The sequence below is a fragment of the Phodopus roborovskii genome, unplaced genomic scaffold (assembly GCF_943737965.1).
Source record: "Phodopus roborovskii unplaced genomic scaffold, PHOROB, whole genome shotgun sequence".
Classification (NCBI taxonomy): domain Eukaryota; kingdom Metazoa; phylum Chordata; class Mammalia; order Rodentia; family Cricetidae; genus Phodopus; species Phodopus roborovskii.
Window position 1 is genome coordinate 1 of NW_026126467.1, and position 72,089 is coordinate 72,089.

General features: G+C 45.0%; 1 protein-coding gene across 1 annotated transcript; it reads right to left on the bottom strand.

The window, feature by feature from the left end:
* Positions 1 to 2,092: 2,092 nt before the first annotated feature.
* On the bottom strand, positions 2,093 to 48,491 carry LOC127226811 (transforming acidic coiled-coil-containing protein 1-like). The gene is given in 18 exon segments (XM_051190937.1): positions 2,093 to 2,244; positions 3,733 to 3,852; positions 7,473 to 7,589; positions 8,283 to 8,317; positions 8,320 to 8,413; positions 8,415 to 8,443; positions 10,219 to 10,262; positions 12,377 to 12,453; positions 13,618 to 13,743; positions 16,203 to 16,255; positions 20,456 to 20,576; positions 21,637 to 21,697; positions 22,996 to 23,031; positions 25,599 to 25,768; positions 25,770 to 25,991; positions 25,993 to 26,690; positions 47,098 to 47,213; positions 48,121 to 48,491. Coding segments are annotated over 18 exon segments (2,355 nt in total). The 5' UTR covers positions 48,288 to 48,491; the 3' UTR covers positions 2,093 to 2,175.
* Between the last annotated feature and the right edge of the window lie 23,598 nt (positions 48,492 to 72,089).

The window sequence follows — 72,089 nt, forward strand, 5'->3', positions numbered from 1 at the left end:
TATGTCCCTGAAGACACTTGAACCTGACAGTATGTCTACAGCTACAACTTTCACGTTAAGCCACTGTGACTAAATTCAGAGTCCAAATGATTGTCAAGCCATTTCTCCAACCACAGATAACTGTTTGTGTTTTTGTATGAAGTCTTAAGACAGTAGGCCTCAAAAATACAGCCTAACCTAAGCACCAATTATAATAAATGCATATTGACAAATGTGATTTCTAGCTTGAAAAGACGTACTCACTGCCTGGAGCTAAAGCTTGTGCCCTTGGCGTGCCCAGCTAAAGGAACGCTGTTGCTAAGATCTACAGAGTTTTCTCTATGAGGCACAATCATTTTCTGAAGATGGGGCATGCAATATTTTTACAAGGAGGAAAACACGTGTGTACTCAATACTGCATAATTACCATGATGACTCAGGGTAGAAAAGTAAGGCAAAATGCATTAAAACTTGATGAAGCTGGGCGGTGGTGGCACACGCCTTTAGTCCCAGCACTCGGGAGGCAGAGGCAGGAGGATCTCTTGGTTCAAGGCCAGCCTGGTCTACAGAGTGAGTTCCATGACAGGCTCCAAAGCTGAAACCCTGTCTCTTAAAACCAAAAAACAAACAAACAAAAACTTGAATTAATTTGGTGTTGCCGATCAAATGGGAAGGAATTTACTGGCATCAACATGGGGGATTTCTACTTGGGGGTTAATGTGTAGTATGGAGTTCACAGAATTTCATTTTGTCTGTGTGGACCTTCTTTGTCCCTGCCGCCCTCCCCAGCACTCATGCTGACATATGGGGGATGAGTCACATGAGCTGCTTACTGCCTGTTTTGTTCAAAACATGTGTTGTTGTTTTTAAGTCTCTGAAGTGTGCCGTGCTTGTAAACACAGAAAACCACAGTCCTTCACCCTCCTAACTGGTCCTTAGGCACCCTGTATGTTTTAACAAGATCAGCTGACCCTTTCCCAGAGTCCCTTTGGGTGTATTTGAAATAGACAACAGCTAATTTCCTTTGAGACTAACTGCCCAGGCGACATCCATCAAATACCAGCTCCGAGGGAGGCCCACACTGCTGTCAGAGGAGATGGCAAAGGCTACTTTCAGTACAAGCACAAAGGGCCACAAGGGCCCAAATACTGGGAGCACCAGACAGCACTGCCAAGGCTTTCTTGAACATCAAACCTACATCCCTGACCTCCCTATCCCCAATCTCCCCACCTGACTCAAGTTCTAGTTTGGTTGTGTGATTTCATGAGAAAATGTCTATTTTGTCTAGTGCTGTGCTGTCTGTCCTTAAGCTCTGTTTGAGTGGTTTTCCCGCCCAGGCCTCCAGATAGCTAAGACAGCTAAGATGTTACCATGTGTCCTTCCACTCACCCCTTTTCTGAAACATGAGCTCGTAGTCCAGGCTGGAGGATGACCCTGAGCTTCTGATCCTCCTGCCTCCACTTCTGGAGTTTTTGGGATTACAGGCGTGCCCTACAATATCCAGTTTTGTAATTCTGGGGATCAAGCCCAGGGCTTTGTGTATAGAAACACGCTAGCAAGAGAGCTATAATGTCAACCCCTACAAAGTCTGACACTAGCTTTTAGACCCTGAGGTTCTGTTTCCAAAGAAGATCTACATTGATTTACCTAACTATGCTCCTTCCTGGGAATTCTTATCTGAATTCCCCCGGGGGCAGGGGAGCAGCATGTATAGATAGATGTGCATGCATGAGTAAAAGTCTGTAAATAAAAGGGAACTCGGAGTCACTGATAAGCTGTTAGGAGCAATAGGCCAAACTGTCTCCTTTGATAAACTGTTGATATTGAAATTTAAAAGATTAACCGGGTCATAAAAATATCAAATATGTGCTGGGAAGATGATCCCATACAGTTGCCACAAAACTAGAAATTTCACAGTTGGGAGAAGTAAAGTTAACAGCAAGATGAACTGAAGATGGAGAAGCACATGCCGGACCTGCCCAGCCTGGACCTGCAGCCCAGCAGGGCTGGGCTGTCGCATCCTCCTTTCCGCCGGCCCAGGCTCCAGCTGCGGCAGAAGGGGACAGGCAGCAGCAGGCATGTGCTTTTGTAAAGTTCTTTTCTCTGCAAAGGGGGATTATTTCTGGATAAGGCAAGATATCTGTGGTCAGGACACAAGCAGCCAGACTCAGACCTGCACAGCTCACAGGAGGAACCTCAGTCAGTCTTTCCCAGCTTTGCGATCAGCTCGTCACAGATTTTTGTCAGTTCTTCAATTTCCTGATTCTGAAAGATAGAGGATATGCAGGCTGCTTTGTGCTCTGAGAAAGGCCAGTGGCTAGACTATTCCTAGACATCCTAGCGCAACTCAGCACTTCCCTGCACACCGCAGTCTTGGGAGAGCAGAAGGACAAATGCCTCCTCCTTTCTACCCATCAAAATGTGCTCGCACACAGTATGGCACTGAACTGAGCTGTTGATGCCGGGCCCCTGACCCTTAGCTCACTTGCTAAAAAACACAGGCCACGGATCTCACTTCACCTACCATCCCAGCCTTCAGGGGTGAGGGATTCAGGGTCTGAATGGTGGGGCCACCAGACACAAACTGTAAGTCAAAGGTGTCACTGCATGACTGCACACGTGTGGTGACACAGGGGAGGTTAAACAGTGAAGAAGGGAAGGGCTGAACCCGCTGAGCAGCGAGGACTGCTGAGCAGAAGTGAGGACAGTAGGCGGCATGGAGACCGAGCATTAGGCGTTCTCTCTGACAGCCGGAAGGATCAGCAAAGAGGGCTGGAGCAGCTGCCCTTCCAACTCACCCAGAGGTATATGCAACCCCAAGGGGCAAGTGTTGACAAATACCCCAAGGAGAGTGATCTCTGTAGAATGGAAAAGCATCCTGAGATGCAGGGTTAGGATCAAGCGTGCACCACCAAGCCCAGTCAGGCAGGTGTGAAGGCAGGTGTGAGAGACGGAGCGTGAGAGAGGGTAGGAGGAGTGTGGTAGAGGGGCAGGTGCGAGAACGAGAGGCTGGCCTCAGAGGCAGGCATCAGGCCCCAGAACCCTCAGCACCACATTTCAATAAAACACTCCAACTCAGCTCCGGCAAGAGCTCTCTGCCCTCTTGTGCTGACTTCCAAATGAGATTGCCTTAGTTACCTCAGCACCTTGTCTTTATGCTTCACTAGCTTGCTTGTCCAATGGCAAGCACCCAGTCTCGAACCTTGGTGACACTGTCTGTATGGCAGCATCTCAGCATCCATTATGTTGGGGCTGATTTGGGCTATCCTGTCCTATTATAGGATCTTGGCAGCATCTCTGGCCTTTACCCACTTCAGGGCTACTAGCATCTCCCAATCACAACAGTCAAGTCCAAGTCTCCAGACGTAGCTAGTGTCCCTGGAGGGCACATCTGCTCTGAAATAAATCTTTAGGTCTAATGAATGGAAGATGCTCAAACTGCACAAGAAGAGGGGGTAAATGGCAGCCTTAGGACCCTAGTGTCCAAGCCTCCTGAACTCCAATTAAAACACAACCCCCCCCCTTGGACCCCCTGCCAATGGCTGATGGCTACCCTTAGCCTTGGTTACATATGATGTATGTCCTCTGAACCCGTTCATAAAAAGCTATGGAGTAAGTCTGTGTAAAAAGGGCAAGGTCACTTTCACTCCAGGTCCATGACAAGCTAAGTACACCAGGGACTGACATGAGCCACAGAGGAGGAGAGCAGCCCAATGCCTCTGTAGCCTAGCAGAAGCTCCTCCCGTGACGTACCTTCTGCTGAAGGGCCCTTTCTAGAGACTCCACCTTCATCTGCTCTTTCCGGAGTCCAGCGTGGAGAGCAGCGCTCTCAGCCTTCGCCTTTGAGCGAACCTGAGCAATCTCTTCATTACTCTGTGATGGAGTGTTGGGTTTGTTTGCAGAAAAAAAATAAGTACATGGTTAGCCACAAGGAACAGACAGACTCAGGGCACTGACTACTGATTTCCACAAAACCCAGAGTTGAAATAACTGAGAAAAAAAACAAAAACAAAACAAAAAACAAAACAAACAAAAAAAAACAAACAAACAAGAAACGATAACTCAGAAAGTGTAAGCACACTTCCAGTGGGTACATCCTGAGCAGAATCAAACTGCTATCCTTCAAATTTGGTGTATTAGTTATGATTTATTAAAGTTCTTGCCTGAGGGTCAGAAAGCAAAGCTAGCCACAAGCACAGAGGTCAGATAACAGTCATACACACCTTTAATCTTAGCAGCCATACTAGCAAACCATAGAGGGTGGTGGCACATGCCCTTAATCCCAGGACTCGGAAGACACAGGCATACAGATCTGTTAGTTCCGGCCACACAAGACGATCCAGTCCTAGCAGCAGAGAAACAGCTCACACAAGGTGATCTCAGCACTTGGGATCATGAGCCTTTAATCCCAGGATTTGAGAGGTATAAAAGAAGAACTAAAGGGGCCCCATGTGGAATTTATTCTCTAGCTACTTTGAGGACAAGACAACCCTTTCAGCCTGAGGTAGAGGTAAGAGCTAGTGGGGCCAGCTACATTGCTTTTCTGATCAGCTTGAGGGAATTTGAACTTGAGTATCTATCTTTGGCTTTATTTTTAGTAATATTCAAAAGTTGTATGACTTATTATTATTATTATTATTATTATTATTTGTAAACAATGCTAACTTTTAAGGATCTCGTACAAGGGTGGGCTGGATTACTCTAAATATGATCACTCAGCAAATGTCCTCTTCCACTTAAATGGTGGTATAAAGGCAGCTCTATATTCAAGCATTTGCTTCATTCCTACCCTTACATTAGGACTGTCCTTGCTGACCAGCTCTCATATGTAGCATTTCCTGGTTTTCTTTTCCACTGGTCAACACTGCTGACCTAAACACAGAAAGTACAGGTACTGATGTCTATGAGTTCACCCTCCCGAGTATCTTTCTCTATCAATGAGATGCAAAGGAAAGACATCATGCCACTTTAATAAACATCCCATTTAATTGATAAAAGATTAAAACTAAAACCTCACCAGCAACAAAAGACATGCAAATTAAAATAGCAAGCTTTTGTGTGGGGGACTGAAGCCGTGCCTCTTGTGCAGCTAAGTGGGTATTCATGGTCAAACAGTCAGTTTATGGTTTTGGCCTAAGTATACAAAGAAAGACAGGATCACATGCCATGGGAAAGATGGGGTCATGGCGTGGCAATGAGGGAAAAGAAATATACACGCCTCATGACACAAAAGCAATCCCATCTTTAGCTACACCTCACAGAAATGTCACTCTGTTAATGTAGGCATTTTTCAATAGGGAGAGTGTGAACCAACTCAAACGTTCATCGGGGGTAAAGAGTGTTATGGCACTGGAGAGCTGGCTCAATGCTTAAGAGCCCTGGCTGTTCTGGCAGAGGACCCAGCTTCCATTCCCGGTACCCACATGGTGGCTCTCAACCAGCAGACACCTAATAAAAGGAATTAGACTGAGCTATGAGTTCTGACTTGGTAAATGGCTCTAATATGCTACTAAGTTGAAAGGGAAATCTGTAGGCTTTTTTGAGATAATATATATCAAAAAGGCACAAAACAACATAAGGACATGCAACAAATCCTTAGTGGAGGCCATAAAAGAGTAGGAAGGAGAGAAACTCCCATGGTTACAGATGGGAATACAGATCACAAAACACATACTACACTATATTGCTTTGTAGTTAAAAACCGAGGATGGGAGATGACCATGGTGGCACATGCCCCTTGGTCCTAGCAGAGGCAGAGACAGGTGGATCTCTGTGAGTTTGAGATCACTTGGTCTATAGATCGAGTTCCAGGACAGTCAAGGATACACAATGAGATTTCATCCCACCTCCTCCCGCAAGGGGGTTTCTTGTATTGTTTGGTGACTGTCTCGGAAATTGCTCTATAGACCAGGTTGGTCTCGGCTCAGAGATCTGCCTGCCTCTCCCTCCAAAGTGCTGGGATTAAAGGCATGCACCACCAATGCCCAGTTCATCTTTTAAAAAGAGGGAGGAGAGGGAAATACCTGTCCCTGGGGGGTAATTCTAAAAATGTGTTATTGGACTTCAGGACTGCGGGGAAAGAAAAGAAGGAAGCCATGCAAGCACGAGAAGGAAAACTGGAAAATATTCTACCTACAATGGAGAAGACTTTTAACACTGTGACAGGATTCAGGAACCTCAAATGGAGTGACTGACACTCTTACCACAGTCAAAGATTTTTTTGTTTTCTTTTCTTTTCTTTTCTTTCTTTCTTTCTTTCTTTCTTTTTTTTTTTTTTTTTTTTTTTTTTTTTTTTTCCTGAGTAGGGCATGGTGGCATAAGCCATGAGTCTAGAACTTGGCTGAGGCAACTTCAAGGTCAGACTGAACTATACAGGAAGACCCTGACATATTTCTGTACATCAGAACACACTACAAAGCTTCATGATAGGATCTCTGTCCAGCATGTGCCAAGTCTGGGGTTCAATCCCAGCACCTAACAAACAAACACAGAAAGGAAACCCTGCCCGCCCCCATAAACAGAGCCAGCACACACACACACACACACACACACACACACACACACACACACACACACACACAATAGTAAGCTCAGAAAATGAATCACAACTACAGTGAGAGCTAGTGCCCCTAGTATATGACACATGTTAAGTTACAAAGGAAAAGGCGAAGAACAGTCAGTCATAATAAGGTGTTTAAGTGGATAATTGTTGAAATACACTTAATTTTACCAAGGTAAATATAAGATAAATAAAACTACTCTGAATGTGTATAATGCTATGAATATAGTAAATGCTGTGTTTTCTTGCCAAACCCCCACAAAAAGCTAACACTTTGGCCTGTTACATTTGAAGATAAACTAAAAAGTGGAGCTATTGGCAGGGAAAACACACTACCGTAGGTCGTCGAGGGGATAAGTTGATGTATGCCTAATGAGGACAATTGGACAGTGCGTATGATTATTATATGTCTGCTGGTCTCCAACTCCCTCGCCTTTTATCATGAAGGCACTAAAGGGCAGTCACTACAGAACTTCTGCACCACAAGACTTTAATAACCACAATGTCCAGCAAGAGGGCTGCCTAAATGGAGACCTTCTCAACTGTGAAATGCCAGGGAGAAGGTCCTTGTGGGCATGGAAAGATAAACCATGGGGGTCAGCATGTATGTCTGAGGAAAAACACAGAATACCAACACTAATGAGCTAAAAGTTAAGAGGTGACAGAGGGATATTGTGTGTACACTAAACACCTTTTTTTTTTTTTTAATATTCACAAATGTTTTAACCATGCAGAGAAATAAAATCACACACACCCAGGCATGTACTCTGAAGCTGCAAGCAAGAATGCAGATACGAAAAGGTGCGATGTGTTGCTTTGTAGATAAAAAAGCAAACAAGAAAGCAGATAGCAAAAGGTATTAAGTATGTTACTTCATAGACAAAATAGTGTCTGCCTCCACCTGCAACAGTAACCAAGCGCACAGCACATTTACAAGCTCTTACTTGTCCAGCTTTTCCTCAGCATGAATCTTCAGGGCCTGGTATCGCTGCTCTTCTTGCTTGACTCTAGCTAAGTAATCCTGAGCACATTTTTTCAAGGCTTCTTCATTCTATTCCAAAGTGAAAATCCAAAACAAATGTGTATGTCTCTTTGTATCTCTTGCACAAAGGTTGGTTTTTATTGCTGCTGTTGTTTTTTGTTTTGTTTTATATAAGTAAACCTGCTCAAATGAGATGAGTTTAATTCATAGTCCATGGCAACATCAACTGGCTTGTGCAAGCCCCCACTAAAGAAAGCCTGTAGAGTTTCTCCGTGTCCTAATTTGCAGCACTAGACAGGGCTTCAACTTCCTAATGCAGCTTCTTTCTCAAGCCCTGTATTAGATAATTGGCCAGTGCCATCTTATTAATTTATTTTTAGTATTTAGTTTTCTAAGACAGGTCTCACTTTACAGCCTAGACTGGGTTAGGTTTCGAAATTCTTCTGCCTCACATTCCTTCAGATTAAGATTATAAAACACTTCATGTACAAAGGCCCTGTGTTAGACCTACCAAGAAAAAGAATTCCATGATACCTCTGATGGTACACAACTGAATGATTGATCCCACTCATTTCTTCTAGACTACTAGCTTGGACTTTGTTCAGTGAACTACGATCTCTTGTACTCTGACATTAGCAGAAGGCCAATGACCAAGAGGCCAGCAAGGCTTAGTCTCCCCACACAAGGCTGCCCACCACTGATAGGAGTGATTACAGGAAACCACACCACCACCCAGGAGACAGAGGCAGAAGGACACCCTACCTTCTTGAACCCTTCTAGCACGCCTTTCAGGTTTCATATCTCCTGAAGAGATCAGAAAGGGACCTTTCCACAGAGTTGAGGTCAGCCAGGGCCTGCTCTTTCTCCATCGTCAGCTGCTGGAAACTCTTCTGAGGAGGTCATGCTGGTCCTCTGCTCGTCTTCTGAGAACCACAAGTCAAAGGGGACAAGTGAAGGCCAACTCCGGATGAGCCAAACAATGTTAGAACTCATATTCTAGTGGGTGGACACACAGTGACAAGTGTTCCCTGAGGTGGGGACAGAGCCGGTGGTCACAGACTGGCCTGCCTCTCAGGAGAGACTGGAGCAGGTGCCCAGCAGGGACTGGGGATGGGAGCCACATAGAGCAGACAGCCAGGGCCAAGGCTAGGCTGGAAAGGCAGTTGGTGGTGTGGACAGTAGAGAAACCTTTTCAGAATAGATTCATGTCAGAGTCAAGCCTTAGAATGGTAACTAAAGGGGGCTGTAAGTTCAACACAGACGATTGTCACTGTTACTCTGTAAGCGGTCTCTGTGCTGGGTCTGATGGAAGGAATCAGAACTTGCAGTGAGAACACATTCCATCAGATGAAGGACTCATCAAGTGCACAGGCACATACCTGCCATGCCAGGACTGGGACACTGAGCTAAAAAACACTGAGTTCCAAGCCAGCCTGGGCTATACAGTGAGTTCAAGGCTGCCCTAGGGTGTGTCTCTGAAGGGCATTATCTTGCCTTTCCTCCATTCTTGCTGGTCACATACTGTCACCAACACAATGTTCTGTCCAAGCGTGCGGGACCCAGGGACTATAGACTGAACTCTCTAAAATCACAAATAAGCCCTTCCTCTGCCATTTACAGTCACGTTTTGGTCACAGGGGTGAGAAAATATATAGAAACAAGGTATGAGAACAAACAGAATCAGTACCTATAGAGAGCCCAGGCCAGTGAATACTGTATTAAATGACGTAAGCCAGACACGGAAGACAAATACTACATGAGCTGGAGATGAACAGAGGAAGGCTGGGTAATGAGTACCAGAATGCAAGTTCTAGTGTTCTATAATATAGTAGGATGACTTTCACCTACAAGAATTTGGTATATACTTTATAAAGAATTAGAAACTACATAGGAATTTGAATGTTCCCCAAGAAATGATAAATGTGTGTGTGTGTGTGTTTTCTTTTTAAGACAGGTCTCTCTATGTACTCCTGGCTGGCCTGGAACTTGCTATGTAGACCAGACTGGCCTTGAACTCACAGAGATCTGCCTGCCTCTGCCTCCTGGGAGTGGAGAATACTATGCACCTAGCCTGAAGTGACAAATGTTTATGGAAATAGAAATGCTAGCTATAATAGCTTAATCATTGGCCACTGTATTCATGTATAATATGCATAATTACGATATGTCACTTTTAAAAAACCAGAGAAGGTCTGGAAAGTGTGTATTGCTTTTGTGGAGTACCCAGGTTCAGTTCTTACTACCTACATTAGGCAACCCATAACCACCTCTAACTCCAGTTCCAGATGATCTGAAATCCTCTTGTGGTATCCATGGGCACCTGCAGCACATAAACTCATGAAGGTGTAGGTGCTCTGCAGCGTGCACGCGTGCCACGCGCATGCGCACACACACACGTAAACACACACGCACATGCACACACAAAAATCAATTTAGCTTTAAAAATAAATGAATAAGGCTTCAGAAAGCTAGCTATCTCCTTCAGGAATGATGTAATGACCAAGTGGGAAGGCACCATGGGGAATGTGCCCTTTCAGACACAGAATCTGCCAGAGCCTTGGCTTTGACTCCACAGATTTCAAAACTGGAAAAACAAGTGTTTGTCTGTTGTTATGACAATCTGAATAGGCTCGGATAGGTCCTATGGCCCACGCTCAAAAAACAAAACCAAAACAAACAAGAAAACCTTTCTCCTTACCAATCATTTGGGCAATGGTCTTTTCATATTCAGCCACAATTTTCCTAAAAAAGAAAAAAAAAGTAATTTATAAAACTTGTTTTGCTATCAGAAGCAATGGAAGTCATAGAAATACTACCTGAAACGAATTCATGAACATATAGTAACACATATATAAACCACGTCTTTACTCTGCCTCCCTTCTTTGTTTTTTCTTATAGATATAAGGCTTACTAGAGGTCTGAAGGGTTAAATGTTCTTAGCAGAAGATAAAAAAGGAAGAAAGGCAATGGGAAGAAACAGGCTTACGTCCTGGGTGCCAGGACAGAGCCCTAGTCTCGCACAAGCTAAGTATGTGCTCTACCACTGGGCTGTACCCTGAACACCAGAAGCTTTTGACAACTTGTATTGAAGAAGCTGTCCTGGTCATTTCTTACTGTCAGCTTGATACAACCAGAGTTACCTGGCATGAGAGAGACTCAACTGAAGAAGTGTCCTGATCACACTGGCCCGTGCCCTCTTCAGTGACTCTCCTGACTGACGGCACCCGTCATCCCTCAGCAGGAAGTCTGGTTCTATAAAAAAAGCTAGTTGAGCAAGTCAGTAAGGGGCATCCCTCCATGGTTCCTGCCTCAGTTCCTGCCCTCACTCTACCTTGACGATGACCATGGCCTGCAAGTATAAACTGAAACCCTTCCCTCTCCCAAGCTGCTTTCAGCCATGGTGTTTTTCACAGCAACAGAAAGCCAGCTAGGACATATGCCTTTTAGTGTTTCATTTTCCCATTTAAACATTGTGAGACAATCTGTTTAAATTAAAGGCGCTGTTCGGAGCTTCTCTGAGATCACTCTGACTTCAGTCTTTCCAGGCTTATCTACCTTCCTAAGCATCGTTCTCCTCTGATTCGGCTACAAAGTTTTATCTTGTGTCCTTCTCCACAAGTATTTCACTTATTTGGAGATCCTGAAGACCATGCCCTTGAGCTGGCCTTTCACTCAGTGAAGTGTGGTTAGTCTGAACTGCCCAGTGCCTGGAGATCTTCCCTTACTGGTGTGTCCACCAAGCTGGTGTCTGCATCCGAGGTCCTTATGGTGGCTACTGTAAGCTCACTAATGGTGGGGCTGTTCCAAGCCCAGCACTGGGCCTTGAACCAGGAAATCCTCCCATACCAAATAATATGGGAGGACAAATTACAGTCGTCATGTTTAAAATATCTGGTCAGCACTCCAATGCTCGCTGGTGAGGTTCATGCTTTCTTTCTTTGAGGTTATCTTCAGTAACGTAATGACTCAAATTTCTAGACTGGACAAAGAAAAAAGAAAAGGAGATTTCTTTGGGAGTGGGGGAGGGGCACAAATCTCTGGGATAAAAGTGTAGCTGACTGCCATGAACTTGTTATGGGCCCCAGGCTGGCCTCAAACCTGTGGCTGTTCTCGTGCTCCAGTCTCTATACAGGTGCTGGGATTACAGGAAGTTGAAAGCCCTCACCATCACTACCACCATGGCTAAAGACTTTTATTCAAAGCCCACTAAATTTGCTTTTACTAATTTCAATACCTCCATCATTGAATATATCAATAAATTTTATTACTTTTTATTGTTTGTTTGTTTGTTTTTTGTTTTTGGAGACAGAGTTTCTCTGTATTGTTTTGGAGCCTGTCCTAGAACTTGCTCTGTAGACCAGGCTGACCTCGAACTCAGAGTGCCTCTGCCTCCTGAGTGCTGAGATTAAAGGTGCAAATGGGTATTTTTAAATAGATTTCTGTCATTCTTTTTAAAAGGCAAGAATTATATGAGTTCTGGTTGCACGTGGTATTGTAAATAGCCCACAGAAGCTAAGGCATTTGAAAAAATAACTAGTCACTACTAGCTCTGACTTCTTTCCTTCCTTTTTTAAGACAGTACCTTCCTATGTCACCCTGGCTATCCTAGAACTTGGTAAGTAGGCCAGGCTGGCCTCAAACTCAGACATCACCTAGCTCTGCCTTGATCTCTAGAGTGCTAGGACTAAAGGTGAGCACCGCCATGCCCAGACGGTCAGACGGTACTGACTTCTTAATCTCAGATTGCTCAAAGTCCTCACATTGTCAGCCATTGCTTTTGTGACAAGAACACACTGCTGACTAAACCAGCAAAGTACAAAGGCAGCAGCCAAGCCCACCCCCAGTGCCGGTCTAACCTCATCTCCAAGACTTCCTCTCGGGTCTCTTCGTATTTCTTCTTCCATTCATTTGCTTCAATCTCTTTAGTGATTATCTAGATTATAACAGAGCTTTGTTTTACTTCATCTATCTATTGGAAACTGAAAAATAATGCATGACCAAGTCTGACACAAGATATTCGACTAACATTTAGGAATATAGTACATCTCACTGCTGTTATATAACGTTCATAAACATCTGGGAAAGTACATTGTCAACTGCACAGGGTGCTGTGACACAGCCACCACCAAGTGAGGGGACAGGACAGCACCCTCACATTTAGGCCATACTTGCAACTCCTCTACATTTTTGTGTCTTTATTTTGAGAGACAATGTATCCACGTTCAGTTTTGAACTTGTGATCCTCCTGCCTTAGCCAACCACGTGCTGGGATTAGTGCATCACCACACTGGGAAAGATGCACATCCCTTCCCGTAGTGATGTCTCAGCACCATAAGAACTGAGTCAGGATGAAGGGGCTCAGGGTGCAGCTCATAACAGGGGTCCAATGGTCATCCAGCACCCTCCTTTTCCCTACACTCCTTAGGGTCCCTCTTCCTGCTAACTGTTCCTGTACATCTTCTGTTTTGTGCTTATATAAAGAATCTTAAGAATATAGAAATGAGGGGTTGGAGATATGGTTCAGTGGGGGAAGAGCACTGGATGCTCTTCCAGAGGACCCAGTTTCAATTCCCAGCACCCATATGGCAGCTCACACCTGTCTGTAACTCCAGTTCCAGGGGATCTGACACTCTCACACAGACATACGTACAAGCAAAACACCAATGAGCATATACCAAAAAAAAAAAAAAAAAAAGAATATAGAAATGGGACTGGAGGGATGGCTCAGAGGTTAAGATCCCTGGCTGCTGTTTCAAAGGACCCGAGTTCAGTTCCCAGTAAATCCAGCTTGAGGGATTAGGTGCTCCTCTGTCATACATCTAAAATAAAAAAAAAAAGCCCAGGGGCTACCCTGTATGCTTCAACCTGACCAGACGCAGCTTTCCCCTGATCTACTACTACGTGGTAGTAGCACACCTCAGCGTACACAAAGTCCCACTGATACCTCTGTGTATCAGCTCACTGAAGACCAGCGCTAATGTCCAAGTCTACAGGAACCCCTTTATGTGAGCCATAGGGGGCTACCATGAACAGAAAGCTGCAGGCTACGGTGAGATGAGCCAGCAGAGACGGGACCTCTGCAGATAAACAACTTTACCTCCTCTCTGATCAAAGTGAGCACAGCAGTCTTGTCCGCTTCGCTGAGGCAGATCCCATCCAGGGGGCTCTCACCTCCACAGGCCACAGACACGGGGGCCTTTTCTGAAGAGGACTCCAGCGGTCCCTGCAGGACAGGGGTTGCATTTAACACAGTCAGTTTCCCTCAGCTTACCCATGAATATCCCTCAACAGCTTCCTCGGCACAAAGCAGATCAAACCCTTTAGAGGTGTGCTGGCAGAAGAAGCAGGAGAAGGGAGTAGCTTCAAGCAGACAATCTAGTTTCAGGACTAACTACAGGAAGAGGCCCTAGTGACTACTGGGATCGGCTTATGGAGGAAGAGAATCCTAGGCAGAAGAGAATACCTCAGTTTTCTGGTATTTTCTGGGGATGTGTCCTAGGCAAATAATTTCTCAAGAACAGTGAGAATCCTTCCACTCACATATGGATGCTTGTATGTCTCCATTTAACCATTTTAGCAATGATGCTAACATGTATTACTGACTTCCATGCCAACAGGCAGATGTGGCAAATCTATCTGACCTTTGACCTTCATCCTTCCAGTTCAGGATCACCAAGAACCTGAGCTGCAGTGATGACCTCAAGTTCACATACATATTAACCCTTATACAAAGAGACCAGATACAACATAAAACAACGAGCAGTTCATTTTTGCAACTAAATCTGCAGCCGTTGGGCGCCTGGTGTACCAGGATAGCCCACAGTTCTAAAGAGACAGATATGGTTGGTATTTTGCTGTTCCCAAAGCTTTTTTTTTTTTTTTTTTTTTTTTTTTAAAGAAGCAATTTCCACCTAGGAAAGTGAAGTTTTTTGTGTATGTGTGACCTAACAACCAAAATGCCAGCCAAAGTGACCCTGGACACCATCTCAACCTCCAAGTGTGAGTGAGCACACACAACTGAGAAGTTACTGACTGGTAATCAGTCTGTTTCCTGGCATCTTGTTTAAACAAAGACTAAACAGAAAACCTAATGGCAACGTCAACCAGTGGCTTTAAAACTTTCTGGGTCATTGTGGCCTCCTACTTTCTCCAAATGCTCAAAAACATGTATATAATTTTAGCATACGTCTTTATAGACCTTAGCCTTGGACCCAACTTAGAAATTTATCTTTGGTTACAGAAAAGAGAAATTCCAATGCCACCACCCAGCAGTGCACATTCTCCAGAAGCTCTTGGGGAGTGGAGTTTAACCAGAGGACACTTGGGTAACCTCTACCAGGTTCCCCCCAAATCCCCATACCTCTCTTGTATAATTTCATTTTAGATGATGGCTGCTCTCAATCACCACCCAGATATGGCAAAGGTCACTGTGGTGGTTTGACTGTATTGGCCCCCATAACCTGATAGGGAGTAGCACTATTAGGAGGTGTGGCCTTGTTGAAGGAAGTGTGTCACTGTGGGGATTTTGTATATACTCAAGCCACGTCCAGTGAAACAGTTCACTTCCTGCTGCCTGCAGGATGTGGAACTCTCAGCTCCTTCTCCGGTACCATGCCTGCCTGCGTACTGCCATGCCTCTCCCATAATGATAACAGACTAAACCTCTGAAACCGTAAGCGAGTCACCAGTTAAATGTCGTCCTTTAAAAGAGTTGCCATGGTGACAAGTTGGCCACAGAGTCTCTGCTCCTATACCCTGGGATGTTCTGAGGAAAGACCCATGATGCAAAGAACTGATGTGTCCACCAATAACAAGGTAAGATTGGAAGCAAATCCACCTTCAAGCAAGCACAAAGATCCGCTCTGGTCAATAATTTAGTCAAGAAAGGCCTTGAATCAGGGGCCCTGGCACCCTGTCCCCACAAAGGACAGGAACAATGAAGTAATAAATGTTTCTTATTTTAGCCACTAAATTTTGGACTCTAGAAATGTAAGCCCCAAATAAACCTTTTCTTGTACCAGTTGCCTTGTTCATGGGGTTTTATCACAGCAATGGAAAAGTAATCAATATACTTGCTGTGTAATCTAGGATGGTCTTGAATTTGGGGCCATCTTCCTACCTCAGCCTCCCAAGTACCAGGATTTTAATAAGGTGTGAGTTACCATTCCAGTTTTGATTTTAGTAGCACATTTAACATACCCCAATTGTTATCTTATTAGGAGTCAATATAAGAAATCACTGAGACATTTACTAATCCTCTCTTTTTGTATACTTAGCCTTCAAAGGTTGCCTGTATTTATATTATATAAGGCATCTTGATTCAGACTAATAATAGTTCAAGTTGCCCTAGACACACGGGGCTAGTGATTGTTGTAAAGAACATTATGCGTGAATATTAAGATCTTCAGATAAAGAAACTGTGAGTGTGAACATGTACACCATGGCGTGCATACAGAGGTCAAAGGTCAACTCTGTGGAGTCCATTCTCTCCTTCCGCCTTTATGTGGGTGGTCAGGCTTAGGCAGCAAGCACTTTCCCTGCTGAGCCATCTGGCCCACCAGACATTTCTTCTTCTCCACATCACCTAATAATAACTAGAATTACTTAATCAAATTAGTGTGTGCTCTAAACAAACCCAAGAGAAACATAAGCCACCCCCACCCTCCATGTTTGGGAACTCACAAGCCCAGCTGAGTCTTCTTTCTCCGTCTTCTGCCATGTCTCCTTCTCTACGCCTGAAATAGAGAGTCATTTTTATACTTATCCCAAGGAATGGGTCCCTTTGTTCCTGGTGAAGGCTAGGCAACTCCAGTGCAGGCTTAGAACAACAGGACACAGAGCTGCAAGATTTCTAAGAGGAGCGCTGTCATTCTCTTTCTTGAGCTCTGGGGTAAAAAGTCCACAAGAAACACAGGCTGGCAGAGTTAGTAACCTGGCAACCCTCAGGCAGAAGGAACGGCAGGTCTGCCCCCTTGTGTCCACTGGAAATTTAGCAGAATTGTACTAAACCAATTTCAGAAAGCGGAAACAAATACGGAACCCTACTTTATTCCTAAATCGGAGCACATTTAAATTCTGGCTCAGGAGGACACTCTCAGTATAATTCATGTAGCAGATAAAACAGCCTTAAATCCAAGCCTGAAAACTAAGTTCATAATTGTCTAACTGGCTTCCTCAGGCCTCTTTTCCGGGAATTAGGTGACATGGTAGGAAGGTTGGGGAACAGATATGACTAAAGGAAGCCTAAAATTTAGAAAAGCAAACAAAAAATAAAGCTGAAAACATCCTTGCTGCAGTATTAAAATACTATTTCACTCAATACTTAAAACACAAATGTCAGCGTCACAACAGTTCTTCTAATCGGTTTCACTTTTAAACCACAATCTAGTGTAAACCTCTCGTCTCCATTCGCTGACCACCCCAGCCATCAGACACAGCGCAGAAATGACAACAAGGGGTGGGGGATAACTTACTCAGTTTGGACTTTCTACCTGCTTTCTGGGGTTAGTGGCAGGTCATGACTGCTTTCTTTCTTTCTATTCATCTATTTGTTTTACATCCCAGCCACAGCCTCCAGGTCATGATGTTAAATCTCTAAATATAAAATCTCACAAATCAAATTTTCTTAGGAAGACTCAAATCTTTAATAACACTTGTTGTCAGAGACCACGGTTCTACTTTAAGAGCACACTGTGACACGGGACAGGACGTTACCGAGGGTCTTTTCTTCCAGAGTGACATAAGAGCCCTATCTATGGCAAGAGGCGCTGAGCCAGGTTAGCCTCGGCTCCTGACTAGCAAGGATTTCAAGTTCAATCTCCATCTACCACAGTGAGAAGAGAGAGTCACTTCATGTTTTAGCCCTGGACAGGGATCAAACACCACCATTTACAATGATGCAGTTCAGAACACTACTCCAGGGAGAGATGAACTCAGCACCTCGGAAGCTGCAGAGTGGTCCTCTGCTCTCTGATGTAACCTGCAGAAGAATTCTCTCATCTCCCCCTGAAACAGGTCCCATGGGGCTCATTCGGGAAATGTTTCCTCAGTGCCCAAAGGAGGAGCATCTTCTCATCCTCGAAGACACAAAGAACATGAGCAAGCATGTCTTCTTACACTGAGTTCTCTGGTCTCCACCATTAGATCATTCTAAACACACTGCTATGACTGTCCACAAAAACATCTTTCAGTTAGAGCTGGAGAGATGGCTCAGAGGTTAAGAAAACACACTGCTCTCACAGGACCCTGAGTTCAGTCCTAGCACCTACATCATGAGGCTCACAGCATCCGGTAACTACAGCTCCAGGGGGACTGGATGCTTCTGGCCTCCACAGGCACCTGTATTCACACGCACACACCTATACCACTCACATAATGAAAATTAATCTGTTGGTCAGGTGTTGGTAGCAGATGCCTTTAATCCCAGAACTTGGAAGGTAGAGGCAGGCAGGACTCTTGTGAGTTCGAGGCCAGCCTGTGTCTACAGAGCACTATTTAAGCTGAGTGAGGTGGTCTGAATGAGAACGGCTCCCCGTCTACTCGAGTGCTTGGTAGAACTGTTATCTGGGAAGGATTAGGTTTGGTCTTCTTTGGTGCCCCCCTCCCCTGTGGTTACTGTGTCAAAATGTAAGCTCTTGGCTGCCTCTGCCTGCTGCCATGTTCACTGTCATGATGTCATGGACTCCAATCCTCTGGAATCATGAGCCCCTAACTTAAACGCTTTCTGTCATGGTGCTCTGTCACAGCAATAGAAAAGTAACTAAGACAGAAACTGGTACGAGGGGTGTGGGCTCTTGCTGACAGACCTGCCCATGCAGGGGTTGGAGGGATGCAGAAGGCTCTGGGACTTTGAACTAGGAAACAGCTGAACACTGTAAAAGGGGCTTAGATAGGCCATTCTAGTAGGAGCCATTCTAATAGTGCTGGGAGTAACATGGCCTGCGGAGGCCCAGCTCAAGAAGGTTCAGAGGGGAACAATATTAGCGGCCTAGAGAGTATTCTTGGGATATTTATGCAAAGAACATGGAGGTTTTTGCCTTTGTTGTCAAAAAGTCTGCCTGAGGCTAAACTAGGTGTTTTGGATTAATTTCACTGCCAGAGAAAATTTCAAGACAAGCTTAATATTGATGGTTATTAGCAACCCCTTCTACCCAGATCTACAATGAAAAAAAGAGAAACTGAGGCAAAATACAAAATTGGGGAGAAAAAGAGCACCAGGAAATTTAATGCTGGAGCCATGGTTTGTGCTAAAAGAGGAAGGGGAAATGGAATGAAGGGAATGGTGCCCCAAGGTGAGACCCAGCCAGCCAACCCTGCAATCTGGGGGGAAAAAAAAAAAAACCCAAAGAAATTATGTTCCTGACAGGTACCATCAAATAAAGCTTACGCTGATGTAATTCAAAGAGGGGCTAGGTGCATTCTACACAAGCAGCAGAATTTGGCATCGACAGGCACATGGTCCTTGCTTTAGAGTCAGATCTCAGGATGCTGGAGATGCCTCAGGTGTGGGATGCTTGCCAAGGAGCCCTGCAGACCGGGAGTGGAACCAGCTCAGCAGAAGTGTGGCCAGGAAACTGCTGGCATCAGACAGACTTACAAGATTCCAAATCTGTCATTTCCTCACTTTCCTATTCCTCTCTTTGGGGATCATAATGTATATCCTGTGCATTTTATATTGGAAGTATGTAATTTGCTTAAGGCCAAAAGAATGGCTCCCATAGGCTCATATAGTGAATACGTGGATCCCAACTGGAGGGAAGGGTTGGGGGTGTGGCCTTGTTGGAGGAGGTGTCACTGGGAGTGCTCCTTGAGGTTTCCAAGTTCCAGCCATTCCTACTCAGTCCCCTTCTCTCCCTGCCTTGTGGTTGCTGTCTCAACATGTGAGCTCGCAGCTACCTCTCCAGGGCCACTCCTGCCTGCTGCCTGCTTCCATGATGGCCGTGGGCTCTAACCCTCTGGAACCCTGAGCCTAAAAGTTAAATGCTTTCTTTTACATGTTGCCTTGGTTGTGGTGTTTTGACATGGCAACAGAAAAAGACCTAAGACACTGGGCATGGTGGGATAAGCCTGCCACCCCAGGATTTGAGAGCCCAGGTTGGAGGACTGCGAAACAGTTGAGGCCAGTCTGATCTACCTAAGTGTTCTAGGTCAGCCAGGGCCATAGAGCTAGACCCTGTCTCAAACAAACAAATGAAACAAACATAAATTAGTTTCAGTGTGCAAAACAATAAAAGAAAAAAGAAAAAGAAAAAGAATCAAGACCAATCCTATACTTTTCTGTTTATATGGCCTTCACTTTAGAATGTTCTTGTATTATGTAAAACTTACTTTAATGTGGGTATGATGACATATGCCTGAAATTCTAACATTCAACTGACAGATATTGAATTTAATTTAAGGCCTGAATGGCTCAACAAAACCAAGGGTTGCGGATATAGCCCAGCGATAGGTAGAGGGCTCGCCTGGCACACACAAGCCCTGGGCTCAATTCCCAGCGCACAGAGACAGAATAACCCTCTGAAGGAGGGTGGAAAGCAAGCTGCAGGAGGAGGACAAGCAACAGGGAGAGCACTAAAGTCAGGCCGCCACAGGCAAGCACCACGACCTCCATGGTACAATGTCTGGAAGCTAAACAGGGAGCATGACAACCCCCAAATGCCATGTGTAGGACATATCAGGCCACTCTAAGATTAACGGTACTGGCGCAAAACCATGGAGAAATTCAATAGACATCTCCTGGGCACTGTGCCTAGGACTGTGCTAAGTACGCCTGTTTCTCTTCCAGTGCAGACCAAAGTACATACAGATCTGCACCCTACCTGTCCCTGGGGTGACTGCCAGGGCCTTTCCAGCACTTCTGTATCGAGGATGAAAATGCAAGGCTTATGGTAGACACGGGAACATCGGAACAGTGTGCCCCCCCCCCCCGCCCTCACCTTTCACCTCTGCCCCCGCTGGTTTCTGACCGCAGGATGTGGACGCCAGTTTCTCCTCATCGGTAGCGTGGCCGTCCCTATTAGAAATGTCTGAGATCTGCGAGATCACGGCTCCTTCGTCCTGGGAAATGCAACAGAGAAGACAATTGTCCTTCAGAAGGGCAGTGGTGGTAACCAGTGACATTTCTAGAATGAGCATGCAGCTGTGAACGCATGAGGGTATTTCAGATTTGCCACAGGTCCAGCTACAAAACTAAGAGAAAGCTTTAGTCTTACAAACATGAAACATTGCTTCCAGAACTTCAGTTCTGTGGTTTGGGCCTGAAATTTTAGAAGTTGTGCTTTTCTAATCTAAACAGAAAAGTTTAAGCACTTCAAGAGCTCTGAGGTAAGAGTTTCAGTTTTCTTGCATATAGTCCCCTTTCTTAGTTCAAGTACACTAATTACTCCATATATTCATATATGCATAGCATAAATCACTAGAATGAAACAAGAATCAGTATCAATATAATTTCTGGATTCCATGGCAATATCTATTACCAACTATTAACAAGATGAAGAGGAGGAAGTTTTGTATTAAGAGTCTCTCAACTGTCTGAACTTTTTTTGCATGTTCCATGCCCAGGCTCTCTTCAGACTTATTTTCAGGTCCTCTATTCTACTGAAGACAACAAATTGGGAAACCACCTGAGCCTTACAAGTCAACACCCTTTATAGAACCGATTCTAAAACTTCACAGCACCGGTGACCTGGAGAGTGGGGCATTGTGGTGAATCATTAGAATGAATGTGCCCCTCCTCCCCTCCCCAGGGAAGATGAGTGTGAGACTGTCTTTTCTTTCTTCTTTCTCTCTTCCTTTTCAATGACTTATTTTTATTTCAAGTGCATTAGTGTTTTGTTTGCATCTATGTCTGAATGAGGGTGTCAGATCCCCTGGAACTGGAATTACGACAACTGTGAGCTGCCATGTGGGTGCTAGGAATCAAACCCCGGTCCTCGGGAGGAGCAGCCAGTGCTAGTAACCACTGAGCCATCTCCCTATGTCCCGAGCTGTCTTTCCTGTCAGGCCTTTCTGGATGAGTATGAGACACTAAGGACCAAATAACTAGTTTCTTTAAGTCTGAGTCCTCAGACACCCCCCCACAGGACAAAACCCATTCTGGAGACCAGAACAGACTTACCTGAGAACACGTATCCAAATCAAGAGACTGAGTTTCGTATTTCTTCACCTTGCAGCCACTCCTAGAAATGAGAGGAACAGACAAGCCAGTTTGGAATCCCAATGACAACTCTGCAGGTATGAGATGGAGCAGAGCACAGGCTGTAGCACAGAAGCCAAAGCGCATGGCACCACACGATCATACACTTGCATGGCAGAGCTATGGCGACGATGCGGCGGATCCTAGTGACTCATGGCCAGGCTCACTCGGTTCTATGGATTGCCAGATACCACAACTCTGAACCCCACATGTTTAATCACACACCACAAAAAACCTTTCCAAGACTCTGAGTACCTCTAAGAACAGCCTCAGCAGCTAGAGACATTGGTTGTGATCTTTACTCATTTGGTTTTGACGTCATCAGAAAATTACCACGCTGGACCAGATTCTTTGAAAAGTCTTTATTGCACTAAAAACCACAGCAATCTCCAAAGACAGAGCCAGTCAGTCAAGGATTGGGCGCTTACAGAAAGGATCTATGGGCACGAGAAAGTATCGGAGACAAATAGTTACCATTCTTAGGTAGTAAAGAGGAGGGGAAAGACCATGTAGGGTACAATGCCCAGAATTGCAGAAAACTCAGCCATCGTATTTTTAGTCTAGTACATAATTCATGATCAAAGGACTATCACAGATTCTCCTATGTTTTAATCAACTTAAAATATCCAGGAGGAAAAAAACCCACATTATCCTGACCAACAAAAGAAAAAAGTACTTCCAATTTGTTTTCCGATCATGAAAAAAGAGAAAACACAGACAAGTATATAAAGTACTAGAGTGTACAAGGTTACCAATTAATTCATGGTCTTCTTCACCTTCTGTTCTAAGTGTCACCAGACTTAAGTTTACTCGGGAAAACTTATAACCTGTTCTGAGACAGCGGCCTCATCCCACCAAAAGAACAAAAGCAAAAATAAAACAAAGCAAAACAAACCCTAATTATTTCCAACAGTGAGTGCATAACAGGCCATCAAATCAATTGCTGTATATGATTGGGGCCAAGCCAGCTTTTGGTTCAAAGTGCCACATGACACATGCTAAGTAAGCCGGGGCACGCGCTTTTTGCACCTGAGGTGGAAAAAGCAGTATCCACTCCTTTGGGTACAGATGATTGCAAGGCTAAGCTGACTAAGATGTGGCAAATGGAATGCAAGACCATTATCAGAAGGCCCAAATAATGACAAGGTCAAACAGAAGCTAACATGCAGGGGGCAGGGGGGGGGAGGGGGGGGAGGGGGGCGCGCGGGGCAGTCGGGCAGAGGTGAGAGGAGACTGCCCAGAGTCCCGGGGACAGACAGAACCTACGGCAGAGGTACTTACAACAGAAAACAGAGAAATTTCACTTGCTCAGTAGTCCTGATGCATCAACAGAATTAGAGACAGGAAAGAGACACACAGATGGAAAAGAATCATGTGAAAACTAGAGCACTCATCTTTTGTCTGGCAGATGTCAAAGTTGCACAGTTCTTGGTATCATGTGAGATACAGATTTAAAACATCATGCCCAAGCCCGGCATGGTAGTGCATGCCTTCTAAGTCCAGTACTGGCAGGCCGATCTGTGGGAGTTCAAGGCCATCCTCACCTACAAAGCCAGCTCCCAGCCAGCCAGGGCTACACAGTGAGACCTTGCTTTAAAACAAACAAAATGCCAATATTAAAACAGAAAAAGTCGTATGCCCGAATGTTAGCTGTGGCAAATGAATGGTAACAAGACCTCAGCTTTAACACAGTAGAGAGAATACAAACACTGAGAAATGTTTTGTGCTCAGATTTATAGATGAAAAGTTAACCCCTCCCTGCATATAAGTAAGTGTACAGCACAGAAGCAACACTTCCCTACTGAGCATGCTCCCTCTAACTGTGCAAGACCAGGTCAAAGGCAACACCTGAACAACAACAACAACAACAACAAAACCACAGCTGGAAAGACACCTGACTGACTCCACCATCATTGTCACTAAGAAACTTAAAGTGAGCCAAGCATGGTGCAGTATGTCTGTCTGTAATTCGCACTTGGCAGGCTAAGGCAGCAGGGTCAAAAGTTAGAGGCTAGCCTGAATGTTACAAAGTGAGACCCTGCTTCAAAGGGAATGTAGAACGATTTCACATTATTTATACTATTTGCTCTGCAATGTTCTAACCATATTGCCCTGTCTCTATTTAAATACATCTTTTTGAATGTTCCCAAAAACTAACTGTCCACTGTGGGTGTTAATCCCACAATGCTTCAGTCTTTTCCAAGTGAAGGGACTCTGCTCTCCAAGTTCTAACATGGCTCAAGAACTCAAGGACACTTTTCTTACAGTTAAAGAGTGTTGACCGGTTACAAATCTTTTCATTAAGTCAGTGTGATCTATTAGATCATACATTTATTCCGAAAAAACGGAACAGTAGAAAAGGCCACCAGGTGAAGATAGCAGTACTCAAAAGTAGGCACTTCCTGGTTCTAAATACAAGGGACAGAGTCAGTGTCCTCTTAGGGAAATGCACTCACCTCACGCCTTCAACCTGCAGCTGGAAAGGCACTTACGGACCAAGGCTGTGGCAGGCATCTAGAGACAAAGTACCAGACCAGAAACACACCTGGAATGTACTCCAAATGCTGTCCAGACAAAACTACCTAACCCTAAAGGTCAAGAGAAGTCTGCACAATCAGTAGGAGTTTTCAAAGCCATTTAACTGTGCCTATGTAACCTGAGAGCAGACTTAAAACTCCAACTCCTGTCTCTTTATTCCCTTAAACATACGACCAATACTCAGGAGAACGGATTCCTAGTATGGATTAACTTCCTTGGCCTTGAAATTAGCATTTCTACTCTTTAACCCTCTGGATATTTTTCTTTCCAAAGTAATTTTACAATCAGGTGTTAAGACATAGTAAAGTTGAAGAATATTTCCTGTTTCCTGAGAATGGAGAGATGGTTCTGCAGTTAAGAGCACTGGCTGCTTTTTCCAGAGGACCCAGATTCAATTCCCAGCACCCACATGATGGTAGCTCACAGCTGTCTGTAACTTCAGTTCTAGGGAACCTGATGCCCTCATCTGTCCTCTGCAGCCCAGGCATGAAAGTTGTACACAGATATAAATTCAGGAAAAATACCTCAAATTTCCCTAGCCAATCTAACAACAACCACAAACACATTTCCTTTCAGTATTTTATTCTCCCAGTCACTGGCCCTTGCATCTAATATTTTAACAAGATGTCTTAGGGTTATAAACAGGTATGCTATTTTTTTATTCAACTTGAATTCCTGATCATGTAAACTTGTATCAAAATTAAAAAGCTGATGGGGAATATGGTCTGAAGTATTACTCTGGGAACTCCCAAACTAAATAAAAGTTCATTCCTGTTTCCCAGGAGAAAGTAGGAGATAGAAGGAACACACAATAAATCTACCCAGATTTAACTGGTCATTTGGAATACTCTCATTACAGAAATTCACTAATGAACTAGAAATACACAAGGAAACAAGAATTCTCATCACTACCACCAACAAAAAAATCACAACTTTCCATTCTATAAGACTGTTCTGGGTTATTTCTGACATCGCTGACCTAAGACAGATAATTTTGGAATCTAAAGATTGTGGTTAACACTGACACTTGAATTCTATGTACAATGTGATTCCTGGAAACCTCAAATCTTTACTTAATTTCTTTAAACAATTTTTTTTAGTATAGGGGTGAGGGGGTGACCTACACAAGTCAAGGATCCAAAGATAAGGCAGAAATCAACAGGGAAACCTCTGATGCTTCCAAATGCACAGAAGAGTTAGTTAGGCAAAGGGGCAAAGACTACAGAGTACAGTGCCCCCCACTGTACCGCAAACATTTATGAGTGCAATTCACAGAAACCAGAAGTAGCTGCCAAACTCCCAAAGAACACACCAGAGCACCATACCCAGCACCCGCTGTCACTCACGTTATTAAACGCGACTTTGCCTTCTTGGGTGAGTCTAAGATTTCATTAACATGATTACCAGCAGTGGATCGAAAGGTGCTGCCTGTCAAAGCTGTGCTTGGCTTAAAGGGATCCATGGACTCATCAAAGTTATCCGGGTCAAAGGGGTAGGAGGCTTTGGAGGAGAGGGGGTGCAGAGCTCTGCAGACTGGGGCAGCTCCCGGAGGAATTAAAGCTAGGGTGACCCCATTTACTAGGATCTAGCTTAGGAGATGTTTGAGGGAGACAGGCGTCTTGGACTCTTGGGTCTGCAGGCTGTTCCACATCTACTGGCTGACTGATGCCATCTTTCCGGATGTTGGGCATCAGTGTGTTAGGAGGCTTCCTTGGAAGGTCATTCTTGGCCTCGGCATGTTCCCCCACCTTCTGTAAAATCACATTCAAGTTTGACAGGAGAGTTCCTGGACCCCTCCTGCAGCTCACACCCTGAGCCACTGCTGCCATAACTGAGAGAGTCCACAGCTTCTTTCAGGTTAAGGGGAGATTGCTGGTCCCTGGCTCCTCTCAGCATACTAGGATGCATGCTCTTGGCTACTCCTTCGGGAGCCAAGAGGGAGGAAGCCCTAGGGAGGGGCAAACCCTCCATCATCATTTCCGTTTCAGATGCATCGCCTCTAGCGGTCTTATTCCTCAGAGAGATAGGTTTGGGCCTTCTCAGCTTGCTTCTGCTGGCCACAGGCTCTCCTATCTTCAGACCAGCTTCTGTAAAGGCCTCAAATGTAATCCCCATGCCTCCTTCTGTCACTGGCTTGTCCTGAGTAGCTTCTGATGCAGCAGAGGGCAAAGCCTTGCCTGAGAGTGCAGGTACACAGCCACAGGCTGCTTCTGTTCCAAGAGCAGCTGGGTCATCTGTGGAACTCCTGGTTTCTACTGAAAATGGCCTCACTACTGAGATCTTACTAACATCATGTTGGGTTTCTCCTTGGACACCCTTGACTGAGTGGGAATCAGTGGTCGCCTGTGGTGCTTCTTTTCCTGGAGATCTAGAACACGCATCAGATGGACATTTTTCAACTACTTCTGCCACAAACTGTTCATCCGCTTCTTGTGATTCTAGAAAAAAGAAACAGAGAAAGAAAGAAAGAAAACTCTATTAAAGACTCTATTAAAGAATTCTTCCTATCACTTGTAAAGAGTCCGCACTTTACCTCAACAAGCAGCAAGGTCTTCCCTTGACTCTTAGCTCAGCAGTTTCATGTTTAAAAAAGAGATAACCAGCTCTACACCCTAGCCAGGTGGTGGTGTGCGCCTTTAGTACCAGCACTCACTTGAGAGGCAGAGAAAGGTGGATCTCTGTGAGTTCGAGGCCAGCCTGGTCTACAGAGTGAGTTACAGGACAAGCTCCAAAGATACAGAGAAATCTGGTCTTGAAAAAAAAAAAAGAAACAAAAAGCTCTACACCCTAAAATGAATTTTCCTTGGCTAAGAAACCGCTATGCTAGTAATAGTACTGAGTGAACGGAAAGTAAATTATAGTTCTAGTGCATGTGTACCGTGTAATGCTAACGTCCTGTAGGTTCATGCTCTCTGGAGAACCCACATACAACAGCTCAGCTGGAAGGCTGCTGGGGAGCCACCAAGCTGCTTCCCAGACCAGATCACTTCAGTGAGCAGAACTGATCTGCCTAGTCCTAGTTTTCCCTGTCCCACAGGCTAAAACTGAATGAACTACTACAGACATAAAAAAATAAATCCCACCATGGCCAGATCATGGTCTACTTTTCTGTAGACACAATATTAAGAAATGGCCTGTCAAAAGAGGAAATTGCAAAAGCAAACATAGATAAGGCTTCAAAAGTAGGGAATAGCAATGTGAGCCTATAACCCAAGCACTCAGGAGGCAGAGACAGGGGGTCATGAGTTGGAGGCCAGCCTGGGCTGCGAGAGATTCTGTCTCAAAAAACAAATATAGAGATGGCTGTAAAATCAAATATCCCTTAGTTGACTAACACATAAACCACAAAGAAATGTCATTTGTTTTCCTTTATAACATTTGTCTCTAGGATAGAGCAGTAATCCCCTCAACCACTTGTAAACAAAATAATTTCTCAATTTAGATTTTACAAGAAAATATGCAAATGGGTAATTTCATATACAAACTAAGTGCTTCCCTGACTCCGACCTGAATAGCTGAATAGTGTTTTATTAACAGAAACTAAGTAAGCTGGCTTTCCTCTCACTGACAGACTCCTGGTGCTACTTCCTGATCCTGTACCAGGACCAGAGAGCAGATCACCACCGTCTTCCAGCATGCACGCATCTCGTGTGTGACACCCACCGTGTGTGTGCTGCTCTGGGCTGGCCCAGGACTCATTCCATAGCCTAGGCCAGCTCCATCTGGCACTGGTCTTCCTGCCTTAGCCTCCCAGGTGCCAGATCACAGGCGAAAGCCACCATGCCCTCCTCCACCTCACTTCTGACTGTAACCACATGGAGACTTATCAACTGCACACAGAAATGCTTCAAATATTCTGCCATCCAGGGATGTGTGTGTGGAAAGGAGTTTACTGTATTGTTATCCTATAGCCTTAAACTTTTCCATAAAAAAAAACCTCGAAAATAAAAACCATCACACCCCCAAATTAACTAGACCCTACATCTATATATCTTAATGAACTAACACAGCACCGTCATTCAGAATTGGAAGCCCCACAGCTGTACAAATATGAAAACAAACACAAAAAATATTACCAGCTAGGCCACACCTCTAAACCCAGCACTCTGAGGCAGAAGCAGATTCTGTATCTCTGAGTTCAAGACCAGCCCGATCTACAATGTTAGCTACCGGACAGCCAGAGCTGCACAGAGAACCCTGTCTCCAAAAAAAAAAAAAATTCCTCTTTGAAAAGTAGTATTTCACAAAGTTTAATTTACACTTATACCACTAACAGGCAAGTGCCCCAGCAACCTACCTCTGCCCTAAAACAGAAACTTCAAGTCTAACACCACACCCTTGTCAGGGATGAATAAAACATCCACTACCCCAGTTTTAGCCAGAGACCCGGCCTTGTTTCTTCTCTGAAAGCTGTTATATAACAGCTGATCTACCTTACAGGGCCTTCGGCTCACACAGAGCCAGTGTGAGTGATGAGTTTGATTCTGACAAGCTGGGCTCTGCCAGAGGCTAGGGGAAGGAACTCAGCCACAGGAATGATCAGGCAATAAATTCAAAGCAAGCACAGAGGAAATCCAGAACCCAGGCTACTGCCCCTGCTGCCACAATGTGCTGCTAGCAGAACCCCTCTGCTTTTCAACATTAGATGCTTTTAACAAGTACTCAACAAGAAGACTACTATGGGAGACTTTTCCTTCTCTCCTTAAAATACTGATAAAAAGGAGGGCTGGAGAGATGGCTCAGTGGTTAAAGAACACTAGCTTCTCTTCCAGAGGTCTTGTGAGTTGATCCCCAGCAACCACATGATGGCTCACAACCATCTGTAATGATATTTGGTGCCCTCTTCCAGCCTTCAAGGATGCATGCAGGTAGAACACTGTATACGTTGTAAGTAAATAAGTAAATAAATCTCTTTTTAAAAAATACTGATAAAAGGAAAAACATGGAATAACAAAATATTAAGATCCAGATGACTAAGGTTCTATTTTAGAGTATATATGCTAAGAATATTTGGGGTTAAATACAAGTTTATGGAAGCCTTTTTGAAACCTTAAAAAAAAAAAAAGCAGATGTCATCACAAAAAAATTTTTTAATGTATTATGATTGTATGTATGTATGTATGTATGTGTGTGCATGATGTGCACATGTGGGCATGTGTAATACCCTTGTCATGTAGAAGTCTGGGGACAATTTTATGGGATGAATTTTCTCCTTGCACTTTTACATGGGTTCCTGAGGATGGATTTTTTTTTCCCTCTCTGTCTCTCTCTCTCTCTTTTTTTTTTCCCCCCCAAGACAGGGTTTCTCTGTGTAGCCCTGGCTGTCCTAGAACTCATTCTGTAGACCAGGCTGGCCTCAAACTCATGGAGATTCTCCTGCCTCTGCCTCCCAAGAGCTGGGAGGCCGTCCATGCACTGCCACCACCACCAAGCCCAGGGACTGGATTTAGTCACCAAGCTTACAAGAAAAACTCCCTTCCCAGCTGAACCTGCTTTTGTTTTTTTATTACAATGGGGGTGGGATGCACACTACCGCCTACAGAGGACAATCCAACTGAGCTGGCCTCCTTCAACATAAGTCCTACAAATGTGAGGCTGGGCAGGAAAAACCACTGGCACTGCAGCTAGCTCTCTAGGAAAAGGTTTCACTCTGTGGCCCAGGATAGATTCAAAGTTGTGGCAGTCCCCCCTGCCTCAAGCTCACAACGCTGGGATTACAGGTATGAGCCACCATGTTGGCCTTACACAGCGTTTTTGTAATTCAGAGAAATGCTTGAAATTATACAGAGAACTGTGTCAGTTGCTTTCAGGTGCATGACCTCATCTAAGATAAAGGGCAGGGGAGGTGGCTCAGCAGGTCAAGTGCTGGCCACACAACCACAAGGAACTGAGTTCAGATCACCAGACCCAGGTAAAAACCAGGCGGAAGGTGGAACTCCTGTAACCCTTGACCTAGGTGGGGGAAGGGAGGGACCTGATGGTGGATCCCTGAAGGTCACGGGCCTGACAGTGACCTGAATCAATGAATGAGGTCAGGCTCAGTCAGAGGCCTTATCAGAAGATAAGGTGAAAAGTGACCCAAGAGAGACAGCCATGTCAGCCTCTGGCCTCCACAGGCCAATGCACAACCCCACAGGAACAAGCACACACTCAAATACACACACAAATGAAAAGGGTAAGCACAGGCAGTTGGAACATGGCACACATGTACTCCAGCACTACAGGTCTGGCATGATCACAAATGCACTCGAGCTCAAATCTGAGCTTTGTATGGAAATGCTGCCCATGGGCTCCTCTCAGATCTGAAGGTTCAGGAAATCTGCTACTTCCCTCCCCTTTGGCTACAGATGATGCTTTTCTTCAGTTTCTAAATCACTAAAATTACCCTGAGGAAAACAAGCCTCCTGTACCTCAGGCATACACACCAGCTCTGGCTGATCTTAGCGTCTCTTGTCCAGTGTCTACAGGATGGGGGTCTGGCCACCACAGCAATCACACACAGCCTTGATTAGAAGTCAAAAACAGAGCCCGGAATGGGGGGCACACACCTTTAATCCCAGTACTCAGGAGCAGGAGGAAGAGGTAGGTGGGTCTCTGAGTTCAAGGCCAGCCTGGTCTACAGAGTGAGTTCCAGGATAGTCAGCCTGGTCTACAGAGTGAGTTCCAGGATAGCCAGCCCAGTGCTAAGCAGAGAAACCCTGTCTCTCCTCATTCCCTTTATCTACTATTCCCTGGCTCACACCATCAACTAGGGCAGACACTAACTAGGGTTAGAGAATCCCAGAGTCAATTCTAAGGAAATACCACACTTGTTAGAACCCTAAAATGTGTAGCCAAGCCAAGCCTTGGGAGTCTAGAGACCAAGATCTTATAAACAAGTGACTAAAGACAGGCTGTGACAAAGCCATGAACCCTCTGGACTGAGGTTAATTGACGGTAGCTGATGGCAAACATGAGAAGTGCTGGAGAGAAGACCTCACGTCCTGTAAACTGTTTTTCAGAACTTGGGTAAGTGGAAAAAAGCCATCCAGTAGAAACAGGGAGAAAGGTATTATTTCTATGTGACAGAGAAGGCAGCCTGCTCAGAACCGACAAGGGTCATCTCCACTAGGAAACCCAGCAAGCTCTAAGAATGACTTCTCACACACAGAGAGGCATGTTATAGCTAGGCATGATGCCAAGCACCTATAACCTGAGCAGTGTGGGAGACTGAAGCAGGACTGAGAATCCCAGAAGAGAGCCCGAACTGGAAGAGTAAGACCTCATCAAACACCAAGAGGGCTAGAGAGATGGCTGCGCTTTTGAAGGCTAGGCTCACAACCAAAAGTAAAAAGCAACAAAGAAAATAAAGGCAGGGAGGGAGGCAGGGGTGGGTGAAGAAAAGTAAACAAAAGAAAAGGGGAACAAATACTCCCTAAAGAACTTACAACAAACACTACATAAGTACATTGAGATGTACAGACTTTGAGTCTAGGGAACGTTAGTGTGTGCACACACACTGCGTGTGCGTGCACCCACAGGTTTGTTTGTCTTTACCTTACAAGGTTTTTTTTAATAATACGTTCATAAACTTTAAAAAGAAAATATTTACAAAGCCCCAGTGTGACATTGAGAACTTGACAAACACATAAACATAGACTATCCAATGCCTACATGAAAAGACGCTGCAGACAATGAGCTAACCGGGAATGCAAATCATGCTGATCATGAGAAGCCATCTCACCTCTACCAGGATGGACAGATAACAAGTGGCGCACACTTGTGCACCTAGCACTCAGAGGCAAAGGCAGGTGAATCTCTGGGAGTTCAAGGCCAGCCTGGACTATATAGTGAATTCCACGAACCAAAGCTATATAGTGAGACCCTGTCTACAAACAAGCAAATCTACCTGGTAACACGAAAGTAAAACAATGCAGCCAGTCTGAAAACTGGTTTGGCAGTTCTTCAAAATTTTAGCCATAACTATGAATAGAAAAAGTACACTCTTCATAACAGCCCCCACATGGAAATAACCTAAATTTCAAGTAGCTGGTGAATGAATACATAAAGTGTGGTCTATGACACAATGGAGTATACCTAGCAATAAAAGGGAGTGAAGTGTTGGTATTTGCTCTGACAATTGTTGGACTTTGAAAGTAGTATGGAAGGAACTAGAGGGGAGCACTCAATGGTTGGGAGCACTCTTAACCATTAAGATCTTATAGAAGACTCATCCTTAACTCCAGTTCCACAGGATCTGATACCCTCTACTGACCTCCAAGGGCATAAGGCATGCACATGGTACACATATGTTTATGCAGACCAACACTCCTACACATAAAATAAAAAGTTAAGCCAGGTGTGGTGGCTTAATCCCAGCACTAGGGAGGCAGAGGTAGGCAGATCTCTGAGTTCAGAGCTATACAGAGAAACCCTGCCTTGAAAAAACAAACAAACAAATCTAAAATAAGACTATCACAAAAGTCCACAAGATGTATGATTCCAGGTACATGAAATGTGCAGAATAAACAAATCTATTAAAACAAAACGGGATCATTATTTGCCCAGAACTACAAAGGGGGAGGTGGGAGAGGAATAGTGTGTGACTATAGGTATAATCGATACAGAGTGGCTATAGGTTTCTTTCAGAGGTAGAAAAATCATCCTAAAAATTAGGCTGGGGTGACAGTTACAAGGATCATTTAGCAGGACGTAGTAGCATACACCTGTAATCCCACCCACTTGAGCAGGCAGCTGGGGTAAAAAGTCATGAGTCCAATGCCATCCTAAACTACATAAAGAGACCCTATCTCAAAATCAAAAACTTAAGGATTGGGACTATAGCCAGTAGTAGAAACGATGGCCTAGCACATGCGAGGTTCTGGGTTTAAATTCCCAGTGATTAGAAAGAAAGAAAGAAAGAAAGAAAGAAAGAAAGAAAGGAAGGAAGGAAGGAAGGAAGGAAGGAAGGAAGGAAGGAAGGAAGGAAGGAAGGAAGGAAGAAAGAAAGAACATGGATGCTGGAGAGATGGCTCAGTGAGTAAGATTTCTCTTCCAGCACTCCCATGGTGGCTCACAATCACCTGTACCTCCAGTTCAGGGAATCTAATGCTCTCTTCTGGCCTCTGCAGACACCGAGCATGCATGTCGTACACAGACTTACATGCAGGCAAAACACCCATACACATAAAGTAAAAATAAATGATATGTAAGTATTTTTGCCAGGTAGTGGCACACTCATTTTGTCCCAGGACTCAGGAAGCAGACAGAGGCAGAGGCAGGCAGATCTCTCTGAGTTCAAAGCCAGCCAAGGTGAGACCCTATCTCAAAACAACAATAAAACAAGCAAACAAAAAACCCTAATAAAATTAAAAAGGAACATTTTTAAAGACCATTTAATTGCACACATCTTTTTAAAAAATGCCTGCACACGTGTGCACATGTTCAAGTGTACATATTTGCCGAGGCTAGAGGGCAGCCTTGAGTATCACCCTCAGGAATGCCACATATTTCCTGGAGCTCACTTTGAGACAGGCCCTCCCATTGGCCTAGAACTCACATCAGACTAGACTGACCATAGAGAGAGCCTTCATTTGGAGTCCTCTCCAAGTGCATGCACTGTGCCCAGTGTGGTCTGGGGATGGAACTCAGACGTCCATGCTTGCAAGGCAAGGGCTTTACTCCACAGAGCCATACTCCGAGCACCGTTCAAACCATTCAACAAAATTATAATGGCCCTGGTCCTACAGGAAAGGGTGAGGGCTGTACCACAGACTCACATTTCAGAAAATGTTCTAAGTGATCTCTCTCGTGTGTTACTTGAGGTGGCAGATCGCACCGCCGCTTTTGGATTGTCTTTCTTGAGGAAGCCCACATATGCTAGTTCAGTTCTATTTACAGAGAAGTGAAAATGACATCATTCCTTCCTTCTACGACAGGAATAATCACACACAGGAAACAGCCAGAAACATGGCAGCTGCCCAGTCCACAGGCATTGAGTCTTTGCTTTTTTATTTTTTATTTTTTTTTTGAGGGGGGGGAAGCTTAGGCTTGATTTTGCTTTCTGGGGACCACACAGAATATAATATACAGTATATGTACTATTCTGCCCACACTGGCCTCAATCTGCCTAACTCTGAATACTGTTTTCAGTTCTATTAATGAAGACATGTTGGTATACATTTAAGCACAAAGGTTTAGAGAAAGGATGCTGAAGAATTAAGATGCACTCGACAGGGCATGGGCACGGGTTCCCCTTTACGCTGAAGTTTATTAAAAGATAAACAGAGACTGCAAGCATGAAGGCTAAGACATGCAAAGAGGGGTGCTGGAGAAAGTGCTTTCATCTGAAGTCTAAGTTCACTTCCTCCACACCCTCACCCCCACTTCCCCGCCTTTGGTGCTAATACCTCCTGAGAAGACAAGCCAAGTCAGTGGCTCTCGTGTATAAACCTAACTCTTGGAGGCTGAGAAAGGAGCACAGCTTTCAGGTCTGCTCTTCAGGGCTTGTCGGCATGCTTTTCTGAAACTAAAGCAGAACCACCTGCCCACGGATGGCACCGCCCACAGACAGCTGGGTTCTCCCCTGTCAACCATCAATCAAGAAAATGCCTATCTACACGCTGGCCTGATTGATGGGGTGTTCCCAACAGGTGTCCTCCCCTTCCTAGATAACTGGCTTATGTCAAGCTGGCAAACTTAACCAACACAGAAGCCAATGCTAAGAGGTCTGGGAAATGAAGCAGCCAGTTTCTCCTAAGACTGCCCTCCACAGGGGCCCTCTCACTCCCTAAACCCCCTTATCCCACCCATCGAAGAATCCAGGGCTCCAACAGAGCTATCTATGGTCAGTGCCTGCTGCATGGCCAGGTTATCGTTTCCATCAAAGTATCTTATTTACACAGTAAGCCGTGGGGCCAATCGGCTGCACACTGACAAGCTATTTCAGGACTGACATTTGATCATCATTTGAAGCCCCTTCCTTCTGGAGGCCCCACAGGATCCCACTCAGCACTGGTCTTGTATCCTGCCTGCCCCTCTTTCCTGTACAGAAATGAAGGGTATCAGGAGGAAAGCTGGCTCTAGCAGGCAGCACCCCTTTCTGCTCAAGTAGTCTAATGGGGGATGGTAATGAGACACACATTAGCATTTTTGGCAACTGTCCAAAACTTGAGAGAGGGGGGTTTTACCACTAACTCCATGTGTAAGTTTCTAGTGCCTAGGATCTCCCTAAGTTGCAATCTATTCTGTGTATGTTCTCAATTGGCATTTTCTCTTCCAAGACAGCTGTGGCTTTTGACAAAGTAAACAAAAACAAAAACAAAAAGCAACAAAAAAATATCACAAAAGCCAAGGCCAATGCCTTGTCCAGGGACTGAATGACCATGAAGGTCTTTTCCAGGGACTGGACTCTGCAGTTCACACTCCTGACAACCCTTGGGGCCCAGGCCACCAGGAAGCATGGGGGGAGGGATTGGTAAATCAAGACAGAGTGTCTTCTTAGGGCCACCATTATCAGAAGGATGTCTAAGATGGAACACAAACACTAACCCACCCACCCAGAGGACAAGCCAACTGTTCTTGACCCTTCCGCCTCACCTCCAAACTATTATTACCAAGGAGCTAAGGGAGGGAAAGTTTAGCTATTTTGTGCTTTGTTTTTGTTTGGGGACAGGGCACCAGCTACCATGCCATTCTCCTGAGGTAACTTTTAAAAATTCTAAAAGAGGTGGCATTGTGGCACCTGCCTAGAATGCTAGCACTTGGGAAGCTCAGTGAGGACGATCCCAAGTTTGAGAACAGCCTGGACAACACAAAAAGACCCCGTTTCAAAATCCAAACACACTAGTGTGCAAGCACAACCTAATGCTTCACATGTAAAAAATTGGTAAATCCTCTTGAGAAACAGAAAAACTGGTACCAAGGTCAAAGAAAGCATTTCAAGTTTCCAATATTTTATGCTATTTCCTTGAAAAAAGAGACCCAAGAGAATAGTGGTGCAGGGAGTTGAGGGGGTTGTCCTTCAGTGTATATGTTTCTCTGACTGGATGATGAATAAAACACTGTGTGGCTAGTGGCCAGGCAGGAAGGATAGGCTGGGCTACCAGAGGAGGAGAATTCTAGGAAGTGTAGGCAGAGAGGAGTCACCATGTAGACCCTGGGAAGAGAGGATGCCACAGGCATTCTCCAGTAAGATAAGACCACGTGGAAATACATAGATTAATAGAAATGGGTTAATAATTAAGACAGAGCTAGCCAATAAGAAGCCCTAGTCACTGGCCAACAGTTTAATAATTAATGTAGCGTCTGTATGTACATTTGGGGCTGACATGGCTGTGGGACCAGGCTGGCAAAAAGAGCCATCAGCAACAGGGAGTGGGATTCAGTGGAAGATCACTTAGGGTGAACTGAATTCCTGGATTCTATCCCAAGCACAATCCACTCAAATCAAGAGACCCAAACTCTACCCTCTGAAGGCCATACTCAAAGAGCGGAAGAAGAGGGCTAATCAGGAAGTGTCTTGTCTACCAGCAAGCCAAGCCTTCTCCAGAGAAGCCAAGACCAACAGCTATGTTTTGTCCTCTCAATAATGCAGTGCCCATTGGTTCTGGAGCACCTGGATCTATCTGAGGCCACATTTCATGTGAACAGAAATCCTCTGCCACAGACAGAAGTCAGAAAGCCCTCGGCACAGGGCTGAACTACCCCAACAGGAAGACCCGTGCTAACAGATGGGTTTGAGATGCTGAGACCTGCAATTGTGGAACTTCAATCCATTGCTGCCAAACAACCATAATGTGCAATCTCTTCAGAAATAATTACTGCAGAACTCAAAATACCAACTGCTCCTCTCATAACAGCAGTAACCACCCACACAGCTGGGAAGCTGAGGCTCATGACAGAAAGAGAAAGGAATGCTAAGCAAGAGGAGCCCCCAGACAGTGATCGATCGTGTGAGACACCCCCACAAGCAGGATGGTCATCCTGTACAGGAACACTGCACAAGTGACCTCAAGGGAAGGAAACTGGGAGAAGTTTGTGGATGGGGAAGTGACCCCTTTGGCTGGGGGGTGGCCAGGCCTGTGTGGAGGTCCATATAAGCCTTCACCTCCTGGCATCCACACTGCTGGGTGAACCTGAGTCACCAAAATGGTTCTGTAGAAGTAGGAGTGTGACTGTTGAGGTTTCTCACTTGCTTGCTAGTGGCCCAGTCAGCCTGGGAAGGTGAAGCCAGCTGTCATTCTGTAAGGACACTAAAACAACACTGTGCAGGACTCCAAAAGAACCTGAGCCTCATCCCATCAGCCAGCAATAACTGGTGACAAAATGAGTGTGTCAGATTAAAAGACCCTGAGCCTTGAGGTCAAGTCTCCCAAGGGCCTTGCTCTCACAAGTGACCTGAGCCAACTGCCCAGCTAAGCTGCCCCACTTTCAAAAACTGTCCCAAGTTAAGTTTTAAAGTAATATGCTATGAAGCAATGGGCTGCCACCAATACAGGGCTCCTATGGGAACTAGGACATGGTTCAGAGAAAAGCACTTGTCTCCCTCAGGTGAGACCTTGGTACAATCCCAAGCACTACTAACTTCTCTCTTTCCCTAAAAATAGGTGCTGAGTCCCAGAAGGCTGCTGCATGCATCTCCACACAACCCCCTTTCCTTACCCAACAAGACTCACGGAGAGAAGAAACTGATTCCTTCCTACATTTTCCTCCTTGAAGAGCTGACACTTTTTATTTTGATTGATTGATTGATTGATTGATTGATTGATTGATTGATTGATTAGCAAGGTCTCTCTATGTAGACCAGGCTGGCCTTGAACTCAAAGATCCGCCTGCCTCTGTTTCCTGAGTGCCAGTATTAAAGGCATGCACCAACACACAGGAGCTGAAGTTGATTATCAAAAAAAATAAAATATTTCTAGTGCAACTGTACCACTTACCCAAAGATGACTTCTGCTTCTGTTGGTTTGTACCTAAACAGTGCAGAGAACCTCTTCTATTCAAAACTACAATGTGTTTGTCAGACACATGCATATGCATTTGGGCGTGCAGGCATGCCAAGTTCACAGGCATAGGAAGACATCTCTCCTAGCGACTTTTTAGCTGTCACTTAGGAAGGTGCTTCCTTCAGCACACACCCTGTTCTAGAAACATTTTAAGGCCTTTTGCTTCCTCCTAGCCTTCTCAAACACTGAATGGGGATTCACAAATTCCCTGGAGAGGAAAGGCTGTGAAACACATTTCCTGGAGCTCTGGATCTGCAACCCCTCCTCCTCCCCTGTAAGAATGGAGACTGAACTCAGGGTCTAGTGCTGTGTAGGTCAGGATGGTCTCAAATCTGTGCTGATCCTCCTGTCTCAGACTCCTAAGAGTTATACCATTAGTGGGTTTTACATATTCAAAAAAAAAAAAAAAAAAACACCTTTACACTGACTCTCTCTCTCTCTCTCTCTCTTTGTGTGTGTGTGTGTGTGTGTGTGTGTGTGTGTGTGTGACATGCCTCCCTAGGGCATGTCAGATGGTTCTCTCTTTCTACTAGGTGGGTTCCAGGGATCAGTCAAGCCATGAGGCTTAATGGCAAGTACCTCTACCCACTGGGCCACCTCACCCTTAAAGGCCCAGATTTTCCATCTTAAAAGCTGAAGTGGTCTGGAGAGATGGCCCAGAGGTTAAGATCACTGCTGTTCTTCCAGAGATCATGAGTCCAATTCCCAGCAACCACATGGTGGCTCTCAACCATCTGCAATGAGATCTGGTGCCCTCTTCTGGTGCGCAAGCACACATTCAGGAGGCAGAATACTGCATACATAATAAATAAATAAACCTTTGGGGCTAGAGAGATTGCTCAGTGGTTAAGAACACTAGCTAGCTGCTCTTCCAGAGGTCCTGAGTTCAATTCCCAGCAACCATGTAATGGCTCACAACCATCCATAGTGAGATCTGTTGCCCTCTTCTGGCCTGCAGGGATACATGCAGACAGAACACTGCATACATAATAAATACATACATATTTCTTTTTAAAAAAGGTGACATCACTACTGGAAGTCAAGGCTCTGGGCTCTGGTCCTAGTGTCCCACAAACAGAAATCCTATCCTGTCTAAGCATCACTGCTATAACAGAAATGCTACAAACAAAACCTACTTGCATCATAACCTCCAATAAAGAAATACAGATAAAAGAGAAAGCTGGTGGTAAGGTGAGCATCCTCTAGTGGGACTGAGAAGCATAAGCTATTCTTTTCCCAGCGGTCTAGACTAGATACTGTGTTGTGCACCTTCAACTGCAGCATGGGGGAGGCTAAAGCAGGAGGACCAAGAGCTAGAGGCCAGCCCGGGCTCCATGGTGACTCTGCCTCAAAAGCACAAGGGGCCAAGGACGCAGTTCAGTAGGTAGAGCTGGTGGGGGTGTCTGCCTCCCCAGCGGTGCTCAGGCACACTGGCCCTTGAGAAGCAGCAGGGACCCATGCTACCAGCAAGAGCAAGCCCTGAGAACGCTCAGGACTAGGCTGGTGACTACAAAGTGGAGGGTAGCAAGGCTTTCCTACAGCCAAGGTCTTTCTACAGCCAAGGCATAGTTAGCAATTGTGGCTACTGAAGCTCCTGGAAGAAGGCTGTTCGGTAAATACGGACTCCCATCACGACTGAGAATTTTAGAAATTATGAAAAAACAGTCACACCCCAAGGCTACCTACAGATAAGACTGCTGCTTTGGAGAGATTACAATGGCTTTTTTTTTTTTTTTCCTGGTCTTTCAAGACAGGGTCTCCCTATGTAGCCCTGGCTGTCCTGAAACTCACTCTGTAGACCAGGCTGGCTTCAAAGCTCAGAAATCCTCCTACCTCTGGCTCAGGGGTACTGGGATTAAAGGCATATGCCACCACTCCCTGGTTGGTGTGGGGTTTTCTTTGAGAATGGGTTTCATAGAACCCAGTCTGGTCTTGAACTCACTGTGTAGTTAAGGTGACCTTGAACTCCTGACTCTCCTGAGTGCTGGGACTGTTGGCTAACCACCATCACCCCCCTTGGCATCACTAGAGCTACTCTCGCTATATGTGCCTTTTAATCATATCCATTGTTCCATTGGAGCACTTATGACTAACCCCCAACCCCCATGGGTAAAATGCCTCTGCTACCAGAAACCAGAGTAAATGAACTAGTTTTAGTTTATGCTTGGTGATAAGCGAGGGATTCAACGGGAATACTTAAGAAGGCCTTGTAGCAGGGCGTGATGGCCCATGCCTTCATCACTTGGGAGGCAGAGGCAGGTGGATGTCTGTGAGTTCCAGGCAAGCCAGGTCTACAAAGTGAGTTTCAGGACTACAGAAAGAAGCCCTGTCTTGAAAAACCAAAAGCAAACAAAAAAGGCCTTGACTTTGCTATATCTAAGAAGAATACATGATTTCAAAGTTACTAAAATCTTCACTTTGTGCCTGCACAGGACAGTTCCTTATCCTCTGCCCTGGTGTACTTTATCAAATACTGCTCTATGTTCTGAGAAAACAGCTTTGTTAGCACAGAACAGTGTCTGGGGTGGAGAGCCACAGAGTGGAGGTACTGCCCCCATACCTTGTTACATTGTAACAAATAAACCAACATTCCCTATGCGTTTGGAAAAAAAAAAAAATAGAAAGGCAGCATGCTGCTAAGGTCTTCAAGTATTAGACATCTTAAGCTAGAATCACACACACAAAAAAGTAAATTAAGCTGTAAAAGAGCCAATCATACTAAAAAAAAAAAGCATTAACCTGGGGCATGGAAGATGGGTTCACATATGTTAAACTGCTAGACTAGGTAATATTTAGTGTTGTGATTAGCCTCATTATATGTAGGCAATTCTAATAAAGCAATCTCTCCTTGTGGGTAGAGAAATAGTCAATTAATCCTGACAAAAACATACTTGTATATTTGAATGGATCATTTCAATATATAACTAATAAAAGATATTTGCATAAATTTATGCTCAATGTTTTAGAATAAAAAGTTAGGGCTCAAACTTTAGCAAGGTCTGATATTCTAGGTCTTAAACATACAAATATAATCTACAGCTTACCAATAAATATACTACATGTGGGTATACTCATACACAGCACCCAACATCACATTAGAAATACTGCATACAAAAGCCTATGTTGGCGATGACACAGAGATACCTCAGTAGTTAAGAATCTGTGATGTTCTCAAAGAGAACTGTGTTTGGCTCACAACTACACATTAACTTTAGCTCTGAGATCTGGCATCCATGGGCCATTGCTGTCCATGCTCAAACCCACACACCAACATATGATCAAAAACTAAAATAAAATCTGTTTTTAAAAGTCTATGTTGGTACTTGTATTAGATGATTCCAAAATGATTTCTTCCATGCTTTATTTTTTTTTCAAAAATGTGTGTCTATTTTTTTTTTTAATTCTCTGAATCCTTTAGTGACGAATCATTTAAAATTTAAGTGCACTGTCTCCAAGGGAGACAAATAGGCAACTTCCTTCTCCCACTTATTAAGGAAGCCTTTCCCAACCACATGGACCCACACAGGTACAAATCGGTACACACTGTTCACTAGTTATTCGAATACCAGTTACTTCTCTGACCAGCAGAAGTGTGGATAGAGGTTACCAAACCTCTCCAGCCCCACGTGTTCAACTGCTACCAAGACACAAAACCAACTACACAGAAAACCTGAGCATGGCTACATTCCCAAATAGCATTACTACAAAATTTTTTCAACCATTTAATGAGAAAATAATAATAATAATAATTATTATTATTATTATTATTATTATTATTGTGTTGGTTGTTTGGAACTCACTATGTAGACCAGGCTGGCCTTGAACTCAAGAGATCTGCCTGCCTCTGCTTCCCAGTGCTGGGATAAAGTGTGCACCACCACTCCTGGCTCAATCACTTAAAAATTTTAAATCCTTTCTGTCCCCCGGAGAGCCCAAAAAAGGGTAGGTGACCCAGTTTGGTTTGAGCATGGCTTGGTGCTTCTGACCTAATACCAAAATTCTGTCCAGCACACAGGAGGCAGAAGCAGGAGTTCAAGGCCAGCCTGATCTACAGAGCTAGTTCCAGGACAGGCTCCAAAGCTACACAGAGAAAACCAGTCTCAAAAAAGCAAGGAAAAAAAAAAATTCTCAACACACCAGCAATAAAGATCAGTAAGCAGATTCTATTCCTATTCCAGACTGCAACAGTAAGTCTTTGAAATACCTAGATATTCTAAAACAAAAATGGAACTAGTTATTCAAGGCTAATGTAGGGGGTTCTACACCAATTAACATTCTCTTTTTCAAAGAAAGCACCCAATCTGTAAGTACAGGTATGTTCACAAAGGGAGAGGGGCCTAAGTGACAAAGTAAAACCTATGCAGTTTGGGTGGTATTGTCGTTTTGTTTTTGTATATTTTTGACAGGGTCTCTCACTCTATAGCTTGGGCTGGCCTTGACAGAGCTCAGTTTTTAGAGGTTGAAACCCCTGAATAAACCTATGGCCCCTAATCCTGTGAATACAAAAGTGTGCATGTGAGAGGGATGAGGGGCCTCCTCAAAAGTTCTTTCCCAGGGAGGGCTTGTCACCAGCACAAATCCCAACAAAGACAAAACAAAATGAAACAAAGCAGCTCACAGCCATAAAAGTCTGGTGATCAGAGTTCAATCCCTAGAACCCACATAACGGTGGATGAGAACCGAGGTCGTGGTAGTCCTCTACACACAGGTACACAAGGGCGTCTGTACAAGCACACAGACATGCAGCTTAACTGCCTGGGTATAGTGGGCACACACATTTAAGCCGAGGCAGAAGGACCTGTGAGTTTGAGGCCAAGCATGGCTACACAACAAGTTCAGGCTCATATAGTGAGACCCTGTCTCAAAACAAAACAAGCAAACACAGCTTAAGCACCCTTCCTAAGGAAAAGCAGACTGCAAACACAGAATGACCCACTGAGATTTTATAGCTGCCAGTTTGGTATTCCCAAGAAACACTTCCAGTTAGTTTAAGTTTATTATAAATTCAGAAGCCAACTTTTATTCTCTGTCTTAAAAAAATAACCCACAACTTGACCTACTATTTAATTGCTAGCATAAAACCATCTTAAGAGGACTAATTACAAAATTTATATACATTCTTAGAACAGTTCCAGTAAAAAGCAAGAATGTACTTCCCTCTGACTTTAAAGAATCAGGAAGCAGGATATGGCACCAGCATACACAAGTGAGGTGACAAGACACCAGGAAGCCCTAGATCACTACAAGTCCTGTGAAGACAGCCCCACCCAGTTTGTATGTGCTGTCCAACCATGTTTTAGAGCCACAGAAATTCAAAAATAAAATTAACTATTTTAGGTGAAAATGAAACATCCAGTCCAAGAAATTAAAACTGACTTAAGAATTTGTGCTCAGGCAGAGAAAGGTAGAGGCAGGTGGATCTCTGTAAGTTCGAGGCCAGCCAGGTCAACAGAGCAAGCTTCAAGACAGCTACACAGAGAAAACCTGTCTTGGGGAAAAAAAAAAAAAGTTGTTTGGGGCTGGAGAGATGGCTCAGTAGTTAAGAGAACTGACAGCTCTTACAGAGGACCAGGGTTCAATTCCCAGCAACCATTCAGCAGCTCACAACTGTCTGTTATTCTAGTTTCAGGGGATCTGACACCCTCACATAAGACATACATGCATGCAAAACACTAATATACATAAAATAAAAATAAATAAATCATTAAAAACAAAAGAACTTTTGCTCAGTGAAACCATTTTCATGGAGACCCGTGCTTTTGTTGTATCCTCACAACTACTCTGTATGTGTGACAAGGCACTCTACACACTGGACTAATTCCACGAGGTCCTTAAAAGGCCAGGCATTAACCAGTCTTAGGCATCACCCCACTGTCTAAAGACCTTAAACTGGGAGATTTCACAGTATGTAGGGTTGGTTCCCAGACTATACGCCACCTCCCTCCTCCACCTACAGTTGCTCTCTGCAGCAGGGACTACCCTGGAGAACTCTGCTGATCCAAGAAAACATTTACACAGAATGAAAGAGTGTGCGAGTCACTGGAACGGGAAGGACACAAACAACTGAGTGTCTGTGGCTAGGGGCAGGGAAGGAGAGCAATCCCAGCCCCTATTCATTTACGAAAGAATCTGGCAGATGAACCAGAACAGCAGACTGGTAGAATGTTGAGAAAAGGCTGCCCAAGGCAAAGACAGTTCAAAGAGGCTTTCAAACAGCTACTTAACATCCATCTTATGGGCTTTATTTAAATTTGATGAGAAGGCCTACAAAACAGTTCTTCCAAGCTTCTAGACCTCCCTCCTGATCTGCTCATTTTGAGAGAAGACAGCAAGCTATGGGGGAAAGCATTACACAAAGTACTGCGCAGCTCTGGCACACACACCCCTCTGCAATGTCAGTCCAGACCAAGGGCGGAACCAGCCCAGAGCAGGCTGAAGGTGCTGTTTGAATCTAGCAGGACACACATAGCATGGAGAGCTCGATTTCTAGTAAAAACAAAACAAAACAAGACAAAAAAAACAAAAACAAAAAAACAAAAAAAAAAAAAGGGGGGGGGAATGATGATATACCACTAAATCTAACTCCTCCACAAAATCCAGTGACTCAACTTTGCCAGGCAACCTGTGAGGAGGTAGGCACTAAGCTACATCAACTGGGCCTAAGAAGTCATAACCAATCTCAACTGAAAGCTGTTCCATCCACCACTGCATGGTGACGGTGTTAAAGACAGTAGGACTGAGAAGCCACATATATAAAGGACATCCATCCCATCCTCCATAAAACAACCAAACAGCCTTGGCAAAAGGAAGTCAGGCCCAGCACTTGAGAGGCTGGGGCATGAGTTCAAGGCCAGCCTGGGCTACCCAGGAAGACTCTTATTTATCTTAGAAACAACAAAATGTCTGGGCCAGCAAGATGGCTCAGGTAGTATTTACTGCTATGCCTGCTGACCTGAGACCAGAGTTCAATCCCTACAACCAACACGGTGAAAGATCTGAACCAACTCCTGACAGTCGTCCTCCAAACTCCACACATGGGCAGTGACATAGTGACACATGGCCCTACCACCACAGAATAATAAATACAAATAAGTAAATAAATAAATAGTTTTTAATTTAAAAAAATGTGCCCGAAGTGGTAGCTAACACCCAGTATCTGGATTGCAGATGCAAATGTTCTGTAAAGTTCAAAGTCAGGTTGTCTACACCGAAAGTTCCAGGCTAGCCATGGCTACATAGCTGAGGCCCTATCTCCAAAAGAGGATGTCAAAGCCTTGTCACAATGAGTTGAATTGTGTTCCCAAGAAGATAGGTAAAAAGTCATAATTTACCAGTACTGTGTCCTTACTTGGAGACAGTCTCTTTGGAGGTGTGAGGTTAAAATGAGGTCCTACTAGACTGGACAGAGTATTGAACTGAATGAGTGGAAGCCTCATAGCATGGCCACATGAAGCCACAGACTTGCTGGGGAAACCAAGTGATAAGGCAAGGAGGAATTAGGTGGCCGAGAGCCAAACACCAAGGACTGTTGATGAGCAGCAGAAGTTAGAACAGAAAGGAGTTTCTCTGGAGTCTTCAGGGGCACTGACTTCTGATTTGGATCAGTTCTTGGGAACTGTGAGAGTAAACTTGTTCTGATGTTTTGTTCAGTTACCCTACAGCCCCTTTCTGTCTCACGGAAAACACCTAACCATCACTTATCACTTGACCAGCCTCTCACTTTGCTTACTTCATTCAGCTCCTATTACTAGCGGCCTAGTCACTGGGCAGCACTGGCTTCTGCCTACTCCCCTAGAATGCATTACTCTCCACACTCTAGGGCCCAACGACTTATGAGCTGGCTGCTCCCTATGCAGAAAGGGTTCTCCCAAACACACTCAAGTTTTGTCTCCTCAATTCTCCCCTTAGGAGTCTGTTCCAGTTACCTTCTCTACCATGTTCCCCTAAACTAAGTTCCAGCATTTACTAACCAGGCCCATAGGCCATGTGTATCCCCACCTCCCACCCCCAACTGTTCCCCACAGAACTTAACATAACCCAATAGATACTTTGCTTTTAATTCTTGAAAGGTTGACCTCCCTCCAAAATGTTGCTCGGTGAGATCAGGAATTCAACTTCTGTATCCCAGTGCCTCTATTTACTGAAGGAACAAATTAACTCCTATTAGAACAAGTGAAACTTCATTCAAAGGTGTACAATAAACCAAGCATGGAGCTGGCCTATCATTCTAGGAGTTGGAGACAGCAGGATTAGTTCAAGGCTATATTCAGCTACATATCAAGTTTCAAGGCCAGCCTGGGCTATCTCAGATCCTGCCTCAAAATAAATAAAAACACGCATTAATTTAGTATGAAGTTGGGCTCTGGGGAGACAGAAGAGAATACATGGACTGCATTTTCTTGGTTAGACTGAAGGGCTTCCCACCAGTCCTTGGTGAGAAGGAAAGACAAGCAATTTTAAAACCCTTACCTATAATTTTTTGTGTAGCCACACCCTTGTAGAAAACAACTAGGCTGCGGAATCTGTGCAGGCAGATCTAAACATAACCCAACCCACTTTTACTTATTCCGGGATGAGAAGGAATTCTAGCAGGAGTGGTTGCGAATACCAATAATCTCATACTCCAAATGTACAAGCTCTCTTCAGAGAATAAATAAAGACAGCTTTGGATCATCAACCGATCAAAGCATTTATTTTACAAAACAAAAGGTAAAGGGCCTTCCCAACCAGCAAGAGCTTTAAGACATCTCTTTCGGAGCAGGGACACATTCTAACTTCTCTCCGGTGGTCCTCGAGGTTCACACACACCCCCCCCCTTTAAAGTTAAAATCAAAGAGGTCGAAAATTAAAATTTTATTACCTTGGTTTTTGGCCTCGAGTTCTGCCAATCCTAGGGATGAATCACAAGACTCCTTGAGAGGCGATCTGATTGGAGTTTCAGCTCCAGGAGTCTCAAAATTACCTTCAGAATCCGAGCTGCCAAGGGGGAAAAATGAGGCATTACCACAGTCAACGGTATTTCCAACTGCCTTTGAAATGTACTTATTCACAGAGGTGCAAGCCCAGCACCTCTGTCTAACTTCACCACCAACGGATCCTCAACCCGGCTAAGTGAGGCCGCAGCAGTTTTTCGGCGATGCTCAGCATCCTAGCTCCCCGAAATCTCTTCTGTCCTCTGGAGCGGCTCATCAGCACCACTTATTTTTGAGGTCATCTTTGCCTTTCACACTCGAAAAGGGGGAGGGGAGACATTTCAATCAACTCCTTTCCTCCCTTTCCTCGGCATAGACCCTTATTCCAGAGGCTTAAAAATCAATACCGCCCAACCCCCAAACTAAGCCAATTCTAGCCATGCCTTGGTTCCTTGGTAGGCCTCTACCTGTCTGAAAGTCACTGGCGGCTGAAAATGCCATCACCTGCCTTCCACAATCACACGTGTGACAGCCCGGCAGAGACCACCATTTCTCACCAGCTGCCAGGGGCCTGTCACCACGCGATCCTCTTTTACCACGGCTGCGTTTTTGAGGACACTGCGGGGCCAAGCAGGGTGGGGGAGCGATTCCCTGCCCACTGCGGGAAAGCTACTAATCCCACCTGGCCTCGTCAACTGACACCAGCCGGGGTATAGACCCTCAGAGAAGGCGAGCCAAGCAAACCAGGATGCGGAGACTGCGGATTCGGGGCTGGGTTCGGGAAGCTCACAGCGAAGACGGGGAACGAAAAGCACAGGGGCAGACAGAACATCCCCAACTTTCGGGTGCACAGCGGGGACCCGGCTGCGGGCAACACGCAGCGGAGCCGGGAGCACGGTTGCGCGCACACAGCATGACCGCGGTGGAGGATGGAGCGCGCCTGCATCTCGGCTGGGATGCGGGGTACTTGCCTGAAGCTCAGGGATTTGGTCTCGGCTTGCGAGTCCTCCTCCTCCTCGGGGTCGCCCTCGGGACCTCCGGCTTCTTCCTCTCCTCCCGCGCCCGCGCCGCGGACAGCGGACCACGTCCACTTGGCCCACTGCACGGGCGACAGGATCTGCCAGGGACTGAACGCCATGAGCGCGGCTGCCGCCCCTGCGGTGGGAACGGCGGCCTCCTTCCTTCAAGATGGAGGGGCCGTGACAGGCGCCGGCAGCGTCGCCGGCGACCCGCGGATGTGGCTCAACGAGCGCCGTCGGGCCGGGCACAGCGCTTCCTCCCACGGCCCGCAGCGCCGCTCGCCCCCGCTCCTCGGGGCCGCCGCGCCACAAGCTCGCCCCCGCGCGCCCCCGCCCGCCCGCCCGTCCGCCTGTCCCCTCCCTCTGTGCGCGCCTTGGCTCGGCTCTGGGGTCGGCTCCCGCCTAGAGCAGCCTCGGCCGCCCCGGAGCCGCGCCCCTGGAGCCGCCCCCTCGGACCGAACTACTGGCGCGGCGCGCGGGGGCCACCGCTTGGAACGCGCTCCCCCCGCCGCGCTGGTCGCGCCCGGCCTCGCTCGGGCAGGGGCTGCGCGACCGCGCTCGCCCTCCCCGCGGGGACCCGCGCCTGCAGCTCGCTGCGCGCCGCCGACGTCCGTTGCCGAGCGTGTGCGCGCTGCTGCGCCTTTCCTCTTCCCCTTTTATCTGTTCTTCCTGCCGCTAGGACTTGATGGCGTGGCTGACGCTGGACCACACAGAAGTTAAGTCCCTTATTAAAAACAAAAACAGAACTCGTAACCTCTGTTGTAGCCGCTCCCTGACTTAGTCATCTCCATCCCCACTACTCCCAGGATTTGGAAGTCCCCCTTCCCCCAAAGCCAAGACAAGAATTGAAGATGCCTTGCCTGCACTAAATCACACTCAAATGGGGACTCTAGAGTGGCCAGAACAGGAATAGAGGATGCGAAATTGCCCTCTGACAAGACAGCCTGAGTGGTTTCCCGTTGTCCTTTCTTCTCATAACTTTAAGGCTTTCTTCAGATAATTTCTAGGTCTTTGGTTACTGATGTCATTTGCCCTTTCAGTACAAAGCCAGCAGGCCTGGTGATTGCAGCCTTCAGGATAAAACCTTTTTCTCTTTGAAGGCGAAGAGAAGAATTTTTTTTCCATCATCTTTGAAGGCTTCAACCAAGGGACTGCTGCAGGCCCTCTCTCCCAGGGAACCCATTGCCTCCAACGGTCAAGCTTGAGACTCTTGGTGCGTCAATAATGTGTTGCTTGTGCTGCTGTCATTTCTCGGAGTCTTGGAGAATCTGTGATGTGGCTACAATTCCCACAGAGAGTGCACCTCCAAAATTCAGGACAAGGTCACGCTGAAACTTGCAGGGCACTGATGGTCTCTGAAAGGGTTTGGCACTGTATATGCTGCTGATGAATCACAAAGGGCTTACATACTCCACAACAAAGCAAATATGTAAGATAAGGCTTGGCAGGCATCCTACCATAATGAAAACATAGGGTGCTTTAGAATCCGTTGCTGCTGCTTCTTGACAGAGATAAACAAGACTGTCAAGAGTGTCATAAGACTTAAAAAAAAAAAAAAGTCGGCAGTTGGTGGTGCACACCTTCCTTAATCCCAGCGCTCAGGAGGCACAGACAGGCAGATCTCTGTGAATTCAAAGCCAACCTGGTCTACAGAGTGAGTACTAAGACAGGCTCCAAAACAATACAGAGAAATCCTGTCTCCAAAAAAAAAAAAAAAAAAAAAAAAAAAAAAAAAAGCAAAAATAAATAAATAAATAAATAAAAAAGGCAGGTCATTTTTGTTTTAGGTCTACAAGAACTATGCCAAACACTATCCAACTGGTGTCTTGGCTTAATGATCACCAAGTAAATCTTCAGATTAGAAATCCCTTAGATGTCTTGGTTTGATACAAGTATACTATTGGCCTGAAAATAATACCCATGTAAGTCAGTACCTGGTCTTGTTCATTCTTCCTCAATAGTACTAGAATATTTTTTCCTTCTCTCCATCCTTGGTGTAACTTACATAGTTCTGCACTTCCTAACCCCTTAAAACTTCAGTTTCTAACTGGCTTTTCCTCAGGTCACCATCAGCAGGGACCTAGACATAACCTTTCTATGCCCAAGAACACCTAGGAGATCATAAAAACACAAGCAGCAGAAGGCCCTGAATTCCATTCCTGGCCCTAAGCAAGGGTGGGAGGGTGCAGATGCAGTGGTTTGTAGACAGTTGCATGTGTATTATAATGTCCTTGAGGAATTGTCAAAAATCTAACAAAGTCAACTACCACTCTTACCCCCAGAACACTTTCTCTTTGCCTGCAGAGCTTTCTATGTCCCTGAAATATACCAGAACCCCAAGTTCCCCCTAAGACCCCTGACCTTGGCTAGCCAAACTTTTCTCATCACCCAGCTCAATGGCCTATTGTGGGAATGCAACTCTACACTTTGTACCATTTTTATACCTGAACAGTCATGAGATCACAGCTGTGACCCTTTGTTGTAAAAGTGGAAAAGGAGTATTCTTAGTAGTGACACCAGGACAACAGGCATAAGCCAAGCCTGTCTCAGGATGTAAGGTCACCCTACACTTAGTACAGCATATGCAACATGTTTATTTGCATGAATACTTTTAAACCATAAAACTCCAGAAACTTAGGACAAGAGCTCATACACAATAGATGGTCAATAAGTTACACAATCAAACACACGAGCTTCCATTTGTCTTTCCAAGTTTGGTAAGCTCCTGGGGACACTATGGCTTAAAGGAGCAAAAAGAGAAGCTCCTTCTCCAGGTGTGGCCCAGTGATAAGACTACTGTGCAGCAGCAGCAGCAGCTCGAGCTGACAGAAGCAGACACCCAAGTTTCCAGAACCCCATCTTGTTCAAGTCTAGGATGTAAACAGCAACAAAGTAGTAACTGGCTCCATAGCCTTTACAGACTGTATGTTACAGTGGTTGAGTAAGTCTGATGTGTCCATTTCCTAAAAAGCTGGAAAAGGCAGACCTCAGCATGGCTGCCGCCCTCTGCCTCACCAAGCACAATGCCTGCAATCACATTACCTCGAAGCCAAGAAACCCATTTGATTTGGAAATGACCTTAAGCTGAGAAAGTGCCCTTCATTCTTTTCCATGGCTTCGTGCCCTTCCCAGAGGCTATGGATCAATATAACATGAAAATATAAAATCTAACTCTCCGGGGCTGGAGATGTTGCTCTGTGGTACAGTAGGTGCTTAGCATGAATGGAGCTCTGGGTTCAATTCCCACTAACAATGATAACTGCTTCAAAGCAGTCTACAAATGACAGCCAGGTAAAGCAGGACATAGCAATCAATTCTACAGAGGGGTCTACACAACGAGTCTCTTTAGTAAAAGTTAAATAAACCAAGTAGGGGCTGGAGGGGTGGCTTGGTGGCTGAAAGCCCCAGGTTCAGTTCCCACCACCTACACAGCTACTTAGAACCGTCCTGAACTCCAGTTCTAGGTACTTGACACCCTCTTCTGGCCAACAAGGGCACCAGGCATGCTAAGTATATGCATGCATACATGCCTGCAAAGCACACATAAACATAAATAAAGAAATCTAAAAATAAACCGGGTAAACAATTTGTGACGGCTTAAGACTCTGCTGGCCCTAATTCTTGTTAGGTTCCACTAAGCCTCAGCATGCCTCAAACCTGAGCTCTTTGTTCTCCTAGAATCCAGTTTTATCTGGAATCCTGCAGGTTCAGTTTAGTGAGAATCTCCACCCTCATTCTCTCACACCAGCCTGCCTTCGATAAGAATCTTGTCAAGTAGGTTTAGCCAGAATCATCCTGTGCCCCCAGAACTTCCTCTTAGTAATTTTTCAGCCAGTGACACCCCACCCCCACCCCTTTCAGTGCAGATCCCCTGCCTATAAATACTCACTTGTCTTTGCGTTTGGGCTTAAACCAGATCTCTCTATTTCACAAAATCCTAGCAGAGTCATCCCTTCTTAAATGAAGTCTTCCGTGTTTAATAAGAGTCACGGCAGACCTCCCGTTAACAAGCAAACCATTTAGTAGTATAGCCACTGTGAGGACAGGGTCGGAGGAGGGGCAGGTAAGGCGAGGCCCTCTCTGTGATCAGCTCTTCTACCTAACATAACAGACCTGTTATGGAGTGTAGAATTTGCTGGAATAAGGAGAGCAAACACACCTAGCTTATTAACAGCAGGCATAGCTGGGAGGTCTGACAGGCCCAGTCTTCCATGCAACACCCAAATCCTGGATTTTATATCTTTCAATATCATAACTGTTCTCCTTCATGTAAACTGTTGGAATCTGGTGCAGCTGAAGGAACCTGAATAGGCAAAGAGGAGTACCCTTGCTCTGGAACAAGAAAGTCATGACTCCATTTAGAAAGACCATAGATCATTCTGGAAGCCCTGGGTTAAAGGACTCAAGATTGAGAGACCCAAGAAATTGTATATTCTCTGCCCCAAAACTGCCTAGCAAAGATAATAGCTCTTGTCACATAAGCCACATAAGCAATATTCAAATTAATGCTCACTGTGTCAGTAAGTTATGAGAATGTAAACAACCCCAGCACTCTGGGAACAACACTATTACAGTGGAAGGAATATGAAGTCCAGGGTGCTTTAAAAACAAAACAATGTTTTGACCACCATGGACGCAACAAGGCATTTACATGAGATGATGTGAATATTAAAGAGGCAAGGAGAGAGGGCGGGGCCAGGGTGACATTCAGGAATTCCAAGCAACTACCTGTTTTCGGTCATTCTTTATTAAGATAGGGTCTCACTATGTGTGGTGGTTTGAAAGAAAACAGCCCCCAAAGGGAGTGGCACTATTAGGAGGTGTGGCCTTGTTGAGAAAGTGTGACTGTGGGGGGCGGGATTTGAGGTCTCTTTCTCAAGCTTCACTCAGTATGACAGTCAGTCAACTTCCTGTTGCCTCTGAGTCAAGATGGAAGACTCTTAGCTCTAACACCATGACTGCCTGCATGTCGCCATGATGATAATGGACCAAACCTCTCAACCTGTACATGAGCCACCCCAATTAAATGTTCTCTTTATAAGAGTTGCTGTGTTTATGATGACTCCTCACAGCAATAAAAAACCTTAACAAAAATACTCTGTAACCCTGACTGGCCTGGAACTTGCTATGTAGGCCAGGCTAGCTTCAAACTTACAGAGGTCCTCCTGTCTCTGTCTCTTGAGTGCTAGGATTAAAATCATGGGCCCCCATCCCCAGCTTTATGTCTATGATAAGGGGAATGAGACAATCTTACATTGTATTTGAACTCAAGACAATCCTCCTGCCTCAGCCTCCAGAGTACAGGGGTGATAGGAGTTACACCACCATGTCTCGTTGCAGTTTAAGGATCTGATTAGTAGTTGGCAAAAAAGCCTTTAGTCCCAGTGCTCGGGAGCTAGAGGCAGGCAAATCTCTGAACCTGAGGTCAGCCTGGTCTACAGAGTGAGTTAGTGCCATTGTTTGCAGGAAGCTGGTGGCCACCCCCATGTACTTTGTGGTCCTCCCACAGTCCTAGCACAAAATCTCTGTTAGCCCTGTACTGCACCGCCCATAAAAGCACTGGACAGCTTGTAACTATGTTAACATATCTTATCTAGAGGGTTGTGACTTAGGTTAACCCCTTAGTCTTGGAAGATGGGTGCTAGCCTAGTGCCTGTAAACTGTTATCACTATCGGATTGTAGTGACATATCCACCCCATTGGGGCCCCACTGGGGCGTGGGCACAGGTGCAGATGTGACCTGTGGGGGGCTAGGTCTGGGGTCCTGGACCTCAGCTCGCTCTCGTGCTTCCTGGTCGGGTTGCAGAGAGCATCCGGTGGCATGCTTGGAGTGGGAACCCAAGGCAGTCCTCTGTTTCAGGTGTGATTTCTCCCCGTATAAATATCAGTCAGCCTATACTTTGCCCCAGTGAATCTTATTTCCCACTCAAGGGGGTTACAATGTTCTTTTTGTTACTCAGTCACACCCAAATCAAGGAATGTGTACTACCCATTTACACTGAAAATTATATCAGAGAGACTCCTCCTTAAATTTGTTTTTCAGACAGTCTCATGATGTGGTCCTAGTTGGTAAGGATTTATTCTCCAGAATTTGTCTTCAGAGCACTGGAAGATTCTGTGTGTGCTGTTAGTTTTCAGAGAATCTGGGGAAGAGTTCACCTATTTTATGATGTTTACAATAAATAGTGTCATTAAAGAACCAGTCCTGTTCTCACTCATTGATGTCATGCCTCCCGACTGTTTACAGACCCCATAAGAAAGTTCACATTAGAGGCTGAGAGCATTGTCTGCTCTTCCAGGGAACATGGGTTCAATTCCCAGCACCTGCATGGCATCTCACACCTATCTGTAACTCCAGATCCTAGGACTACTGACACTCTCACACAGACGGACTTGCAGACAAAATACCAATGTACACAAAATAAAATTTTTTTGAAAATTTAAAGAAGTTCCCTTTAGTTCACCACCATGGGATACAAGAAGCAGTCCTTAAAAATCAAAGACATAATCATAAATTAGGTCACTCTGTTTATTCCAAGTGGGGAAAATAACACAAATGGTAGCCCTAAGTCTCCCACAAACCCTAAGTTTTAAAAAAGGCAAAGATAAACACAAAGATCTACTTACTGCAGAAAATGACCATCACACTTAGAAACGGCTCATTTCCAATAGGCAGAGCCTGTTGGACACCACTGCATTGACAGAACACTCCAGCTAGACGGGACACCATCACAGAAGACCGATTACAACTGCCTTTGCTGGAGTAGCATCTTGTCCCCTTGTGCTTAATTTAGATTTCTCTCTCTTCTTCCTTCCCTCCCTCTCTCTTCTCTCTCTCTCCCCTCTTCCCATCTCATCTCTTCTCTCTTCTACTCTCTCCCTCCCTCTCTCTCTCCCTCCCCTCTCCCCCACATCTCCCTCCCTCCTTCCCCCCCAGGGTTGGGGCATCTAACACACTAGGCAAACTCTCTACCACAGCTCTTTATCCCCAGCCAGAACTTAGCTTCCTCTTTAACAAAGTACACACTAAGAAAGTGGGCCATCTCTCTGGCTACATTAGGTGCTTGAGGAAAACAACAAAACAAAACAAACAAAACACAGCCATGAGTTAAGAAAGGAACAGATGTATAAGACACTTTAACCAGAGGTGGAGGAGATGGTTCAATAGATAAGTTCACATGATGCACAGGCTCGATGACCTGAGTTCAAATCTCCAACACCAACATAAAAGGCCAAGCCTGGAGCCTGTAACTCCAGCTCTGTGAAGGGTGAGGAAAGGACGGCTGCTGGGGTTTGCTGGCCAACAGGTCAGGTCCCGATTCAGAGAGACTATCTTATAGGAGTAAAGCAGAGGTGAGGGAGCAAGACCCTTGATGATGTCCTCAGGCATGAGGGCACATGTCCCCCTACACACACACAAGAGCACACACCACACATGAGCATACACACATCTCACACACACACACACACACACACGCACACACACACGAGCACACACCACACATGAGCATACACACATCACACACACACACACACACACACACACACACACACACACACAGAGCTACTGTAACAGGAGTGAAAGATGGCTCAGTGGTAAAGTGTCTGCTGGACAAACAAGAACCTCTGAGCTCAGATCTCCAATACCCAAGAAAAGGAAGGTAGAAGTGGAAGACATGGTCTGTAACCCCAGGGCTTGGGAACAAATTCTGCCAGGTCCAGCCCTAGAGCTTCCTGAGCATCTCACAGACCCAGATGCAGTTAGACTCTCTCAAAAGCGAAAGGAAAGAGTGGTGGAGGAAAATATTTGGTCTGGGCCCCTGGCCTCCTCACAGATGTGAAAGCATGTCCAAGAGTATCTACACACACTTGCACATACCCGCATAAACATACACCACAGAGAGACAGAATATAACATATGTCTTAGTTAGCCTTAGTATTGCTGTGATGAAACACCATGACCAAAGCAACTCGAGGAGGCAAGGGTTTATTAGCCTTGCCTTTCCATTGTAATGTTCATCAATGGAAGTCACTCAAACAGGGCCGGCACCTGGAGGCAGGAGCTGATGCAGAGGCCATGAAGAGGAGCTGCTTACTGGATTGCTCCCCATAGCTTGCTCAGCCTGCATTCTTCCAGAACCCCCAGAAGCCAAGGGTTGACCCTATCCACCATGAGCTAGCTATCCCCCATCAATCACTAATAAGAAAAGGCCCTACAGGCCTGCCTACAGCCAGATCTTATGGAAGCATTTTCTCAATTGAGGTCCCCTCCTCTCTGATGATGCTAGCTCATGTCAAGTTGACACAAAACTAGCCAGCACAAAACATTTATGCAAAAATAAGATCTTTATTCTTTACCCAACAGAAAGCTCAGGAAATGAGCCTGCAGATACAAACATTTATTATATGGTAAAGATGTTACAACATAGAAAAGGATGGTTGCTTAATGGATGCAAGGAGAATACTGGTTAGCAATGGGAAAAACGATCGGCATAAACTCTTACCTCAGAGTATATATCAAAAGACATCCCAGATGGAGCCGGTGGCTAAACACTAAAAATCAAGCCATGGGGAGAAAGCAGTCTAGAAACAACAGAATCTGTCAATGCTCTGTAAGAAGGGTACCAGTCCAACTTAGAAGTAATTAATGAAACCACACACAAAATCAAATCCCAGATTTATTGGGCTACATATGGAAAGTAAGGCTTATAAACGTGTCTTCAAAATAAAAGGCAAACAACAGGCAGGGGGAAACAAAGGCTAATTCTTGTTACCTGGGAGTTCACTCAAATCTCAACCAGGAACCTAACGGTTACAACAAATCCAACAAGTGTAACCGCTTTCTGGGTGTCACACAACTGCCAAGCACTGGACCTGAACTACCCGATTCCAGTCCCTACCTGGAAATCCACAGTCTGGGATGGGAGGGGTGGGGGCTTAATGTGGATCTTTTTTGGTTGGTTGCCTGATTAGTGCTAGAGAATGAATATAATCCTGAACCTTATGATTGGACAACTTTCATATTCTGTGTTGCAGACACGCTTGTCCTCCACACTGGAAAATGTATCAGAATGTACAGTTATTTACTAACTTTGTACACACATTATTCTCAGTTAAACCCCCTGCCAGATGCCCCTGCAAGCATACAAGGTTGATAACAGCACTGACCGAGCAAACATCCACAGAACAAGGGAAGGTGCAAGGCATGATAACGAGAAACAGACAAAATGGGACAAAAACCATCGATAACTGGACCAGGGGAGCAAGGCTGAGTTCCCCAATGACTGACTGCCTTTGTCCCCTCCCACCTCTCCTTATAGGATCTCTGCTGGAGTTGAAGGAAGACAGGTCTTTAGAATGCCAATCCACAGTCTTCTTACTGAATAAAGTACAGTTTTAAAAAGCAATTCTGGGGATGGAGATGGCTCAGTGATTAAGAGCACTGGTTGCAGAGGGTCTGGGTTTGAGTCCCAATACCTCCATGGCAGCTCACAACCATCTGCAACTCTAGTTCCTAGGGGGACCTAGCACATTGTTCTGGCTTTTATGGGCACCGGGCACACACACAGTACACATCCATACATGTAAGTAAATCATTTGACATATAAGATAAAATAAACCTTTGAAAAGTCAGCATTAGTATGGCTTTTGTAAAAGAAAAGGTAAAGGACAGAGAGACAAGTTAAATCGGTCATGTTTTTAACCCCCAAAGCAGAAAGAACCTGCAGTTAAATATATATTTTCATCAGTCTCCCTCCTCCCCATCTCCACATGCAGCCAAGCTCCAATCTAGGAATAGTATGTTGTTAGGCTGATTGTAGTCTAATTCTTCAGCCAAGCCTAGTGGTCCCTAGCTGTAATCCCAACCCTTGGAAGGCTGAAGCAGGGGGATCCCCACAAGTTTGAGGCCCTTCTGGGTTCCATAGTGAATTCTGAGACTGCCTGAGCTACCAGTATGAGACCTGGTAAACAAACAAACATTAAAGAGTTTCATTTTTAAATCTGGAAGAAGGTGCATCTCAGGAGAGAACACATGCCAACATACCTGAGGTTTAGCGCTGAAAAAAGGAGGAAAAGGAGAGAGGAAGGAGGGAAGAGGAAGGAAGGAGGAAGGAAGGAAGAAGAGGAAGGAGAAGAAGAAGAAGAAGAAGAAGAAGAAGAAGAAGAAGAAGAAGAAGAAGAAGAAGAAGAAGAAGAAGAAGAAAGCCTTGACAGCATGCAGAAGATGGGAAGGCCAGAGTAGGCATTGCAGAGCTCACCAACCACAGTGTACTCCTCTGCTGTGCGCTGTGGGGGCCAATGGAACAGGCAGCCTATGATGGTCTGTTATGATCAACTGTCTGGTGACCAAAGTGTCCAAGGAGGCATTTGCCTCATGACCCAAGATGCCATGAAAAGATTCCCCCCAAGGCACTTCTACTGATGCAAAGGCTCATCCTCAAAGGCAAAAACTCAGGCCAGGATGAAAAAGAGTCCATTTTTCACATGCCCTCAAGGAAGGGGCGCTTTCTCTTTTAACATACTTCTTCCATGGCCAACTTCTTTTGAAAGAGGAAAGCAAAGAGAGAGCTGTTACTCAACACCAGGAAGAGGGGAAAAGACATCTCATTAGAGGCCAGCATAGGCTTCATAGCAAGACTGTTTAAAAGAACAGATGAGAGAGAGAGGGGGGAGGAAGGAGAGAGAGAGAGAGAAAGAGACCCCCTAAGCACTATGCCAGGACCCCACCAAGGACTTAGAAACAGTGAGGGGTCTAGAGCTTGAGTTGTTTTAGCTTCACGGTAAATTCAGCTTATCTTATAAAAACGAGATATTTGCAGGTTCCTGAGTGGGCCAGCTGGCTTCGACTCAGGAGGGGAAATATTGATTTACCAAGGGAGGGAGATCACGCTGACCTCCATCTTCTCAGAGGCAATGAAAAATGTTAACTGCTGGGAACTCCATAAAGCTGTCAAAAGGTATCTCCTACACAGACTGTGAAACACAAACCCTGACTCCCTTCCTTCTGTACCGATTGTAAACACGCATATACAATGCTAACTGTTATGACAAAAGGGAAGAACTAGAATGCTCCCTCAGCCTTGAACATGCTTACACTCTGTACTTTCAGAGAACCACCATGCCTCAGCCCTCCACCTCGGTAATAACCCTGTGCAGCTAGACACAGTTTTCCACAGCGTCTGAGTGTGGCCTGTGACTCAGCTCTGACTAGTGGGGCATCCCCACTAGTTTCCATCCCACCAGCATTTCCTTGATTGATGGCCAGCCCACTGTGGCAGGTGGTCCTGGGTTACATATTAAAACAAATAGCACAAGCCATCCACGCAAGCCACAGGGAGCAAGCCAGGGAGCAGTACTCCTTTGTCTCAGTCTCGCCTCCAGGTTCCTCCCCTGACTCCCCCAGTGATGAACTGTGATCCATAAGCCAAATAAACCCTTTGCTGTCCAAGTCGTTTGGTGAGCCTTTTATCCTAGTAATAGATTTTAACACATACAGTCTTTAAAAAAGAAAACCTTTCTACTGGGCAGTGGGAGCACACACCTTTAACCCCAGAGCTCAGGAGGCAGAGGCAGGCAGATCTCTGAGTTCCAGGCCAGCCTGGTCTACAGAATGAGTTTCAGAGAAACCCTCTAAAAACAAAACAAACACCCCCCCCCAAAAGGAAGGAAGATGCCAGGTACAGACCTGAAGGGAGAGGAGTCAATATTTAGGTTCCATCAAAGGCCAAGACTTACAGATAGAATGGACTTGGATCCTGATTAATCAATATTAATGTCGTTGGGGAGATGCCCTTGAAACAATATGATTTTGTAAGTCTAAAAGTTACTAAATAATAAATGAGTATTTGCTTGATTACACCGATAAAAGAATAACCAACCCACATCCTGCAAATCAGTTGCTATTGTTTGGTTTTAACACTGGCTAATGTTAGTAATGATTTCCAGAATTCAGCGTTGAAAACATTTTGTTCTTTTTTGTGATGCCAAGGACTGAACAGTTAAGCATGCCAGGAAGCAAGCTCTTTAACCTCCAATCCAAGTCCCTACTTCCAAAGTATTTTATTTTAAAAATTTCCAACATAAGATTTTTAATTGATTACTTGGAAATTTCACACAATACACCCCAATCATACTTGTTTTTCTTTCCTCCTGGGGCCACCCTCCCATCCTGTGCCCTCCCCAAAAAAGAAAAACAAAACAAAGAGAAAAAACATAAAGTCATTTGTGCTGCCCATACAACTCATTGGAGCATGGTCAAGCTCCCAGTGGCCAGCCTCTTAAAGGTAACTGAATCCTTCCCCACCCCAACCCACTCCCATCAGAGGCCATCAACTGTGAAGAGCTACACTTAACATCTTCTCACAGTTTTTAAGGACTCTCCTCAATGACTTCCTTAGAAACAGTTTTCTTTTCTTTCTTTCTTTCTTTTTTTTTTTAAAGATTTATTTATCTATTATGTACAATGTTCTGTCTGCATGTGTGCCTACAGGCCAGAAGTGGGTACCAGATCTCATTACAGATGATTGTGAGCCACCATATGGTTGTTGGGAATTGAACTTGGGACCTCTATAAGAGCAACCAGTGCTCCTAACCACTGAGCCATCTCTCCAGCCCCTAGAAACAGTTTTCTTAAGAACTTAAAATTAGGGAGGGGAGTTGTTATTCTTTTTGGGGGTTGGGGGTTTGTGTTGTTGTTGTTGCTGGCCTTTCATGGGCCTCATCATTTATAGTTTAAGAACATTATAGGCATTTTTTTATGCCCTTTGACTACAGCCTAGACATCCAGCAAGTAGAACTTCTGTTTGTTTGTACATCATGCTAGAGACTGAACTGACAAGTGTCTCTGTCACTGAGCTATAGCCCCAGTCAGAAATGACTCGTTCTAGTTTTTGAACAAATGCCATTCTTGACTATATGCTGGCTGCTTATATAACCCAGCCTTCAATTCAGATGCTGGCAGCTAGTCTCCAGGAGGCAGACCTTGGTACTTGAGTTAGAAAACTCAGATGGGAGCCAGTGTCCTCCAGGAGGGACCCCGGAGCTCTCTCCTCTGCCATGTGAGCCCGTGGGAAGTAGAGGGCTCTCTGAAGCAGCAGGGGCCCAGTCTGTTACTGCACTGCCCTTGTACTACAGGCTCTAGAGTTAAGGCAAGTACGTATTCTGTTGTTTAGAACACTTGGTGGGAGATGGCCCAGGGGTTAAGAGCACTGGCTGCTCTTCCAGAGGTCCTGAGTTCAATTTGAAGCAACCACATGGTGGCTCACAACCATCTGTAATGAGATCTGGTGCCCTCTTCTGGCCTGCAGGGATACATGCAGGCAGAACACTGTATACATAATAAATAAATAAATAAATAAAATCTAAAAAGACAAAACAAACAAACAAACAAAAAACAAAAACACTTGGTTCATGGCAGCTGAAATTGGTTTAACATAATTGCTCATTCCTCAATTAAGCATCTGCCTCATGTACTAAGCATCCTTTAGGGTTGGGAAGAAAGTGCCATCAGCATTCATCCACCTTCCCCAGGAGGTATATATCTTATCTGTGCAAGCTTTGGTGCTTAACTCTAGTGTCCCAGTGTCCCTGATAAATTTGAGGCCATCGAACAGGATGATCTCTGACAAACATCCCTTCCAGGGGTTAAACCCCTGTGGTCCTGTGGTCTGCGTTAGGACCACATGCATAAGGGACTCTGTACGCATGTTCAAGTTTTCCCTTTTAAGCGAGCACCTCCTGCCTGTTCTCTCTCTTTCCATTTCTGCTCCTGATCGGTCAACATCTACCCCTCCCTTTGCTCCCTTTCCCAATAAACTCCATGTGGGTGTTTTGTGGTTCAGGTTTCATCGACCGTGGCTGCAGCAAACAACAGCTCAGACTAGCCTCAAATTCACAGTCTTTGTGTGGATGTCTCAGAGTGCTGCGACTATGGACATACACCACCACATGGGGCTTAAAAGTATTTTTAATAACTTAATTGCATAAGTCAAGATATGCACACGTTTATTTCACAAATTTTACAAATGACAGAACTCTGCCAGCCTTTGCTATGTACTGCTGACTGAGACACACCCCAATTCTATAGTCAAACAAATACAAACTTAACTTATGAACAGTTGTGATGAATACATGCATGAGTTTATGTGAAAGAATAGATGCTACATGCATGAGCATGCACACCTGTTCACACAGGTGCAAGAAACACACATACACGCATACACATATGAGCATGCATGTTTGTGCACGCAAGTGCGGGGCACACACAGGCACAGGCAAATAGGATTCAAAGATTTGACTTATTTACTTAATGTACATTGGGGTTTGCCTGTGTGTATGTCTGGATAAGGGTATCAGATCTCCTGGAACTGGAGTTATAGACACTTCTGAACTGCCATGTGGGTGCTGGGAATTGGACCTGGGTCCTCTGAAAGAGCAGCCAGTACTTTTAACCACCGCGCCATCTCTCCAGCCCCCAGAAACAGGATTTAAATATACACATTGTCTCTGGCAAGACAGCAACTATTCTGTTTTCAGTGTTCTGCTCCCTGGATGAGGAAGAAGGGAACCAGGATGGTACAGGCCTCCCTGCAGAGCCAAACAGCTTTCCTTCTCCTGCATAACACTCCGTGTGCCCAGCACACTCCTCATGTGGGGCGGGATATATTAATGGATTATCTGTATAAATGAAACCCTGATGAGCAAAGTTTGCAAATATGTCTTTTTACATATACATCTTTTTAAAACAGATATGATTTCTTAACACTGCCTACTAGAAGTAGGGTCAGAGTATCAAGTCACACACATTTTACATTTGATACACATAGTCAACCGCCCTTGAGAAAGGTTGTACTGTAACAAGGACTAAGAGGCAGGCTTTATTAAAGAGTATTGACTCCTCAGCCGGGCTATGGTGGCACATGCCTTTAATCCAGCACTCAGGAGGCAAAGGCAGGTGGATCTCTGTAAGTTCAGAGACCAGTCAGGTCTATAAGAGCTAGTTCCCCGGACAGCCTCCAAAGTCACAGGGAAACCGTGTCTTGAAAAATAACATCAACAACAACAACAAAAGAGTACTGACTCCTCATTGGGTCTTCAGCTGCCCAGTAGGTATTCAAAGGCAAAGCTTGGCTTCTCTGGTCCATTTAGTATCTGTCTTCACTACCTTCAACTTTGAGTCAGATTCCTGCTCATCCCCACATGGAGGCATGCCAACCATTTAAGGAGTATCGGCCTCCAAACTGGTAATACCAGGTTGAGTAACCCTGAACTTACCTGCCCTATCTCATCTCCCTTCAAAGACTAAAGAATAGCTAACATATTTCTGAGGCCCTGCCAACTGCCAGCACTCATGTCTTGTTCCAGACCTGTGACATCACCTAGATGTCACCAGTCACTGTTGTAACCTTCCAGGAAGAGCAAAGCCTTGCAGGCACAGCATCCCATGATGAGATTACCCCCAAACCCAGTGGGGAGCAATTATTTCAGGGTGGGGACTGAGGCTGCTCACCCAAATTGGAGTGATCATCTCACCATGGAAACCAAGTTGTCTCCTTCCCTAGAACCACTTAGCCGACACAAAACAAGGTAACACCCAGACCGCTGCTTGACCAAGGCTGTTAAAGGGTGCACACTCTCATGCCTGCCTCAGCCCCTCCTCTAGCACCTACAGCTTATATTCTCCCCCAAAACAAGCTAAGAAGCCAAATCCCCCAGTCTTGCTAATACAGCCTCTGGTGGTTTAAGTGAGAATGGCACCCAGAGGCTCATATGTTTGAATAGTTGATTCCCAGCTGGTGGGACCATCTAGGAAGGATTGGGGGGTGCGGTCTTGTTGAAGAATAAGTGTCACTGAGGGCAGGCTTTGAGGTTTCAAAAGACTCAAGACAGTTCCAGTGTCCCTCCCTGCTTCCTACTTGCAGTGAGTAAAGTCTTTTCTCCAACATCCTCACCAGCACTGATCACACTTGTTTTCCTGCTAACAGCCATTCTGACTGTAATGAGACGGAATCTCAATGTAGCTTGATTTGCACCTCCCGAGAGCTAAGGATGTTAACAGTTTTTCAAATAGTTATCAGCCATTTGTATTTTGTTCCCTTGAGAACAGCCTTCAGTTCATTGGCTACTTATTGATTAGGTGACTTGGGGGTTCATATTTAATCTGGGGAGGATGTTTTTCACAGATTTTACATATTAATCTCCCATCTGACCTATAATTAACAAAGATTTTTCTCCCACTTTGTTGTGTAGAAGCCTCTCCATCCATGTGTTCCTTTTGCCAATTTTTGGGATTATTTCCTGTGGGGCCAGAGCCTCCTTTTCAGAAAGCCCTTGCTTAGGCCTCTACCCTGAAGAGTTTCAAGATTCCTCCAGTAGTTTTAGCCTTTCACATCTATGAAGGCTTTTGACACATTTTGAATTTATTTTTGTTTGGAATGAGGAGATCTGGATCCTGTTTCATCCTTTTACCTGTGGATATCATGTCCCTGGCACCATTTGTAAAGCTGCATTCTCTCAACAGGACACTTGTCTCCAGCATCTAACCTAGAGCCTAAAGCTTTTCTCACACTGGGTTCAACACTCCGAGCTCAGCCTGGTGTTTACAGACTCCTTGTCAGCTGGCTACTTTCTTTCACCCACCACATTCTATCTATCTCCTCAGTAAAACTCACAGGTCCACAGCATCACCCACCCCAGAGGCTCAGCAGACAGATCACAGCTAGGGGAGGCATCCTGATTGTAATCCATGACATTTCCTCCAGCCACCATCCATATTTGCTCTGGAACCTCAAGGCTCATGGCTTGCCTGTTCTGGTCCTGCTCAAGCTCCGACAACACAGGGTGTGGAAGTGATTCAGACCAGACTACAATTCTTTCCCACCCCTGTCTCTTTGGTCCCTTGTCCCAAAACAACATTTGATCCAGCAAGTACTTGGGACCCAAACCTAACTAGCGATTGCCCCTCAACAGCCTTTCCACATTTCAACTGTGTTTAGTAGATCAAATCCAGGGCCCCTGCGGCAGGATTCCAGAACAAAGTCAGCACCCCCCAGCGTGGGAAATGTGCTAAAAAGCTGCCCACCTGAGATGGAGGCAGGGTACCTACCCAGCAGGGAGCCCAGGGAAAGAGCTGAGTCTTTGGGGCTTTATATGGAGAAATCTGACTTGGTGATGATGATTTAGCCAATGAGTGGGACTTCCATGGTCAGTCCTGGCCTCTGAAATTACTTAACTCCTTTATTTCAGATGCTGAATTAAGCCTCTCTAATAACCACTGGTAGAGACATTTCCCCGTTGGCGGGTGCCGGAAATACATACACAGATGGTGTGAACCATTCCTCAGCTCCTGGTGCATCTGTGTGACCAAATGCCGCCTCGTTGCAACGAGTCCCAGAATTCTCTCTCCCTACCAATATTTAAAGAGCTCTCCCAGAATCTTTCCTTGTTGCTGGGATTTCCCTGGGCCCTCGTTAAAATGCAGATTCTTGTCCCCCAAGCAAGATATCCAGAGTCATGTTATCACTTTAATTACAGTCAACTATTCAGAATCTCCCATCAAGCAGCTTTCAGAGTGCACAGAGCAGGCGTCCAGACAGCAGAGGACTGACTCATTTCAGGGCTCCAAAAGTGGAAGAAACCCAAGTATGACCAAAAAAGGAAGCATCACGATTCAGCCTCCACAGGGCGTTTGCCAGTGTATGAGGAGGAACAGACTAGCGAAGCTGGAAGGGGGAGATCCGGTGGTGGTAACGGTGCAGCTGGTGAAGAAGAAATTCCAGCTGAAATCCTTACAATATTCACAAGACAGGGAAGCCATTGCCCTTGGACAGGGATTTCAAAAAATCCTTCTCTGATTGTAAAGTACCTGGCTTGGATACAGTCACCTAGGGTACGTACAGCAGCAGCAAGACATACCCAACTGAGCTCTGCGGCTTGACACAGGCGTGACAGTTCAATGACATCTAGGTGTGAAATTGTCACTGCTTTTTGGAGGCTTTATGAGAAAGTCAGGGCTGGCAGTACAGGGCATGTGAATAGACAGATACAGACACACACACACCTCACATAGTATCACAGACTCACAGGTATACAATATGACGTAAGTGTACTCCATACAATTCCACGAACTGACCCATGTACTCATACACACCACAGTTACACATATGCACACACCTCTTCCATTTGTTTGTCTCATATATTACCATGGAGTCACAAATTCTCCAGTCGTTCATAAGAATAAACACCCCCACAGAGTCACACCTGGGGTACCCCAACACCCCAAATACCACTCACACACATACCATAAACATACTCCTCAAGCACACTGGGCCTGGTGCAGGAACATGAACTCAAAGTAGATAATTATCAAGGGCAAGAGGCAAGAAAATAACATTTACTAAAAAACCAAAACAATAACAACAACAACAACAACAAAAACAAGGTATAAACTAGGCAGAAAGAAAAACACCAGGAGCTGGGTGGTGGTGGCGGCACACCTTTAATTCCTGCACTCAGGAGGCGGAGCTCTCTGAGTTCCAGGCCAGCCTGGTCTACACAGAGAGTTCCAGGGCAACCAGGGCTACACAGAGAAGCCCTGTATCCAAAAAGAGAAAGAAAGAGAAAGACACTAAATTTTAAAAAAAGGTATTTTTTTAAATGTCGAAAGAGCCAGCCAAGTGGATGTTATAAACCTGAACATCAACCTCCTCTCTCTCTGTCTCTCTCTCTTTGTCTCTCTCTATATATCTCTCTGTCTCTCTCCCCCCCCCCCTTTCTAGTAGGGTTCTTAGTGTGATGCCCATGCTGGTCTTGAATTTCTAGGCTCAAGCGGCGCCTCTTCTTCAACCTCAGGGTACCTGGGCCTCTGGGAGCACACTCATCCTTCTTGACAAAGAGCCAGCATACTCCTAGGTGGGAAAGAACAGAGCATTCTCCTTCTGAGACTAAAACCCTCACAGACTGAACAGAGTCACTGGTATCGGCGGGCTCCCCAAACAGCTCCCATGCCCTCAATACAATTTTCAAGAGAATGCCTTTAAATTTGCATTTCTAGAAATACAAACAAGCCTCCATGAATCCCGTAGTCTCTAACAAAGGTGTTTACACTGCACTTTTGGCAGTGAATAAATAAATACCAATGATCAAGTCTTGAGGAACACAAACATTTAGAAGCTAAACAAAGCAGTTGTAGGATCCTGGTCAGAAGGAAACAAAGCATCAAAGCCTTCAGTTCCTCGTTCTGTTTTATTTTGTCTTACATGTACTACATCTTGGTGTCTGAATGGCATTTTCTTCTTATCCTGCAATGCAGACAGCCGACCAGTCTGCTCACCCCAGGCCAACCTTCAGGGAAAACTAAGTGGATGGTGGCTGGTTCCCCCTGGTGGCATGACTGGAGAACAGCGCCTACTCTGGCAAGAGGTAGGAAATCAGACAGGAGGAGGGAGGGATCCACTCAAGACTGCACACAGCCTCACAGCCCACACTCAGACATGCTCACTAGACTCTCTTCCCTATTACTGTTATATGTTCCCCAAATTAGTCACAACTTTGAGTTCTAATCCTGCCCTCAAGAGAACATGTCAGCCTTTGTTTCGGCTATCAACTTGTACATGTGACCCCTGATAACCAGAACGTGTGTTCCCTTGTGTTAATGCTCAGGCCACTGGACATTTATTAGGCTCTACAGTACTAAGTTTGGATGTTGAATGCCCTCTAAAATGTTCGTGGGCTACAGGCTTGACCAACAAGAATACGTCCTTGGAAAGTTCTGGAATCTTTACTGGGTGAGGCTTGGTGGGAGGGGATTTGTAAATCCCAGCCCTTTCCTTCTGTTGTGTTACACATTCGAGCCACGGGCTAGAACCTCCACAACTGTGAGAATAAGGTTTTTGTCTGTAAATTAATTATCTCGGGTATTTCTGTTATAGTGACAAAGAGCTAACATACATGGCTTTGCATACGTGAGAAAAAAATATGTATTAGTTTTGGTGATGGTGTGTTGTTGGGGATCGGCTATGAAGCCTGTGCATGCTAAGTAAACTATTTTGTTGTTGTTCTGAGATAGGTATCCTCCCCTTCCCCTCTCTCATGAGTGTGTGCGTATGTGTGCTTACCCCAGGCTGGCCTTTGCTATGTAGACTAGGCTGGTCTCAAATTCACAGAGCTCCATTTGCCTCTGATTCCCAGGTGCTGGGATTAAAGGAGTGTAGCATTAAACTGGGCGTTGGTGGCTCACACTTTTAATCCCAGTACTTAGGAGGCAGAGACAGACTGATCTCTGTCAGTTCGAGGTCAGCTCTGACTACAGATCGAGTTCCAGGACAGGTTCCAAAACAATACAGAGAAACCCTGTCTGGAAAAACCAAAAGAGTAGTGTGACATCACAACCAGCTTAAGCAAACTTTTGAATTTGATCAAAAGAAGGGCTCACTGCCTTTAGTGCCAGCCCTTGGGAGGCAGAGGCAGGTGGATCTCTGTGACTTTGAAACCAGCCTGGTCTACGTAGTAAGTTTCAGGACAGTCAGGGCTATTTAGTCAAGACTCTGTCTCAAAAATAAATGGGGCCCAGGGGGATTTGAGTCTCTTGTGGTCAGTGAATAGGGTATCTATACCTAAAAAAACCAACATCAATCGTCTTATTATTTTCCTATCTTGCCCAAACCTCTCTCACTTGGTTTCCTCAAACTTCTATTTAAGAACAGTTTTAATGTAGTCATAGAAACAAAATGTTTTGCACTTGTTAGCAAAGCAAGACTCACATACCAAAAAAAAAAAATAAAATAAAAAAAATTTTTCAAAGAAACCCAAAAGAGGTGTTTGTTCTGCTCTATGTGTAAATGTGATGCAATATGAGACTTATCTATAGAACAGACTGGATGATTTTTTTTCTCAAACATTTCCTTTCCTGACACAACATTAGCAGTAGGGGAAAGCCATAATCACATCTTCCTAAGAGACACACAGAACCTCAGCTGCCTAATGAGCCACCACTACAGACACCTGGTAATGTCTCCAGTTCAGCCAGGTTCTGCACACCTGAATCACAGAGATGACTTTGTAACCTAGTTTGTGAGCTTTTCCCAAGCCTTAGTTTTGTTTTTAATACTTTAATTTTATTTTATGAGCATTGGTGTTTTGCCTGCATGTATGTCTGCGTGAGGGTGTCAGGTCCCCTGGAACTGTAGTTTCAGACAACTGTAAGCCACCATGTGGGTGCTGAGAATTGAACTCAGATCCTCTGGAAAGAGCAGTCAGGGATCTTAACTACTGAGCCATCTCTCCAGCCCCAAGCCTTAGTTTCTTATGTGTAAAAGGGAAATTGTATTTTCTTCACAAGTCTGCAAAAAAGATTACATGAAATAATGTCTCTGACACTCCTTTTACATATTGTGCATGTACATTTTCATGTGGAAATGTCTGTAAGAATATTATTGGAGTATCAAGAAATATTTAGCCCAAAGAAGTCTTCAGAGTTATTGCTGTAAATAACAGTGCCTTTGCCAGAGTCCTGGGAGCACTCACCCTGACCCCTGTTGGGTACCAACAGACTTTTCCAGGGACATGCAGTAGAAGATGGATAAATGAGTCTTCTCAGAAAAAGGACCATTCTGCCATGGTGTGACTGTTCCTACCAGAACACGTGTTGTTGACATTTAATCTCCACCATGAAGCAGTACACGGTGGCAGTGATGGGCTGTGTGATTGGGTCATGAGGACAGAGCCATTCCTGGATCCATGGACTACTGAGTGTTCTTGGGAATGAGCTTTGGTCTATCTCTTATGCACATTCCTTGTGCCATGTGATACCCCCTTGCCTGTACACACTGGGATTCTGCAGAGCACCTACGGAAAGTCTGAGAGGACATAGCTTAATCTTGAACTTCCCACTCTTTAGAACTGTGAGCTGAATAAGCAGTGCCCCACCCCCATAAATTAGCCAGTCTCAAATGTTGTGTTACGGCAACAGAAAACAGACTAAGACAACTCCCAAATTTAAGTAAGCTAAATGCAATTTCTTTGTCTATCATTGTTACGTGCAGCAGATCTAGCATAAGACTGATCAAGGGGAAACTGTACTATATATAAACAACAACAACAACAAAAAATCCTTAAAAAATTATATTCACCCTTGCCAGCAAGACTTCTGAATAAATGTCAAAGGGTAGGACTCCCACTGATATAAGTCTCCATAGTTACCAAAAAGAGCAACAGATGAAGGGAGAGAGCACGGTGATTTGTTATTTGCCTTTCCTTATGGGAATCTGCTAGCACCTTGTATCTGAAAAAGTAAGCCTAGTCTTTGGAAAAGCTGTGGGTTGGCAAAGCCCATAGGTAAGCAGAGAGCAACAGGACTCAGGTTGTTGCTGTGTCAAAGAAGATCCATCGTTTAAGACGGATCAGGTTGGTGTGGTATCCACAAGAAAGGTCTGACTGTGAATATCCATCTTTTTTAGGTGTATGTCTTCTCCATCCTCAAGGTTACCTCCCCCATTCTCACCCCTACCTCAATAGTATAGTGAAGTATTCAGACTGTATATATGTAGAAAGGCATCTCTACGTGCATGGGAATTCCCACACGAGTGACAATGTTCACAGTGCTCAGCCATAAGAGGACGGCCAGTTAGCATTTGCTGACCAAAGACAAAACAATGAATGTGTCCTCATCCTCAGTGTAGGAGAAAGGAAGAAAAAGCCCCTGAAGGGAAAAACAGGAAGTAAAGACAAGCTATATTAACAAGCTTTAAGTGTTATTATAGGCTGGGTATGGTGGCACACACCTGTGATCGCCAGTGCATGGGACACGGACACAAGAGGGTCTGATTTCAAAACTAACCTGGGCTGTGTAGCAAGACACTGTCTAAAAAGAGGGAAGGGAGGGGAGCAGAAGTGGGAAGAGAAAGGGTCAACACATTATACTTCTCTTAGGGTTTCTATTGCTGTGAAGAGACACCATGACCACGGCAACTCTTATAAAGGAAAATATTTAACTAGGGCTGTCTTACGGTCCAGAGGTTTAGCTCACTATTGTCATGGCAAGAAGCATGGTGGCAATCAGACAGACATGGTGCTGGAGAGATAGCGGAGAGTTCTACATCTGGATCCTCAGGCAGCACTAGGCCTGGCTAGAGCATTTGAAACCTCAAAGCCCACCCCCAGTGACACACTTCCTCCAACAAGACCACATATACTCCTACAAGGACACACCTCCTAATAGTGCCACTCTCTATGGGCCTATAGGGGCCATTTTTTTCAAAGCACCTCAATACTATACTAGAAAAACTGGTTTTTCTGTTTTATACATAGAAATGATTTCAGCAAGCCCAGGCTAGCCACAAAGAAGATATGTAGCTAAAAACGACCTGAATTCCTCATCCTCCTATCTCCATTAATTTTTTTTTTTTTGTGGGGGGTTTCAACATAGGGCCTTACTATGTAGCGCTAACTGACCTGGAGCTCACAGAGATCTGCCTGCCTCTGCCTTCCCAGTACTGAAATTAAAGGTGTGTTTGACTATACCCCATGCTGCCTCCATTTTTCAAATGTTGAAGTCATAATCACCACACTGGACCTGGTTAGCTATTTTAGGTTTAGTTAGGGTTTCTATTGCTGTGAAGAGACACCATGACCATGGCAACTCTTATAAAGGAAAACATTTAATTGGGGCTGACTTGCAGTTCAGAGGTTTAGTCCATAATTGTCATGGAGGGTAGGGGATAGGGAATTTGTTAGAGCCTTATTTCCCATTGGTGATTCAGGAATCTCAAATAGAATAAATGGTTCACTATGAAGGAGAAGGAGAAGCCACACAACAATGAGAAGAAAAACACGCTATCCCATCCTATAACAAAGAGCATAAGAGCTGAAGAAGGAATTACAATGACAGGTTGGCTCATATTAAAAAATAATCATAGTTGGGATGG